At 41.4% G+C, this 72,089-nt stretch overlaps 1 protein-coding gene across 2 annotated transcripts; it reads right to left on the reverse strand.

Moving 5' to 3' along the window:
• Positions 1-24,720: 24,720 nt before the first annotated feature.
• Positions 24,721-59,358, reverse strand: UACA (uveal autoantigen with coiled-coil domains and ankyrin repeats). Of its 2 annotated transcripts, none has more exons than XM_034783422.1 (19): positions 58,867-59,358; positions 54,154-54,287; positions 51,827-51,915; positions 50,936-51,000; positions 50,121-50,178; positions 47,984-48,054; positions 47,763-47,869; positions 46,303-46,484; positions 45,627-45,664; positions 44,055-44,123; positions 42,179-42,286; positions 39,438-39,470; positions 38,679-38,777; positions 38,411-38,441; positions 37,443-37,495; positions 31,086-33,797; positions 29,792-29,944; positions 27,536-27,601; positions 24,721-26,786 (listed from the first exon to the last, which is right to left on the reverse strand). In XM_034783422.1, exons 1-19 carry the CDS (start codon positions 58,903-58,905, stop codon positions 26,715-26,717), a joined length of 4,179 nt encoding a protein of 1,392 aa, XP_034639313.1. In that variant the 5' UTR covers positions 58,906-59,358; the 3' UTR covers positions 24,721-26,714. The 2 variants fall into 2 exon arrangements, with proteins under 2 accessions (XP_034639313.1, XP_034639312.1); XM_034783421.1 differs by lacking the exon at positions 58,867-59,358 and adding an exon at positions 54,486-54,614 and having other exon boundaries at positions 44,055-44,141.
• Between the last annotated feature and the right edge of the window lie 12,731 nt (positions 59,359-72,089).

The following is a 72,089-nucleotide window of genomic DNA, read 5'->3' on the forward strand; positions in this document are numbered from 1 at the left end:
TAGCCTTTGAGGAGAGACAATCTGCCAGTCAGGCAGAATGCCCAGTGCCGGGTCGGTGACTTCTAAGGTACTAACAGCAGGATAGCTCTAGGAGCAGCGGAGATGCAGCTACAGATTTAGATGCAGAGAATTGCTGACAGTTTTTGGAATGATCCATTTTAAAACAAGGGCGCTAGATGACAGCACAGAAATAAGTTCCAACTTTCAAGCATCTAACCAGCCCTGAGCGAAAACAACTTCCAAGAGGCACAAACCCGAGCTCCATTCCAGACTCCCCAGCGGAGGGAAAGGTTGCCATCTAGCAGACAAAGAAGAAAACCAGGCGGATAAGTGCCAAGAACTCCAGCCGCCTCATTGGCCCAAGTACTCTGTTGGAATGTCTGGTTAATAGTAACAAGTAATTAATGGAGATATCCTATCTCCTAGATCTGGAAGGGATCTTGAAAGGTCATTGAGTCCAGCCCCCTGCCTTCACTAGCAGGACCAAGTACTGATTTTGCCCCAGATCCCTAAGTAGCCTCCTCAAGGATTGAACTCACAACCCTGGGTTTAGCAGGCCAATGCTCAAACCACTGAGCTATCCCTCCCCCCGGATGGCTAGATTGAAGCTGTTGAACTGGCCTCCAAGTGAATGTGGGTATTTCTGGACAGAAGGCAATGTTAAGAAGACCTTGTTTGCTTTAACAAGGCAACAACTGAAATGCATTGTTCTAGCCCTGGACACCAGGGATAATGTGAAGTCTCAGCTCCTGTAAAAAGCTTAGCTTTTGTAAAGGGAAATCATGCCTCACCAATCTATTAGAATTCTTTGAGTGAGTCAACAAACATGTGGATCAGGGTGATCGAGTGGATCTAGTGTACTTGAATTTTCAGAAAGACTTTGACAAGGTCCCTCACCAAAGGCTCTTAAGCAAAGTAAGCAGTCATGGGATACGTGGGAAGGTGTTCTCCTAGATCAGGAACTGGTTAAAAGATAGGAAACAAAGGGTAGGAATAAATTAGTAGGTTTCACTGTTGAGGGAAGTAAATAGCAGGATCCCCCAAGCATCTGTACTGGAACTTGTGCTGTTCTACATATTCACAGTTGATCTGGAAAAAGGGATAAACTGCAGCCAAACAAATTAATTCTTGAATGCAGCATCTTACCCTTCTGCACCTTCAGCCTTCCACGCATGCAGACATGTGCCCAGACTCATCACACACCCTTGCTTTGAGACTATGCCACCTCCCCACCCCTGAGGCCATCTCTAAAAGCAGGCCAGCTCCAATGACTCCTCGTAAGAGCTCATCGGTATCTTTCTTGGGGGCCAGGACTTTCAGAAGCCAGCTGTCGGCAAACCCTGGTGCCAAGAACTAGAATTGCTAAAGTTTGACTGAGCACCTTGCCCTTTGGCGATGCTGCCAGAGGAGAACTTGATGGAATCTTTGCTAACAGGAAGCCAAGAATGTCAAAATATTAGTGTACATCTGGGGAGAAGAAAGGAGACTGGAGGGCGGCTCCCAGTCAGCAAACCCCACTCAAGGCAAGAACATCAGAATCTATTGAACGATGTGGAAAACTACGGACTTGAGCACCAGGGCAAGACGACAGGCACCCCTGCGACTGAGAAGAGCGGGGAGGACTCTTAACTCAAGGTGCCTTGGTCAGTGCTGTGAAATTTCCATGGCTTTGAAAAGTGTGGCTCTTTTTGGAGACACGTTGCTCTCTCACACACACTCCCTTTGGCAGCACATCGTACAAGAGCTCATTCAAACCTCCAGGCTGCTGGACTGGTTTTAATCTAAGTTTTATTTCTGTAAGCTGCAAAGTTATGAAGAGAATGCGCCGAAAGCTCGTTGTGGGGATAGATGGCAAGAGGCTGAGCCAGATTCTCTAATGGCTGGAGTGGAAACATTTTAGCTTCTTCAATTTTGGAGACCAAATGTGAAAAGCTTTTGATCTTAAAAATACCGGCCCTGTAAACAAGAGAAGAGGGAGAGCTTGCCTCCACTTTCCCCAGTGCAGCTCCGCCTCCGTCTTTGCTTGCCAGGCGCTATCCAAATAGGCTGTCAGGTCCATCTGGATTCACCACAGTGTGGTGATTAGCCACCTCTGTAAAGCCATAAGCCAAACTTGAAGATGATGTCCCCAGTCAGTAAGCAGCTGGTTATTCTACAGCAAATAAATCCCATCTGTAGGCCATTGCAAAACGAGATAAGAGTCACTCACCATCACCTTCGCCCCTCGTCTGATTTGATCAGTGTATGCAGTGGAATTAACATCATACGTACGACAAAGCCAAGACGCACTGCAGCATTGTCAACAAATATGGTTGGACTAAGAAAGCCAAGTCTGCACTGGTTGCTTAACTCTACAGGTCTGGATCAGCCCAATGAGTGGCTCTTCCAAAAGACAGTATGTAGCCATTGGGGCCCTGCCCCTTCGAAGGAGGCTTTGCCCATGATTTCAGGAAAAGCAGGAAACGGCAGAGGATGGGTATTTGGAAAACTGGAGAAAATTTTACCTCATCTGAAAGACAAGGAGATCTGGACCAGAGCTGGTCAGATCATTTTCAATGAAATGTCACCAAAATATGCGGTTTTGTCAAAGCCCAAATGTTTGTGTGGAGATGTATCAGTTTTGACCAAATTTTCAGCAGGAAAGGGGTCAAACAAGCTAGAGATACAGTCTAGAGCTGCTTAGGGGCACTGGCTTGGGCTCTGAGAGCCACAGGTTCAAGACCCTGCTCTGCTTGAGTCGGTAGTCTGGAATGGAAAACCCTGAATCAGGTAGAGTGGGGCCTTGAACTTGGGTCATCCACCTGTGACTCTTGCTGAATTGAAATGTTCAGGTTTTAATCTGAAAATGGGCATTTTGATGCAATTTCATTTTTGTTAGAATCATAGAATATTAAGATTGGAAGGGATCTCAGAAGGTCATCTAGTCCAACCCACTGCTCAAAGCAGGACCAATCCACAGACAGATTTTTACCCCAGTTTCCTAAATGGTCCCCTCAAGGATTGAACTCACAACCCTGGGTTTAGCAGGCCAATGCTCAAACCTCCCCCACTTGAAAGGTTTCGATTTTATGCCATTGTGGAACAAGAACAATTTTAAACCCTCAAAAGTTGCTGTGAAAGGGAACTGTCACCTTTTGGTCAGCTCTGGTTTGGACATCACCCCTTGTCCTGGGCAATTAAGACCTATGGGCTAAGACCGTGCTGATCACACATTTAAGGGTTGCCTGTACACAGCAGAGTAATCCCACTGGCGTCAGTACAGCCAAGCTGTACCCAGCCTAAACCCATATTAGAAGTACAGTGTCACATCAGGCATTTTTGTTTGTACATAGTTTTTTCTATAGATCCTGTCACTGACTGCAGGTCTTTCTGAACTAAATATATTTTGAACAGGAAAAAGAACCGTTAATACACTTGGAGATTCTTTTGCCATGACAAGATTAAATTCATTTCTGCCTTGCAGCTAATGCTGAACCGTGGTAATTGCACTGGACGTCTCTATCCAGTCTTGCTTTTTAGTGAAAACAATTAATTTGAAGAAAGTCTGTCTGCTCGTTTTCTATTTTTGTAACTAAACTTTGAGGCAGCTGATGTCCTGAAATGTGTTAAGTGCTCCCAAACTGAGCAATTAATCAAGTGACTTCAAGGATATTCAGAGCGAGGAGACATATGTTCTGGAACAAGTAAAATATCAGAGAGCGGAGAGCTGGCAAGCGGCTTGGTGCATGATGAAGCTCTGGGATGGATGAAGAGAACGAAGGAAACAGCATGTGTCTCTGGTTATCACATGCCCTCTGGTAAGGTGCTATTGGGTCTTCTTGGAGCGTCACACTAAACCCGCCCAAACGGTTGTGTGTGGCTCATGCTTCCAAAGCTGGGTTAGCAGCCCTGGCAAACAAAGCAGGTATTGACCTTACATGCAAGAGGATAGCGCTTGCCCTGAGACACGGTATGGATTAGTGGGTGGGACAATGGACAAGGCCTCAGAGGCGTGCCTTCCAGCCCTGGATCTGCCACGGATCTGCTGTGTGACTTTCAGCAAGTCACTCACTGCTCTTTCCCCCTTCCCCCTCCCTTCTTTGCTCTGTCCTGCCTACAAACCAGGAAGCTCTTTGGGGCAGGGACTATGTATGTGCATAATGGAGCCTTGGTCTCCACCTGGGCCTCAAGGAGACACTGGGAGCGAACTAACCCCACCAACCGGTCCCTACCCAAGAGCAATGACTCTCTAAAGGGCCTTATTAAAATGAATGTTTCTTCCACATCTGATTGTTATTTCTACTCCCCCCCGGTTAAATTGTAACATTCTCAGGCAAAGCACTGAACACAGGCAGGGGTCTTCTGTAATCATTCCCTTTGAAATCTTTTTCATTTCAGCTTCCCCCCCCCCCCAAGTACTGCCTGATGTTACTCTTAGTTTTATGATGATGATGATTTCTTATTTCTAGCTAAGCACGTTGTTCACCCAATTCACCAGCTAGATTCAATCAGTGTTGTACAGCCGTGTAAGAAGTGGCTTTTGCTCGTGTCCATAGTGCCACCTGCAGGCTGTACGCACCCCCACTCTCAGTGGCCCTGTTTTTCATTACAGTATTTGCACTGGAAAAATTAAAGGTTTGAGGTTGCAGGGGGACGGGAGGGGACGGTTGGTTCTTTTAATATTTCCATTAAGCCTGGCAGAATAAAACATAAATAATAATAATAATTCCAAGTAGAACCGTGATCACTATGGAAGAAAATCAACATACTGATTTCAAATAGACACATTATTAGATAGGCAAATCTACAAAACCCCAAATCACTAAGTTTTGTTCGATCGGGTGAGGCAGAACAAACATTTTGAGCACAGATTTTAAAGCCAGCATCCCAATTAAGCTGATGATAGCAGCAAACTATGTACTGTACTTCTATGACCCCCATCTCCCTCGTACCTCAGCATCTCATAAACTTTAATGTCTTTCTCCTCCCAACATCCCTGTGAGGCAGAGCAGTGATACTGTCCCCATTATACAGATAGGGAACTGAAGCACGAAGAGAGACTAAATGACTTGCCCAAAGTCATACAGGAAAGAACGTGGTGGACCTGGGAATTGAACCTAGGTTTCCTTAGTACTCTAACCACTGGACTTGCTTTCCTCTCCACCCTTCAAGGTGTATGAAGTTAAAACAACATTAGGTCCACTGAAGAGTGAACATGTTACAGCCTAAGGGCCTGATCCTACAAGAACTTACACACATGCTTAACTTTACCCACATGAGAATCATTCGCTTTCATTGCTTGACATCAGTGGAACTGCTCAAGTGGTTTCAATTAAGCGCACATGTAAAGACTTGCAAGATCAGGGCTTAAAGATCCCCATCCAAGTGATGAGGCATGAGCAACACCAGTAGAGGGGAACCTGCCAATTCATGGAAGTTCTCAAAGACCATCACCAGGTTTCCTGTATAGCAGTGGTTCTCAAATTAGGGCCGTTGCTTGTGTAGGGAAAGCCCCTGGCGGGCCGGGCCGGTTTGTTTTTACCTGACACGTCCGCAGATCCAGCTGATCGCAGCTCCCAGTGGCCGCGGTTCGCTGCTCCAGGCCAATGGGAGCTGCGATCGGCCGGACCTGCGGACACAGCAGGTAAACAAACCAGCCCGGCCCGCCAGGCGCTTTCCCTGAACAAGCAGCGGCCCTAGTTTGAGAACCACTGCTGTATAGTGCATTCACCGTGGTAATTCATAGGCACCTGTCTCAGAAGAACCCTGGCTAGGTATTGAAACACGGTGCACATGTATTCTGTGGCTGGCTCACCCGGACAATCGCAATAAGCATTGATCTGAACATTCACTGAACCAGCAGATTAAGTTGACCACAGCAGGCTGGGAAGAGCTGGTTGGGAATTTTCCATCGTAATGATTTCCAACCGAAAGGGTAGTTCCCATAAAATTGGAATTTTCCACAGGGGGGGAAACAATCTCAATTTTGCTGAAAATTTTCAATTTTCTCTTGAAATTATTTCATATCAGGTTTTTTTCAAAATCAATTGGAATATTTCATTGTGTTGAACTGATCCAAAGCCCTTAGTTTTGAATCAATGCAATAAAATATTAAACTGCATTTTCCTCTCAGCACATTGCCTTATGGGAGTTGTACTTTGGGCCCCTGTTCTCTCGTACTGGCCAAGCTCTCTGGAGGACTACATCTCCCATAATGCATTGGGGATTTCCCTCTGACCAAGCTCTGCGTGGTGCATCATGACTGGGTGCATCCTAGGAGATGTAGTGTGTCAGGTTCCAGGCCCATAGGTGAGAGTGGGGGCACCGGGCTCCTGGACTACAGCTTCCCTGAGGCAATGCACCACGATGGGACAATGCAGTTTAGTATTGAACTGAGTCTAAACGAAGGATTTCGGAGGAGTTCAGTAACTAGACATGAAACATTCTAACATTTCTGGAGTCTTGGAATTTTCAAAGTTTCAACTTTTTGTTCCAATTCGGGACTTAAAAAAAAAAACAATGTTGAAATGTCAGAATTTCTCACGGGACAGAAATTCAAATTGTGCTCGGCTCTAGGACTTGGTTCTGCCTGCCCATGCAACCTGCCCCAATGGGCTGATAATCGAGAGCAGAATTTGGAGCAAACCTATCCGGAGAGTCACAGATTGGAGGTATTTCTTCCTTTTAAACCGTTGAGGGGTCCAGGACACAGGAAAGCCATGGAGAAGGGCAATAAATAGGGATGGGTAGAGGAGTAAGTGGGGCTTTGCTGCCAATTTCAGGGCCTTTCTCTTTGGCCCATTAAAGGCAAAGGAGGCCACTCTGTAAGTTGGGTGCTCTGTCTGGGTGGCTTCGCTTCTCTTTATTCTCCTTCCTTTTTTGTGTCTAAGGAGCGCGAGTGAACAAATTGCCATTGTGTCTCGACTGGTTTTGGCAGTAGAGGGAGGTTGTGGGGATGGGAAGGGCCATCAAACGCTAAAGAAACCATGCGGCATTGGCCGTCTATGTTCGCTCTACGAGGACGAGCTGCTAGCCTCCCTCCCCCACTGCCGGACACTTCAGGGCAGGGAGCGACGACTGCACCCCGCGCATGGATTGAATTATTCACCCCATTGGAAGATGCCCATCACAAAGCTGTGCAGGGCCGTACAGCAGAGGGCAAAGGACACATCACTAAATCCAGCCAAAGAACCAAGCAAACCAGCCACAAGCACAGGCTGACAAGACCAAGGGCTCATGGCGCTGTGGGAAACGCAGGATCTTCGAGGCCAGCCATCCCACTGCAGCATGGGATCCCTTCCCAAACCATCACACAGATGAGGAGAACAGGGGCAGCCAAGGGGGCAGGGTCCATAAACGATCAAGGGCAGGGCAGGCCCACTGAAATGGGCGGGCCCTTCCCCTGCGCCCGTCCGCCAGCCAAGCAGAGCACAGGCCCCCTCTGGTCCCATGACCACGGAGATTTGCCTGGTGTGGATTGTATCCGGGATGAAGAGCTGTGATTGCCAGGCAGGGGCTAGGGACAAGAGCTGATGGTCCAAGACTGGCCCTTTGGACACTCTACAGCTCAAAGCACCCGCACAATAAAGCCCTGGCCTCCAAAATGTGAGTGGTGTTCCTGGGATTGTCATCACACCCCTGGTATGACCATGCAGCTTTCATCCGTTCCTTTACCCGCCCGCTTTTCCTGGCGTCCAGGTTCAGCAGTTCGAAGAGGGAGTCGGGAGCATCACACAATCCCTAGGCAAGTTAAGCAGTAGAAGAGTGCACCCCCTCGCGGCTGGGCCTGGCATAGCAAGTGTCCGTGGCTAGCCCCCCTGCCAAGAGCTGCTCTGGCCCTGCCGCGGTCTCGCTTTCGTCTCGTGACTTGGCCCTCCAGCCAGGACACCGTTAGCCCCCTCCCTTCCATGGCAACAGAAATAAATGTCCGGTCCTGCTGTCTGGTCTGCCTCCCTCTCTCCCCAGCCCAGTGCTCCATACACCCTTTTCTCAGGGCGCTCAAGAGTCCTTATCTCAGGGGCTTCACACCACCTTCCTCGGGGGCTGTTAAAGGAACCCAGGCCCACCCTCTACCCTAGGTTCCAGTCCAAGCAGCAAAGGGTCACTCCACTAGTCTCCTGCTGCTACCTCCCACCAGCCTTTCCCTGGACTCTCTCCTCACCCTGCAAAAACCTTCATGGGCCCTACAGGTCTCTTCGCTCCCTACCACCAGGAAAGTAACTGCAAAGTTCCCTCCTGCAGCCCCTTCTGCGCTAACATTCCTCTGTTTATAGCACCGCCAAGCCCCTCCCTGGCTGGGTTTCATCACAAAGGCAGAGATATTTTAAGACTGACAGAACTCAGGCATGGTATCCCCCCTTTCCCTGTCACTAGCTGGTTCACTAGCTAGGCAGCCATTCCACTCGTACCATAGTCACTACTGAAGTCATCTTTTATCAACCATTACCAGTCTGCGGTAGCTGCCATACTGAGCTGGTTCCCTGTAGTTAGAGTCGGACGTTGCTGCAGTTTTCATAGGACAAGCTCTAGTGAGGGGCAAGGGCTGGCATGGTGATGAGGAAGTAGAAGAAAATGGTGCCCCAGAATTATGGAAAAGCTAGAGGCCCTGTTCAGGCCGGAGAACCGGGTGCTGTGAGACTGGTGAGACACTTGGATAACTGGGTCCCTGCCCACTTCCCATGCACAGACACATGACGAAGATTTTCAGATAAGATGGGAAGAGATCTCTTCTTGGCAACCCACAATCCCATGGGGCTGAGCAAAAGCCAAATGAAGTCAGTGGGACTGTTTCCAGGAACTTCACTGGGCTTCAGTTCAAGCCCCTCTGGCCTGGTGGTTTCTGTGTTACCCAGCAAAGACCAGTGTGTGCTCAACAACAGCGCAATCAGGAGGGGGGGAGTGGGGAGGTAAAGCTGAAAACTATTCAAAAGCATGAACATGGGTTTACAGGTTTTAGCACATTCTGTACTAATGGCTGTATTCCATGTGCCTCTGCTTTTCTGCCCCCAGGAACGACCTGCAGGCATCCAGCGATGATCAGGGGCTTTTGCCATTTGGAAATCCAGGGCGCGAAGTTTGGAATTCATTTGTGTGCCATCTCTCATATGCACGCTGGGCCAGTAGAGGGCCTGTTCGTTTTGTCTGTGTTTTAAATGATCATTAGGTGCATGATGCTTTACAAGAGGTGGAGGGAATATAAAAATCAACAAACAGGACCAAAACCCTGCTCCATGGAGCCTGTCGTCCAATGGGTTTGGACTTTAGCGTGCTCAAGACAATGGCCGGAGCTCAGCGATGGATCCATGCCTGTTCTAGAAAGAAGAGTTTGCATCTCCAAAACAGACTTTGCTCCCGGCTATTTATTGATCAAGCAAAGCCAGCCTAATTATTCAACTATTAAAGGCCAGCCAGATATCGAAGTAACATCATTCAGTAGGTCCCCTCTCCTATAGCTCAGAGAGCATAAACACGGCATCCAGATGAATAGTGTTTATTTTAATCGAAGCCATGCCTGAAGCCAGGGAGCAGAAAAATTTAAGCCATGTACCAATGTCCACTTCATTTAGGAAATTCTTAGGAGCAGCAACTTTTTTCCTTCCAGTTATTGGCAGAAACCAAATGTTTTCTCAACGTGAATAAAAAATAAGTGCCAGACATTTGCTGCAAAATGAATCTGCAATTAATTTAAAATAAGCCAAAAATCCCATAGAAATGCACTCGCTTGGCATTTTTATTGGAAATTATTTCCACTATATACGAGTACCAGAAAGTGAACGACAAATTGGATAGAAGAAACCCTCTTAGCCAGGCTGAACTGTAATTCGGTTTCTCTCAAAGCTACACAAAAACGCTGGCCGGCTGGAGGATTAGCAGCTAACCAATAACGAGGAGAGAAAAGCAAGATCGCCACCTTGGAAACTCAAACATGTTTCCATGTCGGCCCCTTTTCAGCTTTCTGCATCTCCCCCTAAAGCCTAATCACATCAACCTGGTAATTACAAGGTGGCTCAATGCACCTTTTACCCATTGATCTGGAGTGAACAAGTAAACCACAAACCCAGAGATGTTGTTATTTAGTTTTTGGCCCTGCTTCTGCTCAGCCATGCCCTGCCTGCCACATTATAGGAGATGGTTTCCTGCTTTTGTCAGTACATAAACTTGATAAGGCTCTAACAACTTCCTCTAAAAACCAGCTACACCGATGGTTTTCAGCTCACCCTTTTGTCTGATGTGGGGCCAAGCCTTGGTTCCAGGCATAACAGAAGACAGAAGATGAAAGCCCAGGCTGTTTCTTTCCAGCTTGGACCAGGTGTAGAGCTGGCATGAATGGCCTCCAACATTAACTTACTCCAGAGAAGACATGCTAAAGCAATAACACGAAAATGACTAACATGTGGCCCCAAAATGTCTATTCATTTCACTGATTTTCTATACATGAATTTTCCTGGGGCGCATTTTTTAAATGTTCTATTTTATAAGCATTAAAGGGTTTCAAAGACAGGGCAATCCCTCGGAGAATTTTGAAATGCCAACAAGCATGCCGCTTATAAACTAATAGCCTATTATTTACAATTGTGAGTGGTTCAAATAGCGGATTTAAAACCTTCAAATGACAAAAATTCCTCTGAGGCAAGATGCCAAAGTTGAGCAAACAATTTGTACGGTATGTTAAGTGCAAGAGGAAGCCAGGGAGCTTGTCTTGTGTTTCCAGTCGGAGGCAGGCAGGAGTGGCAGGCTACTGAACAACGTAACAAACTACAGGGAAAGCAAGGCAGGATTAATAGGCTTTTTGGTAGCTTGTTGGCCACCATGACGCAGATTGATGCGGAGATGATGAATGCTGCAGTCAGCACAGAGACCAGCAGCTGCTTGTCAGACTCAACTTCAAATCGTCGAAATAATTTACATTTTAATTTCTGGTTCCCAACATGTGCAGTGAACCCCACAAATGGCAGCGGGGGGGGGCGAGATAACTGCCTCCTCACTTCTCCTTTGGCCTAATTGCAGTTAATAGTTACAGACAGCGATATTCACATCAGGAATGAAATTCTGTATTGGACTCCATTCTATAGAGGTTCTTATACCACCCTCATCACCGCAGCATCCGAGCGCCTTCTAGCCGCGGACAAAGCAGCACGACAAAGTAACACCAGTCACATGTTCGTTCTCTCTATTCTCCCCCGCGGAAGGTGTGTTTTGGTTTGGAGTTTTTGGATAATATCTACACACGCACACATTGCTCTGTGTTTATGTTAAAGGCAGCAGGTCAACGAAATGCCCCTGGCACTTGCAGTGGAAGGAGGGAAGGTCTGGGGTGGTCCTTTGTTTCTCTGGGGGTTTCATCCCACAGTTTGGGGACGGTCTCCTGTGAAGATGAGCGTTACCCTTTCTGTAGGGATTCCCTTGTGGAAGGGGCGGGGCTAGGCTGTTCAGTTTTTTGTGTGGTTAGAAAGTTGGCAACCCTAACTCTGGGCCTGCTGTTTCCATGGTGATTCAACCCCCAGAGAACTGGTTTGATCCTCTTGGCTTTTCAAACTTGTTCTGAACATCTTATGCAAATAGCCTTTCTGAAGAGCTTCCCACTTCCTGAGGAACGCATCAGAAAGCCTCTTTGTAGAAGACATTCAGCCCAAATGTGCACATGCCAGAGGTTCAAATAAGCTTCGGGCCCCTCGCTGAATTTTGGCGTGTTTATTTGAATGGAACCTGAACTCTGACCCTTTGGTAGTTCCCCCAGCAGCGCTCACAGAACTTCTGTGGATCCAGCCCAGCTCGCCCACAACTCCCTGGATATCGTGGGAGTGGACTTTGTATGTCTAATTCTTGCCAGCACATCCCCATTAGAGAAGGGTGGTTTTGTAATTTACTTAATTAGGAAAGTCCATCTCAGCCCTGAGACCAGGAAGCCTTGTTCTTCACTCCTTTTTCCAGGTGCATTCACTGAGGGACAGAAATGTTCCCTGAACTCACTGCTGGTATACATTGACACTCAGTTCAGCTCTTTTGCTCTAACCCCAGTCGACTGAGTTCTCCGAATGGTTACACATATTATGTAACTTATGCCAAGACCATAAGAAAGCATGTGGCTATAACCACTGACTTCAGTGGCATTACAACAGGAAGGAATTTGGCTCACTGGGTACTGTGCATGTATCGTTTCCTTGAAATAAACCATAATATGCAATTTGTCTATATAAAGAACAGGGATATTTGCACAGAAATGAGCTTCTACTAGGAGAGGAGAAAATCTAGTGGGGGGCCATAATAGAAATCATTTAGGCCACAGTGGCCAAGTCTGAATGTCATTACTTATTAAGATATGTCAATCACACACTGAAGCAATGCGTTTAACAGAGGGCTGAGCAAGAACATGCAATCAATGAGTAATAGCATATCTCCAATCTTGCCATACTCAGAGGACGAATGCGGTTAACAGAGAAACACAGCCAAAGCCAGTCTTGCTTCATAGTCACTCACCGTGAGCAATAATGCATTCTTACCACACTGTTTTGTTTGGCAAACGCATTGTAAAATAATGAATAACGTCAAGCTCAGAGCCTGCAGTTGATAGCATGCAGGCAGACTGTGCACCCGCTGACTCTCTGCGGGCACAGCGGTCCACCCACGTTATTAATTGCAGGATCCGAACCTTAATATGTTTGATACACTACAGGTCTGATCTGTAACGCTTACTGACTTGAGAAGTCCCTTAACCTCACTTGGCTTAACTGGATCAGGTGACCAAACAGCAAGTGTGAAAAATCGGGACAGGGAGTGGGGGGTAATAGGCATCTATATTAGACAAAGTCCCAAATATCAGGACTGGCCCTATAAAATTGGAACATCGGATCACCCTAATCAGGCCATATGAGTCCCAAACACTATCAATGGAACAACAAAAGGCCAATTAACAATAATTAAGAACCTGAATAAAACCAGATAGAAAAGACGACTGGCACGCCAGGTTTTACACAGCACTGCTACTACGATCTGACTCTTGCTAATTTAGGCCCTGATTCAGCAGAGCACTTCAGCACATGCTGAATTTTAAGCACACTCGGTAGTCGCATGTGTCTCAAGTGCTCAGCTAGGTCTGAGCGTTTCTGGTTCTGCAAAGTCTGTGCAAGGAGCAGCACCAGGGGGGGGCCTGCTCTTGAGGCTGAAAAGTGCTTAAACCAACAGTCAAATATTTATATGGTTTTTAAAAAACGAAATACTGGTGATACTGGTATTGGTGCCACCCCCCACTTAACTTTTTTGTGAATTTTTTGACAAAGATCCCCCCACACAAACAATTTCCCCCCCATTCTCGCCTCTTTCCCTCCCTGCCCCGCATCTTTTCCAGTGGCAACATTGAATTTAACAGGCTGGATTTTGACCAGCTGTAGTAAATAAATACACAGCCCAGCTGACATGCTCTTCCTACAGGATCACATGCTCTTGCTAACATTCACCTCTGAGTCATTCCTTGTGAACGTCAGTCTGAATATTCAGTTCACCTTCCATCTTGCTGTTCGCATGATAGTACCAGTAAGAGATGCTTACAGCCCTGCAAATTGTCATGCTAATTCCCAAAGCGTATAAAGCAAGACATTGAGTGCACAGCAAGCCTCCGCAGTTTTGAACTTCTCGGGGCACCCTATAATTAATACCTAGGCGCTGCTACCTGTGCTTTCAAGTTTCCTTTGATGGCCTGATAGTTTTTTGGTACCTCTTGCGATTGTGGGCTCAGTGGCAGGGTACGACAGCAGCACAGGACATAGAAACACGACAGTTGGAACAGGAAACTGGTACGTTGGAGCATGGGTAAGTCACGATCCTGCAGCCATAGCTATACGGGTGCAGGGCCCAGAGCATCGGGACAGAATGCTGGGCAGTTCTAGACACGTTAATTCCTCTGCACAGGTGTGGAGACCAATTGGGAACACGCCACTAAACTAGGCAGGCCCAGAACGTCCAGTCTAGCAAGGATTTCATAGCACGCCGCACCAGGTGCTCCATGGGCCTTCGCAGTCCCAGCCCATTTTTATACATTCCCATCCCCCGTGCAGCTCCCTTCCCTTGCTCCCAAACATATTTTCACTGGTATTGTAGCCAGGCGGCGAGCTCCATGGCAAGTCCTGCTGGCTCAGGCCAGCTCCCCTATTCTGCATCCCAGCAAGGACCAATCTGCCAAAGCCTTTCAACGTGATTGGAAGGGGATGTCAGACAAGACCCACTCAGCCAGGCCGCTTCCAGCATGTGCTTCCATAGCCTGGCAAGTGGAGGGGGATACTGGCTCTTCATTCATCCACTAGTAGGCAGTGTGCCCGGCCTGCGCTACTCATAGAATCTCAGGGTTGGAAGGGACCTCAGGAGGTATCTAGTCCAACCCCCTGCTCAAAGCAGGACCAATCCCCAGACAGATTTTTTCCCCAGATCCCTAAGTGGCCCCCTCAAGGATTGAACTCCCAACCCTGGGTTTAGCAGGCCAATGCTCAAACCACTGAGCTATCGCACCTGTGCCTGCCGGCATTCAGGGGCTGGCGGGGAGAATTTCCTGGCAGGAGCTAGAACCTGTGCCAACAAGTCTCAGGTAGAAGAGAACCTCTCTTCTCGCCCATAGGCTGGACGTAGTGCTGCCCATGGAGGGAAGCACCTAAGCAAAGCCAGCCCTCATGGAGCACAGGCTCTGAGCAAAATAAAATATCAAATAAATCCTGACTCTGCCGCTGACTAATGGGCCTGACAAGGCTGCATTACAGTCAGCAGAGCTTTCGTCTTGGCTCCCACGGCGCACGTATCCATCATATTGATAAGCCCTTCGCTCCATGGAAGCAAAGTTCAGAAAAGGGCAACTAAAATGATTAAGGGTTTGGAACGGGTCCCATATGAGGAGAGATTAAAGAGGCTAGGACTCTTCAGCTTGGAAAAGAGGAGACTAAGGGGGAGGGTACAGAGCACGGTGACCCCAATCCAAGGACGCCGTTAAGCAGGTCATCTTGGTGTTTGCCCTTGTGGGCTCAGAGGCAGAACGCTCAGAACCAGCCCTATTGGAGCAGGAGAAGCTTGAGGGGGAAAGAGCGAGTCCTTAGCTAGCCCTTGCTTGTGTTTTCCCCGAGGCAGCATTCCAGACATGAGCCCTTCTCTAGCAGGGCTTAGGATCTGCGCATGGCAGGGTTAATCACAAGCAGCGGGGGGCAGTTTCTCGTGGTATTAAAATACTCTGTGGCAGTTTGATTTATAGACTGGTTCCATTCAGAATCCTCTGAGCAATGGGTGATGAGGAAGCTGTGGCGGGGGGATTATACCTTGAAACTCTGCGGGAGGGGAAGCTTTGACTTCTGAGCAATTCTGCTGGAGGCCTGTCCCGAGCCGGTGTTTAGTCCGGGCACTTTCCCATGCAGGTAGCTCTCTGCAGAGTGTCTCTCTTGAAAGGAACTTTGTGCCTCTGCTCCATGATCTCCACTGGCTTTCCAGTTATTCCAGGTACAATTGAAGGTGCTGGGTTTAGCCTTCAAAGGGCTGGGCCCCTCTGCTCCTGCTGCTATACCAGTTTAGAGCAGGTGAGGGGCTTGAGCAAAGAGCCCCCTGGTTTAACCGCCAGGGGGGCTGGGGGCAGGGCATTTGCACGGAGGCATGCCTGGCTGGGGAACTGGCTTACCACAGCCTGCATGGCATGAGCTCCCTCTCACATTGCAATGCCCATCAGTTCCCCTGGGTGAGTCCTGCGTGGGCGTGTGGCGCAGATGGGGCGGTCGGGCTGGAGCTGAGAGGTTCCAGCTTTTGAACCCCAGTTCTAGTTGGTGTATTTTGTACAAAGCCCCGGGGATGGGCCCATTTCAGTCAGTCTAAGGAAACAGCAAGAAGAGTCCCGGTGAGCTGCTTCACACAGAGTGCATTAGATACAGGCAGCGGGATGCTGCGGGCTCAGGTCAGCGCGAGGACGCTGGGGGCCTTGCCCTGCTGAAGGAGTCTCACATTTAGCAGTTGAACCAACAGGACAGTAACACTTACAAACCTGATGCAAGTGAGGGGAAGGCAGTAGGGGGCTGGGTGAGGGCCAGGCCAGCCTAGCAAACGAGGCTGAACAAAACCCATTCCATGCAGAGGGGCTGATGGGAAAAGAACATGGACTTTAATAGATGTCTATTGACCAGAGGTCCAGGTTTCTTTAGCAAGGAGCCCCGCAGGCTTGTTACATGGGCCTATAATTTGCTGGACGCGTACAACTGCCCTCTCTGTGCACGCGGGGACTCCCATTCATCACTGCGGGAGGCGAGCCTGGGGACGGAGGCTGATCTGAGCACGGCCACAAGGAGGCGGCAAGCAGCCCCAAACGAAAGCAGAGCTGGCCTCCACCATCTCCACAGAAACTGCCTGCACAGGGGCCTGGCTCATCAGTACCATCCTGGCTAACAACGGACACGGTGAAGAAAAGGCAAACCAAGCCTGTGGAATCGCTGCTTTGTGCCTAATCCCTGAAAACAACAGGGGCTGGTCGGCCTTGCGCTCTGTCAGCAAGAGGTGGCCCAGGCCGGAGACACTTCGTTCACATCCAACCTTCCCCAAAACTCCAGAACCAGTATCCAGGTTTGTACTCCCCTCTAGGGGCAACGGAGCAGCCATGCGGTCAGTGACTCGGGGCCATGGTCTCTAATTAGCCTATGGAACTCACCGTCTCAAGATATGATTGAGGCAAAGAGCTTGGCAAGATTTAAAGGAAGGACTCAAAAGACAGCATGACTAGAATAATAAATGCATGGGTTTTCTTCTCCTTGTGTATTGGTCAGAGGCCAATTTCCTTCCAGGCCTTGTTTGGGTCTTTTCCTCCATGTTACAGGATTGCACACTTGGCCAAGTGCAGTGTAGGGGGTGGATTTTGCTATGCACTAGGCCTAGACTGCTGTGAAAAATGGGTTACTGGATTAGAGTCAATAGCCTTTTGCAGGCTGGCAGTTCCTGTCTTCTTACGCCTAAGAGGTTATATCTGGACTTCCTGCCAAACTGACCTGGAAACTGATCAGATGAGCTCCAGGTTAAATTAAAGATACAGAGATAGATGCCTCTTACATCTTCAGAGTTGTAAGGATTTTAGCTCCAAAGTGACACTGACCTCCCAGCCCTGAAGAAGCTCTGTGTGGCTCGAAAGCCTCTCTCTCTCTCCCCAGCAGAAGTTGGTCCAATAAAATGCATCACCTCACCCACCTTGTCTCTCCAATATCCTGGGACCCACATAGCTACAACATTGCATACAACACCCCCTGGCAGCCAATGCCTAAATCCCTGTGCCATTCAGAGAATTTCAGGGTCAGCCTCTGTCATTCACTGGAACGAACACAAATACCTTTTTTTTTTTTTTTTTTTTTTAAAGGCCATTAACCACCATTGTTATTTTCAAAGACACAAACATGCCTTGGAAGCAGATCGGTTTATTTGCTACATGCAATTTCGTTTAAAATGCGTCCCTTGGTTTCCCATAAATTGTTCTTGGAAATTGTTCTTACAAAGGTGTCCTGAGAAGTTTTTAGTCACATGCTCCCTGCAATGCAAAAAGAAAGTGGCCCAGGAGGGCGGGGAGGGTTAACATTGCTTAGCCCGTCTGAGGTCACGGGGCAGCTGTGAACTCTGGGTGGCTTCTTGGTTGTGCAAGCTTTAGCTGAGGAAGACTCTACCAATAACATGGGGAGAGGATGTCGAATCTGGAGCTCATTGATCTGTTAACAGAATGGGCATTTTAGGTTATCACATCATCCTTTCCTCTGCCCAGCAGGACTGGGAGCTGCAGAGCCGCTCGAGGGAACAAACAGATTTCTCATTTTAAAATGTTTTAAGTGAAATTAACACTAAGGTAAGGTGCTGTCTTGCATGTCCTAGAGACTAATGTCCTCTATTGACCCAGCACAGGTACAACAGATGTAAGGAGCAATGCACAATGTAACAGCTGGGAAGCTTTAGAAACATGGAATATGCCAACATCATTCTACTGAGGTGGGACATGATGCAGCCCCATGGAATACGCAAAGAGTACTGTGTTTATAAATGTCATGTGTATCTTTACAGGCTGGCTAGTGCCTGTATTCCTGGCTCAGTAGATAAGATAAAGAAAGAACATAAGAACAGCCATACTGGGTCAGACCAATGATCCACTATTCTGTCTTCTGAATACCAGGTGCTTCAGAGGGAATGAACAGAACTGGGCAATTTATTGAGTGGTCCATTCCCTGGCAGGAGGCCAGGGCTATAGGTGCTACTGGAATACAAACAACAGACCAGATAGTAGCTACTGTATCTCACAGCTCTGCAGGTCTGGATTTGAAATGGTGACAGGAGAGACCCAAATTCTCATTATCAACTCCCTTAACATCCCAGTCCACTAGAGTCAACCCATTCTGCAATTCAGGGGAAACCACACAAATGCTAAAATGGGGCTGGTTACAAATCCACCTGGTTGTGTGTTTAGTGAATGAGAAAGCTACGTGTAGTATGAATCTGGATCCACAGCCAAGTTCCTAGTACTGTATCCAAAATATCTCAGAAGTTGATCAAATAAAAAGAACAGAGAGAGAACCACTTAAACGACTAGTGCAGGAGGAGAGCACTGGGGAAGTGCTGGTGATAATTAACCAAGCACAGCCAAAAAACTAGGGTAGAATTTCATAACCAGGTGTTTAATGTGCCTGAGAAAGCTGTAATCCAGCACGTCATAAGAAACCGGAGTGCAGTTCTCATTTGAGCAATTGCTGGATACTGGCTCCTATACACTTGCGTTGGCAATTAGCTTTCTTTCATTCGTTCGATAGAAATTCCACCCCCTATTGTATTAAACTGCAAATCCATCTTTGGCCTGACAGTAGGGAATAAATACACTTATTTGTTCCTGAACTGTCTGCAATAACCAAGCACATTGGTGTCAACACATTCTTGTTTCCATATTCTAATATTGTTCAGTGTATGGAGAGTGGTTGCTTGGTGGAAAGCACCTTTATGCCTGGTGGTTTCCGGTAGAACAACCGCTGTATTTATAAAACGAGGCTATGGGAAATACAGTACAGCTCTTGCCATAGCCTTGAATGCCGACATACAAATCCATATTCCAAACTCCCGCATACTAAGAATCCAGGTATAGCTACAGAGCTTCGGTTACATTACTTCAGAGGCATTTCAAAAGCTGAGGCCCTCATATTCATTTTCACGCTTGGATTCAAATTAGAGCAAAATCTAAATCGCCACTGTCAGGATTCATATCTTTTTTTAAGCAGTTATAAAACGCAATCTGGAGTCTAAACCAAACAAAAGTCACTGAGAGGCGAGACCAGGAAGGGGAGAGGGAGAGATCTTCCATTAGACCCACTTGTGGTGGAGTGGAAGGGCCAAGCTTTTGAGCTACACGGAGCTGTTCTTCAGGGAAGGAAGTTCTTCTTCTTGCACTTTTAGGTGAGCGCACACATCACAAATGCGCCTCAGAAATTCGTCTGTGCGAGGAAGCAGATATTGCACAAGATGAAACCTTTGTTTCAATTTCCTCACACTTTTCTCAGGTAAACTGTGCCAGAATACGCTGCACAGAACAGGGCAGGTCTGAGAATGCATCTTTTATCTCCTTTTGAGCTGTTCACTTTCTTTTAAAGAGATCAGACTCAAATCCCTGGCTTCTCTTTCACACCACTTTGCCCTGGTCTCAGTGAAGCTGCTCCTGGGTTACCGAGATCAGAATCGCCCCATATCTCAATGCCAAATGCACGATACACGGTTACTTAGACAGCAGCCCACTAATGCTCTTCACTTTTGACAGCAGCAAAAATGGGGAGATAACCTGGATTATTTGGTGCAGAAGGGAAGCTGTTGGGTGAAATCCCAGCCCTACTGATGTCCCTGGCAAAACTCCCATGCACTGCACTAGGGCCAGGATGTCACCTATTGCTATCCCATTATAAATTAGCAGCCAGAGAGCAGCAATCACTTCTATTCTCTTGTTAGCTATGACAACATTCCTGAATCGCCCCTGGATACAAATTGCAGCCTTGGAGATTTTAATCTATGTTTCTGGGGCATGTATAATAGCACCATCTTCCCTCTGCCTAGGTGCCCCCTCCTCATCTCTCTGGGGATTATAGCTCTGCCTCCTCTTCCTCACATTCTTCCCTTGCTTCCATCACAGCTGTCCCCACATCTGGGTATTTTATGCAGAGTCCATTGGTTTCATAGTCCAACCTGCAGATCCCTCCACTGGCCATACGTTCAGCCAGAAATGGTCCTTTTTACTGCTTCCACTGCATGACTTCCTTGGTTTCTTACTGTCAAGTATTAGGCATAAGGTCACTAACAGCTGCCTGACAACCAAGAGGCTTCTTTGCCCAAGTCTGACTACTAACAAGCAGTTGTTTGCAGTGTTGTTGTAGTTGTTGTGGTCTTAGGATATTACAGAAACAAGGTGGGTGAGGGGATCTCTTTTATTGGACCAACTTCTGTTGGTGAGAAGCTTTCGAGCTACACACCGAGCTTTTCTTCAGGTCTGGGAAAGGAACTGCGAGGGTCAGAGCTAAATACAAGGTGGAACAGATTGTTTAGCACAAGTAGTTTACACCAATTGTAAGGTGAAGTCCTATGATGGAAGAGGTCAGGACACTTCACCAAGAGAATTCAAGGCAATAAGAGAGAGATTACCTCACCCACCGCCTCAGGAACAGGTCATTGCAGGCTCAACTTAATACATGCTCAGAATATAGTTTGTGATCCTGTTCGAGATGATGCAGTGCAGTATCCTTATCTCCAATCTCAGGCCCATGCTCAGTGACTGTATTGCAGGATCAGGCCAGAAGTGGGAACTTCCTTATACCTAAAAAGAGTTTCCCTCCCTCCCATCATGTTCGACCCTCCATGCACTGGGAGCTAGTTTTAAAAGATGCTTCCCTGCAGTGAAACATCCCCATTGCATTTTAATGCGCCTTAGCTCCATTTTGTGCAGGTAACAGTTTTTAAAATGGTCTCCATTGTCCTTTACAAGCATTTAAGAAAAAACGCTACTTAATGAGGTGTAAAACTAGTTATTGTGAAATAAAACTCGCTCTTTATAATGTGTGTGTGTGGGGGGGGGGGAGAAGAGAATTACATTCTCATGCCCTATTTTCTTTTAAAATGTGTGCCTTTCCCGTCATGAATGTCCTCCATAAACCTAAAAATAAATACTCTTCACAGCAGAGTGCTGGCTTGGAGGCCTAGGATTCCCATAATAAAAAAGCCCTGCGGTGTAATGGTCCTTAAATGCTCCGCATCTTTTACACTTAATGTAAAATCCATCAGATCTAATAGCTGTGACTAAATTATATTCTACTTTTTTTCTATTAAAAGTTAATTTTCTGAGTTGGCAGAGCAATACAAGCATTAAATTATTCAGAAAGCAATAACCTCTACGTTTTTCTGAATTCAGAGATATTCCCAAGCCAGCTATTCCCAAAAAACCTTTTGCCTACCCACTTAAAAACAAGAGCCAGTATGGATAACAACATTGTGCCAACAATCAATTCTAAGCTGCATTACTTAGTGGTCTTGCTTTCATAGTTCATGGAACAGATTACAATGCATAGCACCCCTATGACGCATCCCTCACTCCTCTGGGTTTCTACAGGTACGTTAGCAACAAGATCATCAGGTAAAGTGTGGGACCCTTACTGAATGGAGGAGGCAACCTAGTGACAGATGTGGAAAAAGCTGAAGTACTCAATGCTTTTTTTGCCTCGGTCTTCACAGACAAGGTCAGCTCCCAGACTGCTGCTCCGGGTAGCACAGTACAGGGAGGAGGTGAGCAGCCCTCAGCGGTGAAAGAACAGGTTAAGGACTATTTAGAAGAGCTGGACATGCACAAGTCAATCTAATGCATCCGAGGGTGCTGAGGGAGTTGGCGGATGTGATGGCAGAGCCATTGGCCATTATCTTTGAAAACTCATGGCAATTGGGGGAAGTCCTGGATGATTGGAAAAAGGCAAATATAGTGTCCATCTTTAAAAAATGGAAGAAGGAGAATCTGGGGAACTACAGACCGGTCAGCCTCACCTCCGTCCCTGGAAAAATCATGGACCAGGTCCTCAAGGAAACCATTCTGAAGCACTTGGAAGAGGAAGGTGATCAGGAACAGTCAATAGAGATTCAACAAGGGCAAGTCATGCCTGACCAACCTGATTGCCCTCTATGATGAGATAACTGGGTCTGTGGATGTGGGGAAAGCAGTGGACACGATACATCTCGACCAAGATGCTGCAGTCTAGGGAGATCAGATATGCAGGTTAAAGGGAGAATAAATTTCTTTAGGATGGAAGTGGAAGAGCTTGTCCTCTGGAACGACAGAACACTCCGATACACTATTGCAGCTGAAACCAGAATTCCAGATTTCCTAGATCCCATGCTCTGACAATGCCTCTTTCTCAGACCAGAAAACTCACTACCAAAATATTTAGAGAAAGCTATTCTTATAGTATTTGTGGTCCAACAAGCATCGGAGAGTACCAGAAGTCCAGCAAGAATTCTGTTGTGATATTCCCAACCCAATTGTGCAGACTCAAAAGGTTCAGATAAGCATCCAAACTTGTTGAGTAGTTTACTTGTTTCAGATAGCACCAACTCACTCATAATCAATGTTTATCACTAATAAAGATGTGACAGTACTAAAAAATGCAGATTTTTATTTCCTAGCCCCAGTCATATGGTAGGGGTTAGATATTCCTGTCACATGGCAGGGAACAGTAGCTACAATTTCCTCTCAACCTGTCACAATACATCTTCTAAAGCTGACTGTATCCAAGTTTTTCTATTCACATGTTCATAGGAAAGATGTGGACAAATTGGAGAAAGTCCAGAGAAGAGCAACAAAAATGATTAAAGGTCTAGAAAACATGACCTATGAAGGAAGATTGAAAAATTTGGGTTTGTTTAGTCTGGAGAAGAGAAGACAGAGGACATGATAACAGCTTTCAAGTACAAAGTTGTTACAAGGAGGAGGGAGAAAAATTGTTCTCCTTAACCTCTGAGGATAGGACAAGAAGCAATGGGCTTAAATTGCAGCAAGGGAGGTTATGGTTAGACATCAAGAAAAACTTCCTAACTGTCAGGGTGATTAAATTGCCTAGGGAGGTGGTGGAATCTCCATCACTCAGGATTTTTAAGAGCAGGTTGGACAAACACCTGTCAGGGATGGTCTAGATAATAGTTAGTCCTGCCATGAGTGCAGGGGACTGGACTAGATGACCTCTCAAGGTCCCTTCCGGTTATATGATTCTATGTATGCCTTTTTCCAGACTCCTTTCACTTCAACCTCGACAGCTGCTGCAGCTGTCAAACCATGCAACATTCCACAATAGTGTCCATACATGCGTTTCCTTGTTACTCCATCAGTAGAACCAATTACAATAGCAATTAAGTCTATCTTGAAAACTGGTCACTAATATAAAGTGAGCAATCCCATACTCATTGATATTAATAGGATTAATCACAAACGACGGTTCCACTTCACCAATATAAGTAGCAGGCTCGTACATGCGGTAGAAACATCAGATACTGCAAAAATTCTACAGCTCCAACTATTATGTCTGAAAGTTCATTGAACATTTCTGTCTTCTACTTTGCTGAACACATTGCTGCTTGTCGATCTCCATACAATTTCAGGATTACATGGTACTCTTGATTTTTATTCTTCCATATTACTGATATTAGAGTATACACGGGCAGCATTTCCAAGTTTCCACTGCATTGTAAGTTTGAAGGGTGTGAGAGAATTAATATCTTTCAATGTCATCTTACTCTTGAGAGGAGATTTTCAAGCTAGTGTTTAAATAATGTTATCTCATTTAAAAACAAAGATAGAAGTAAAAGACTCCCCCTGGAAACATTTATCGCCATTCAAAAGCTTTCAAATAACTGGCTGCAATGTGAAGTAGGTAGCATGGTCAGAGATTAAATGATTTAAAAAAATCCAGAGAATGCATAAAGCCGATGACTGGTAAATCAGTGAAAACAGCTTCCAAATCAGGTCTGAGTAGCAAGTGTTGTAGCTTAGCCGATACTCATAGTAAGGTTAACAGATATAACACCTGCTGCTTGGAGGCTGCTTAGCCACATAAAACCACAACATTTTTTGACCCGACTGGCAGTGTCTCTTTAGGAAAGACTCAAATGTTTGGGTTGGAGATGTATTAGAAGAATTGAAGAAATATTTTCACAATACTTGCTTATACTCCCTGTTCTGAGTCACTTTTGTAAAATCTCCAAAGTTCTAAGAGAAAACGATCATTTATTGCATTTAGTCACAAGACTCACTTTGCACTTCTCCCGAAGAACTTTCTGCACTCCCTCCTGTACTCGTTTCCTTCATGGACTTGGCCTGAACCAATTATGGAAACTAATATGAAGCTAATATTTGGGGCTAGATATTGTTAGACCTCCAGGTCACCAGCTCCAATCCAGCCATTTTGGCAGCACTCAGAAGTGAACACGTGAAGGCTGTTCAGTTTCCCACAAGAAGCGAGGCAGCAATCTCACAGCTGACACTTTTGTTGGCTGTAGCATCAGTAGTCCAGGATTGACTGGAGACACACTGAACCGCTCAGTTTTGGAGGTGGAAAAGTTGGTAATCCCAGTATGTGCCTTGGCAATACACACACATACACAATCTTTTCTAGTCAAAATTAAGACTAATATTCTCTTTCCCATAGACTATTTTGCCAATAAGCCACAAGGTACTATACTGCTTTACCATTTACCAGTGGACTGTTACAGTAAGATAAAACACTTTATTGATATGTAATACAAGAGAAAAAAATACAGAAAACTTCCCCCAGTACGGAAAAAATACAATACTAAAATAGGCCAGTATTAGTATATCAAAACAGTCAAATTTCTCTCCAACTAGAGCTTCAAGTAATGCAATTAGAAAAGAATTTCTAAAAACTGAAGTATACTTGGTGAACTCATCTCATGGGACTCCTCTAGGAAACTGAAGGAAAACAAGAGTGATCAGTTGTCACACTACAGCTAAATATATTAAACATGCATTTTCACAACAGTTTGTTTTAGAAGTGCCTGCATCAACATCCTCTTCTCTATGTTTGGGGACTGCCATTTCAGTGATACAGCAGGAGCCCACACTCAAGGGCAGAGAGACTAACCTCCGTTGGAAAACAGGAAGCTTAAAAGCTGCCAGGTACAGTTTGGGGGTTTGTATTTTAAACCCAGTTAACATAACCGTAGTTAGAGCAAGCACTTACAGCATTTCCTGTACATCCCTGAAAGTCTAGTCACAGGAATATAGAGGCTGAATTCTGTTCTGTCCGGTCTTGCCCTGCATCAGTGCCAGGATGACAGCCTCTTATTTGCTAATTATGGGCAAATGCCGACTGACAGGTGTAATGCTTGGTACTGAGCGTAGTACAGAGCTAGTGGGACTGCTCCTGGCAGCAAGGAGCACTATACCCCATAAGTAGCATTTACAGGGTCAGACGCTACTCTGTTTATTCTGAGACACTAAAAAAACAATAACTTTGTGGTTAGACTCTTGTTTCACTGCCATTTTCCTTGAAATATTCCCAATTTTTGTATTTCCTTCCATAAAACTGTAGATATTTCATTCTTTGGCATTATTGCACTTCCACTTAAAAAAAAAATATGAAGCTCTGTTTTGTTTAACGTGTGAATTTCAAATTAGATTTCGCTTTCTGTGAATCTTACTATTTGCATCTTTCCCCATAAATAATCAAAAATTGATTATAGTACATAATTTACAGTGTTAAAAACCAGAAAAACCTCTTAAGCTTTTGCTGGAAAATGGTTGAACGTCGGACACTTAAACTAGATAATGTACAACTTTATGAAGGGTGTTACTCAAACAATCCAGGTCCGTTTTATGCATAATGAAGTTTGTAAAAGTACATAAGAATAAAAATTGACTATTGCATTTGAGACTGCAATGCTGTTCTACAGTCATGATCTACTCCAGTCCTGCTGTTTCTCAGCCTATTGCAATCAGTGTTACAAAGCATTCATGAAAAAATATATCTTGTAAAAAAGCATAAAAGTTAGTGTCTGATGGAAAAAACGGATTTGTACCTCTAGTAAAATGCTAAGGCACTAAATCTTAAATTACTTTAAATAAAAGAATGTAACCTGGCCAGCCAAGCTACAATGTATTCCTTGACACTATCCATCGTGTTCTGTAGTTGATCTACTGTCAATCTTCTGATCAACTTAATCTGATCACAAAAAGCACACTCTTCAACCATTACAAGAAAAATATCCAACGGTTACAGTATTTCAGCTACAGTCACTCTAGTTTAAGGTCACTGTCATTCACCCTTTGGGAATGAACAATAGGATCGATTTGGAGGTGTTGGATATGGGTTTAGTTATTTGTTCTAAAATGGTCAATCCGACATGAACAGAATGTAACTACTATGTCATCATTTTGACTGCCAGCTTGTACACCAATTGTAAAATAAATTCTACACAATTTATAATCCACATATTTGAAATGTCTAATATGATCTAAAGGAGCTGTCCCATTGTTCTATTTCACAAGGGGTAAATGACTTCAGCCTCCTAATGTTTTGCATACTTGGAATAATTATTTGGGGGGGGCGGGGAGGGGGGAGTGCATTCTTTTTACAGTTACCACGCCATAATGAGATAAAGGTCATGAAGGTTAATACAACTGTAATCACAGCACTCCTATGGGATGCAGCAGCCATGCTATAGAACCAGCATTAAGCATATTAACAAACAAGCCCCTGTCTCATTCGAATGATCTGGAGTAAGGCAGCTTGAACATCTTCATCCATGTGGCCCTGGAAGTGGTGGGGGGGGGGGAGAAGAGAGAGAGAAAAACAAACAGGATTTTTAAAAAAACAGACTGCATTATTCATGACTAAAATTAAAACAAATACCCTCCCAAAATGAATGCATGGTCAATCATCATCTCATTGGTAAAACTGAATTTAATGAACCTTATTAATGACTGTGTAAGCAGAGTTAATTTCCAACTTTGCAGCACAGTGGCAAGTTTCCTGTTTGAAATCACTGTTTTGATTTAGATGTTGCTGTTCATATCTTCTAGACTGCCGGGCAGCCTCCTGCCATTCCCTACCGTACTCTGCCAGCTGAACCATGTTATTGTAACTCGCTGCAGCCAGTAATTGTGGGGAAATGTTACTGGTCTTTGCATAAATTCATATTCCCTATTCAAAAGGAACAGGAGAGTTGAAAGTTCCCAACACTCATGCAACTCCTCCACTGCACTATTTGGGATAGGGACATGTATTGACAGCACTGTATTATCCCCCTTAAAGTGGGTCACCACTGTACGTTGTCTAGATGTCCATAAAAAAAATGACAAGCAGATGAAGGCAAACACTAAGTTTAACATGCTGTGGTGCTCTTTTGCTTCTCAGTTTCCTTCTGGAGAAACACCAGGCACCGCAAAAAGCCTTTTCAAATATTTTAATGTGCATACAGGACGCACTGACAGATATTACTCATTCACACACATTTACTTTGAAAGAGAATTTTCTAAAAAGAGTAACTTCAGCTAACATACCTGCACAGCACTAAGAAGATGCGTCCGATAAATTGAAATTACTTCTTGGTGCTGTCTATCAGCATCCTGTATGTAGAAGGCCAGGGGAAGGAGGAGAGAAGAATGTCAATATTTTCAACATCAATTCTTCGTATAGTTACAGTTTTGTTTGTTTGACTTTGCTTGTTTAAGCGTCACGTGAGTTTAGAATTTCAAGGTTAGTGTTCACAAAATCCTAACCGAAAAATAGAGCCTTTCAGCTTCAGCATCACCCTGAAGTGTTTTGCCTTCAAACAGGGCTATCTACAAGATACTCATTCTCCACGTCAGCCCAGATGTTACCACTCCCAATCTACTTGGACAAGAATAGAATTTGACTTCTGTTCAGAAGCCCCTAACCCAAAGTCCCAATTTAAACTCACTTTATCACACTAAGTGGCAATGCTACACACACTACCAGGAATGTGACCCAATTCTCTGTAGATTTACACATATGTGTAACTCTGCGCTCAGGAGTAGTTCCACTGAAGTCAACAGTGCTACTACACACATGAACAAAGATACATTTATGTATATTTATAGTAAAGCCCTAGCACTTACTACCATGAACTCCAAGGACTACTCACAACAGTAAGTAGCACATTGGAATAAGTGTTTGCAGGCTTGGACACGGCAGCTGGGAGGACACCTCCCAGCACAGGTAGACATGCAATAACTCCACCAGAATTAGTGTGCTAAAAATACCAGCACAGACAGAGGCTTGTGCTAACCGCTTGAGTACAATCCAACCCAACCCTCCCGCTTGCATACTCAGGCCACTACCCCAACCCACCACCTTTGCCATTGTGGCCCCACTGCTGTTTCTAGCAGGTTAGCTCAAACCTCCTAGCTTCTCACAAGCCTGAGATTGTTAATCCCTTGGGACAGAGACTACCTTCCTTTGTGTTATACTGCATAGGATACACTGTTGGTATGTGTAGTAGGCAATATTACTGCAGCACCTGCACACAGGACTTAGTCAATGATTTTGGATTAATACTGCAGTAAGAGAACACTTCATTTGGACAGGCTTTTCCAAAAGACACTGCTACCTCCTCATGGAGGCAAGTGGAAACCTCCAAAATATTCTATCATAAAGAAAGCACATAAGAAAGGCTGTACTGGGTCAGACCAAAGGTCCATCCAGCCCAGTATCCGGTCTTCCGACAGGGGCCAATGCCAGGTGCCCCAGAGGGAATGAACAGAACAGGGAATCATCAAGTGATCCATCCCCTGTCGCCCATTCCCAGCTTCCGGCAAACAGAGACTAGGGACACCATACCTGCCCATCCGGCTAATAGCCATTGATGGATCTATCCTCCATGAATTTATCTAGTTCTTTTTTGAACCCTGTTATAGTCTTGGCCTCCACAAGATCCTTTGGCATGACTGTGTGTTGTGTGAAAAAATACTTCCTTCTGTTTTAAACCTGCTGACTATTAATTTAATTTGGTGACCCATAGTTTGTGTGTTATGAGAAGGCATAAACAACACTTCTTTATTTACTTTTTCCACACCAGTCAATTTTATAAACCTCTATCGTATCCCCCCTTAGTTGTCTTTTTTCCAAGCTGAAAAGTCCCAGTCTTATTAATCTCTCCTCACATAGCAGCCGTTCCATACCTCTTATTTTTGTTGCCCTTTTCTGAATCTTTTCCAATTCCAGTATATCTTTTTTGAGATGGGGTGACCACATGGATTTACATAGAAGCAATATGATATTTTCTGTCTTTATTATCTATCCCTTTCTTAATGATTCCCAACATTGTTCTTTTTTGACTGCAGCTGCACATTGAGTGGATGTTTTCAGAACTATCCACAATGACGCCAAGATCTCTTTCTTGAGTGGTAACAGCTAATTTAGATCCCATCATTTTATATGCATAGTTGGGATTATGTTTTCCAATGTGCATTACTTTGCATTTATCAACATGGAATTTCATCTGCCATTTTGTTACCCAGTCACCCCGTTTTGAGAGATCCTTTTGTAGCTCTTCGCAGTCTGCCTGGGACTTGACTATATTGAGAAGTTTTGCATCATCTGCAAATTTTGCCACCTCACTGTTTACCCCTTTTTCCAAATCACATTAAACAATGCCATTCTTTTCCTCAGATGATCCTAGCTTCCTGTCCATTGCATTTCCCTGCTCGTAAACCACATACATTAAAGCTTATTCCACAACTTCTGACAAAAATAGTAACACGCCTTATGACTGAGCTCTGGAGCAAAGTACTTACAGCCAGCTGCTGCTGCAGGGTTTTCACCTGGTGCTGGAGCATTTCAACTTGTTGGTTCTGCCTCTTTGAGGGAACTCCACAGGTGTATGTAAGCTGAGACAGGCCATTAAGAGCCTGCTTTAGTCGTTCTACATCATTAAGCAGCTCTGTTATCTTTAAGAGAAATACAAAGATTATAATGTTTCATTTTCTGAACATGTTAATAGAGAATATTAGTTTGCAAGGTCAACTAAAGGTTAACAAGTATATGAGGGGATCCTAATATTGACTTCTCAATGTAGCCCATCAATCTAGGTTTACTAGAAAAGTTTGTAAGAGAAAAAGAGATGCTTTGAAAATATATCAGCTACGGTTATTTTGCTCTTGGCTTCTTAGGATTCAGAAATCTGTAAGACATGGCCCATAGGTCAACCAGCCACATAGGTAATTCGCACACTGAAGATAAGGCCCAGATTTCAAAGCAGGGCATCAACCTTATCTTTTTTTAGCAGGTGCAATGAATGCCCACTAGTGAGACTACCCTTAGGAAATTCGGCCGTAAAGGTATCCAATTCTTCAGAGGAAGAGTGCACACAGTACACATTAACTACAGTATTAGCCACTACTACTAGACGTGAAAACCTAGTTCTTTGGATGGTATAAAGGGCATATAACATTAATTCTGAAACATACTGTAGGATAAAGTTATAATGCTGTGCTCCTTAATCCTAGTATAACAAGAATGCTTCCTGTTTTAAAACTAAAATTCCTTCATTAAAAATGGTGCAGGCACAATTTGGAATCTTTAATAAATAGCATTAAGAAAATTGCAAGTCTCTCTCATCACATATTCATGATGCTTTAAATCTTCTCTCTTACATTGACTTCCCAATATCATTTGGTGTTAAACTGGCAAGTAGCAGTGTCAAAATGACAAGGCAACACACAAAGGAAGCCGAGTATTACTTTTTTTTTTTTTTTAAATAATCTGAAAAAAGTCTGCTAGTGGATGTAGTATGAATATTTTGAATTTGAATAAGATGCATTTAAAACCTGAAAATCCTAGTAAAACAGAAATTTGAATAGTTCTGTGTTATGAATCGCCATACTTTATTTACAAAAAACAGCAAAATTTTTCGGGGATTAGATAGCACTTCACATAGGTCCTCAGCTTTGCGAATTTAGCCCAAATTCAGATGCTTACATCTAGGCATGTAAGTGAGAGTCTGTTTAAGTAACTACATTTGAAAATTTGGCCCTTTGGATCTAAACAGAGGCAGTTAATACTGTTAGATATTTGACACTTTCCACCTACCTTGTTATCTTTTGCTTCCACTTGCTTTGCAGATTCCTGTATTCTTTTTTGCAAGTCCATAATTGTTGTCAAAGATTTATCGCATCTCTCTTTATGGTCCTTAATTTCTTGTTCAATGCTGAAGCTTCTTGACTGCAACAATTCTTTTTCATCTTTTGCAGAAAGCTCCTCTTTTTTGGCTTGCAAAGCCTCGTCACACATTTCCTCATATTTTCTATTCAAGCTGGCCAAGTTTCCAGCTATGCTAGCAACCTGGGTCTCTAAGGCACTTTTCATGGATTTATACTCCGACATATCAACTACTTCTTTGCTCTCCAGTTCGGTTAAAGCTTGTTTAGTACTTTGAATCTCAGACTGGAGTTGAGAGAGTTCCTTACTTTTTGCTTGGTTTTCTTCCGCCTCCTTTTTCAAGCTAGTTTTGACTGCTACAATTTCTTTTTCAAATTCTTCTTTCATCTGTGTGTGTTCAGCCAAAGATATTGAGGAGTTATGTAGATCAGCCAATTCCCGCTGCAGTTCTCTTACTTTTTCTAGTTCTCGGTCATAACATGCCTTCTTACTATTGAGGTCTTCTTTTAGGTCCTCTATCGTGTGGCCAAGCGTTCGCTTCAAGGCTTCAAACTGTTCCACTGGAACATAGTGACCCTGCATGTGAGTTTGCACAGCAAGGGCCTCGGAAATCTGTTTAGCACTCTCTTCTTGTAGCTTGTCTTTTTCATGTTTTATCTCTGTGTATTTTTGCAGTAATTCTCTCAATTGCTTATTCAGTTCTTCCATTTTGCTGGTGAACATTTTTTCCATTTCATGCGATTTCTCAGCAAGAATGTAATTTTGTTGCAAGTCATTTTCGATAGACAAAACCCTATTCTTTAACTTCTCATTTTCCTGTTTGTATTTCTGTGTCTCCTCCTCCCATTCTCTGCATCTCTGTGTCTGTTCCAGCAACTGCTTTTTTAGTTCTTTCACCGTGGCTTCAAAGTTTTTCTCTCTCTCTTCAAAGCAGGCAACTGGGGCATATTTGAACTTAATGCATTCTTGAATTGTGTCAAGTTCCTTCTTCTGGGCTTCAATTTCTGCATGTAACTGTACGATTTCCTCTTGGCCTCTCTTATATTTAGCCAATGTCTCAGTGCTGTTGGCCTGTAACTCTTGCAGGCTTTTATTTAAGGTAGACACCTTACTCTCATGTTCTGTTACACTTACACACTCTGTTTGTATGTGGTTCTGTAGAAGTCTCAGCTTCTTTTTCAAAGTTCCATTCTCTTCATTTACTCTCATAAATTCTCGCTTTATGTCTTCAGTTTTTTCCTTCAGATCTGACAACTCTCTATTAGTCTTTTCTAATGTGCTGTTCAGGACTGTTTTAATCTCCTCATGTGTTACGGCAGGTACATACTGATCATTCAGAGTGTCCCTCAGAGTTGTGTTTTCAGACACTAGTGTGGAGACTTTTGCTTGTTCAGCATCATATTTTTGATGAAGCTCAGCAAGCTGCCTTTTAAGTTCCACAACACTGGATTTTAAGGCTGCCACTTCTTTTTCGTGCTTTTCTGGAGACAGGTACACAGCCTGGAAGTGACTGACGGTCTCACTTAAACTGGTCTTTTCTATCATCAACTTCTCAGCTTCTGCTTTGTTTTCATTGTACTTTTGTGTTACTTCAGCAAGTTTTTTGGTCAGACCCCCAATAGTCAGATCACTTGTTTTTTTCATTTCTTCATTCAGTTTTAAAGGCACATATTGGCTTTTAATCTCAGTTTTTAAAGTGTGTATTTGCTGCTTAAGCAGCTTGTTGTCCATGTGAACCCTTTCCACTTCCTTCTGCAAGGTCTGATTCTTCGACAATTCAGAAATCGTTTTTTCCAGTTCTTCGGTTTTTCTCTCAAATCTGCCCCTCATTTGTTCGTGTTCCTCTGGCCTCACGTACTGAGAAAATTTAGCTTTCTGACTCTCAAATTCCCTCTTTAAGAGCCGAAGCTCTGCCTGTAGTTTGTCATACTCTCTTTCCATCTCTACTAATTTCTTTGCTTTCTCATTCACTTCAGTTGATAATAAACTCTTCATATTTTCAAATTTCTCAACAGGTACAGAGAGGACTAACTTTGCTGCCATTTCTTTTAGCTGCCCTTGTACCTCCAAGACATTTCTCCCACTCTTCTCTCGCTCCATCTCTAACATACCGAGTTCCTTCTGCAACCTTTTGTTTTCCTCCACCAGCCTCCCCTCATCTCTCTTAAATTCCGCAACTAACAATTCATTTTGCTTGATTTGGTTCCGTAGCTTGCCTACTTCTGCAGAAGCTCCTTCATATTTTGCTTTCATGTCTTTCAACTGATCCTTTAGATCTTCTGTTAACTTATTGCTTCCTATAGCTGCTTCGTTAGTCAGGTGATCTTTCAGCACAAGAAAGTGGGTTTGCATTTGCTTTACTTTGCCTTCTGAATCAAACATTCTCTTCTGCACATCTTTTAAAGCATCTTCCAATTGCTTTATCTGTCCGTCAGATTCCTCCTTGGTTCTTTCACACTCTGATGCCAAAGCTTTGCATTCAGCTACCTTGTGAGACAGCTCTTTCTGAAGTTTGCTTATTTCTTCTTTTGCTGTGCCATAAGAGATTCTCAAGTTGTCTAGCTCTCTCTTTAGAATTTCATTCTCAGAACTGGAAGATTGGCTAGATAATGACAGTTCCAGTGGTCTCAGCATAGACTTGGTCTGCAGATTAGTTGGCACAGAAATAGATACATGCTTAAAAACAGAAATTTGTTCAATTTACTCTTCATATTTTTTTCATACATTACTTCTTTAACTATGCTCATCTAAAACATATAAGCTTTACCTTCATTGTATATTTCAGATTTACAAGCAGTTTATAATTTGTGAGCAGGAAAAATTAATGCAAGTAATTTAGACCAGGAGTCCAAAATATATTTTGGCTTACATAAGCAAAACTATCAGTATTACAGGAAACTTTCCTTGTAGCCATCATTCAAACATCTAGAAGCATAATGATCTGAAGCTGTTAGAGTATAAAATAAATGTAAGTGTACTGAATGTATGCACATTTTCCATCATTTAGGAACTGAGACCACTCTCATAAGAGTCAGTGAAAAGATCCCCATTGGGCTACACTATAAATTGAACTGGGCCCTAAAGGTGTAGTTTGTTTTCACTGGAATTCAATGGACAAATTAAATTCACCTCAAGTTTAGCATAAAGGAGAAAAACTGTGGAGAAGGGCAACTGATTGTACTTTAATGCTATGAAATGGCCTGCTCCAGTGTTAAACTAGAAAAAAATTGCTTTTCAAATCATATGCAGAGATTCCATGGTCAGAATGGACCATCGTGATCATCTAGTCTGATTTCCCATATAACACAGGCCATAGATGTTCCCCATCCAATCTGGACTTTAAAATGGTCAGTGATGGAGAATCCACCATGGCTCTTGGTTGGTAATAGTTAGTTACTCTCTCCGTTAAAAATTTGCAGTCTGAATTTTTCTAGTTTCAACTTCCGGCTATTGGATTGTGTTGTACCTTTTTCTGCCAGGTTGAAGAGCCGATTAGCAAATATTTATCTAATCAAGTTTGAGCAACTTGAGTCTAACACTATAAGGCAGGTTTTCTAATTCTTTGATCAATCTCAGGGCTCTCCCCTGGACCATCTCCAAATTTTCAACTTCCTTCTTGAATTGTGGACACCAGAACTGGACACAGTATTCCAGAAGCTGTAGCATCAGTGCCACACACAGGTAAAATAATATCCCTACTCTGACTTAAAATTCTCCTGTTTATGCATCCAAGGATCACATTAGCCATTTTGATCACCGCATCGTGCTAGGGGTTCATGTCCAGCTGATTGTCCACCACGACCCCAAAATCTTTTTCCACAGTCACTGCCTCCCAGGATAGAGTCCCAAATCTCATAAGTATGACCTACATGCTTTGTTCCTAGATGTCTGTATTAATATTTAGCCATATTAAAACACATATTGTACTCCATTTAAGAAGGAACAATCAGTTGCACACATACAAAATGGGAAATGACTGCCTATGAAGGAGTACTGCAGAAAGGGATCTGGGGGTCATAGGGGATCGCAAGCTAAATATGAGTCAACAGTGTAACACTATTGCAAAAAAAAAAAAAAAAAGTGAACATCATTTTGGGATGTATTTAGCAGGAATGTTGTAAGCAAGACATGAGAAGTAATTCTTCTGCTCTGTCCTCTGGAACGATGGCCAAAGCACGAAGAGGCATACGAATATTTAGCGCATAAGAAGTGGGCAGCATTATCTCCCATAAATGCAAACAAATTTGTTTCTCTTAGCGACTGGCTGAACAAGATGTAGGACAGAGTGGACTTGCAGGCTCTAACGTTTTACATTGTTTTGTTATTGAGTGCAGTTATGTAACAAAAAACCCTACATTTGTAAGTTGCAATCTCTATCATGAAAGTGCACTACAGTACTTGTATGAGGTGAATTGAAAAATACTGGGGTTTTTTTCGTTTTGTTTATCATTTTTACAGTGCAAATATTTGTAATACAAAATAATATAAACTGAGCAGTGTACACTTTGTATTCTGTGTTGTAATTGAAATTTATATATTTGAAAATGAAGAAAAATATCCAAAAATATTTAATACATTTCAATTGGTATTCTATTGTTTAACAGTGCAATTAATTGTGATTAATCTTTTAATCGCGATTCATTTTTTTGAGTTAATTACATAAGTTAACTGTGATTAATCAACAGCCCTACTTCTTAACTGCCATGGTGGTTAAGTACTGGAATAAATTGCCTAGGGAGGTTGTGGAATCTCCATCATTGGAGATTTTTAAGAGCACGTTAGACAAACACCTGTCAGTAATGGTCTGGATCAGTGGTTCTTAACCTGGGGTGCACGCACCCCGTGGGGGTGCGAGACATGCCAGATTTTTTTTAGAAGATAAATCATCGAAAACACAAATTAAGCACAGGCACATAAGTACAACTACATTGTTTCATCAAACCTATGTATTTATTAATATTATACATTTAATGATTACCGTAATATACAAACAAAAAATATCTAGGTTTAAGGGGTGCAAGAACATCTTTTGATTTTTGATAAGGGATGCGAGAACGTATTTTGAGAACCAAAGGGGGTGCAGGTTGCGGTTAAGAACCACCAGTCTAGATAATAAACTTAGTCCTGCCATGAGTGCAGGGACTGGACTAGATTACCTCTCAAGATCCCCTCCAGTTCTATAATTCTATGACTGTTCGCTTGAGCCCAAATTATCAAACAATCCAGATTGATCCAGATTTGTCATCTTCATTATTTACCAGTCCCCCAATTTTTGTCTCCTCTGAAAACTTTCAGTAACGATTTTTATTTCCAGGTCACTGATAAAGATGTTAAATAATATAGGGTCAAGAACTAATCCCTGCAGGACTGCACTAGAAACACACCCACTCAATGCTTCCTCATTTAAATTACATTGAGACCTACCAGTTAGCCAGTTTTTATCATTTCAATATGTGCCATGTTAATTTTATATTCTAGTTTTTTAAATCAAAATTTCATGAGGTACCAAGTCAAACACCTTACAGAAGTCTAATTATACTACAATCAACACTATTACCTTAATCAACCATATTTGTAATCTCAAAAAAAAAAAAAATCCAGTTAGACAGGATCTATTTTCCATAACCACATATTACCACCCTCCTTCAATTCTTTATCCATTCAGTCCCATATCAGCAACATTAAAAACAGGCTCCGTTTGAACTGAGCAACAATTTAAACAGCTATGCTACACATTTCCTCTAGAGGGCACCAGCAGTTACAAAAACAGTTTAGTAAGATTAATTTAGAGACAGGTTTCATAGGGGTAGCCGTGTTAGTCGGTATCAGTAAAAAGAACGAGTACTTGTGGCACCTTAGAGGCTAAAAAATGTATTTGGCATAAGCTTTCGTGGGCTAAAACCCATTTAATCAGAAAGGAGTGGAAAATACAGTAGGAAGATGTATACACCGGACTATCGCTAGAACGCATGTCTATATAGCACAAATTCGCATACAACGCAGTCACAGCCATGGATCCCCAATTTAATTACTTGAAATTGCAATTCATTTTAACGCGGTCCCCACGTTAATGCGGTACCGCGCATGGATCCCAAATACTGCATTCTAGCAAGGGTCTGGTGTATATGCAGAGAACATGAAATAATTTACTGTTTATTATAAAATACATTTCTGTCTTACAATTGTACCTACTTCAAGCACTGTTTACACGCCCAGGAATACATACAGAAAAAGATACATCACAAATAGCCACACACAATGTTAATATAGTCTCAAAGTAAATGTTACCTGTGATTCTGTAGCAAATACTTGACCCTGTTTAAGCAGCATATCTTCTTTCCCTATATTACCATAGAACAAGGGATAAGATAAAAACCTCTTCTTTCAAATAGCCATAGGACACCTTACTTCAATAAGTAGCCCCCACTGACTTGCATACAGGTTTATGACAGACCAAATAATTATTTTTTTATTTTTTTTTACTACATAGATGTTAATGCTGTGCTCATTCAGATTAGTTGGTAATCAAACTTGAAAATTAAAAGTATATCCAAATCAAAAGAGGGGTGGGTGTGTGAGCTCAAAAGCTTAAGAATACACTCTACAAAGCTCTTGTAGATATAGATAGATAAGCTTGCACCAAAGCCTGTCAATCATTCGTACAGAAACTCACATCTAAGAAATATTCTACCAGCCATTCATACATAATATTAATTTACAAAACTAACACTGGACTTTTAAAAATCTCTTTATTTTTAAAAAGATTGATGGCCCAATTTAATCATTGATAAGAGCTCAGATTCTACAGCAAACAGACCAATATAGATTCCGAACAGAAAACTTGACTAAATCAAGAACCTAAGACAAGTGATCTTAGATGTTGTTCGCAATCTTTGTATCGTTACAACATAACTATTCTTTTTTAATTTAAATGGGTTTAGCGATATTCACCCCCTATTACAGAATATGCATGCCTGTCCCTGTCAGAGGATAAATGTTAGATCACCCTTTGCTGTGTTTGGGGTGTGGAGAGTTAAATGAGATCTAGATACCTATTCAGGACAGGAACATCTACCCTTAAAGAATAAGTCAGTGTATAGAAGTGAGACCTATAGGTTAAATCCAGTTACAATTAAAATTTGCATGAGACTAGAAAGAAAAACAGAAAAAAAGGGCAACAGTTTCACTTGAATTTTTTGAGAATGCATAATGCATTTAGAGAGAGAAATTCTAAAAATAAAATTAAACATTGTTACCAGAATCGCTTCCAGAGCCCAGATAGTCACGCTGAAATGAAAAAACAGATTGCAGCAATTAACAAAAATAAAATATTCATTTTGTTCTAATTTTACATATAGAATGAGATGCTAATACAGGTACCTCATTTTCAGTTACAGTTTAAGTGGGATAAGATGATTTTCAGGACAATTCTATTGCTGTTTTCAAGGCTATAACTGGTATTATTGCCCCAATATTTATGAAAAAAAGGTATATATTTATTGTTTGAGTTGAACTACAACATACCTCAGAGTGTCTAAGTTTACATTTCAGAGCTTCAATACTTCTTAAGCTTTCTTCCTGCTGTTTTTCCTTGGCTGTTAAGAGTCTTCTCAGCTCATCTTTCTGAAGAACAAGAGATGGTTGTGTTTGAGATCAGCTATCCACCACTATATCCAGACTCATAAGCATTTAGAACACTTATTAAAATCCTGAGTTAAAGTTTCAGGGGATCTCCCATTAGAGGTTAGCATTCAGAATTCCTTGCTTTCCAATGCCAGAGATTTCTCTCTGACACTAACGTCTGTACATTTATTAATCAAGTGAACATGTAAATGATGGCAGACACAAATCATCAACAACATGGCTGCATGCACCAGAAGTCTGCTGTGTTACTAAGAGTCACTATTTTAGTATTGAAAGATCTATAAGATGCAATGGCATGCTTTACACAACATTCTTGTGACAAGATCTATGGTGGTGATGCCAGGAACCTACATAAATAGTGCAAGGCAACACTAAATGTATATCATTTATCAAAAGCGATTGCCTTCACTGTACACAAGTGGAAAACAGGGAAAGAACTCATACGGACAAAAATACAGCTGTGCAACTTTTCTATTAAAAGGTGAACATGTAGCATTTTAGTTTTAAAATAGCAATCATTAAAACTGCTATATAAATGTCACAATAAAAGTAATATGTTGAACTAAGGGAAGTATTTTACTCATGCTACAAGTTAATACTAAAATTTAAGGTAGAGAGGTGAAAAATCAGTTTTCCTACCTCACTCTCAAGATCATCTGCAACCATTTGCTCCTAGAAGGCAACCAAAAATCCCACACCCCCCAAAATCATTTCAGTTGTATGTTAACAGGGGTTAATGTGTATTTGATAAAACAATCACTATATTTCAGTCCATAAGAACATAAGAACAGCTGTACTGGGTCAGGCCAAAGGTCCATCTAGCCCAGTATCCTGTCTGCCGACAGTGGCCAATGCCAGGGAGTGAACCTAACAGGTTCAAGTGATCTCTCTCCTGCCATCCATCTCCACCCTCTGACAAACAGAAGCTAGGGACACCATTCCTTACCCATCCTGGCTAATAGCCATTAATGGACTTAACCTCCATGAATTTATCCAGTTCTCTTTTAAACCCTGTTATAGTCCTAGCCTTCACCACCTCCTCAGGTAAGGAGTTGACTATGCGCTGTGTGAAGAACTTCCTTTTATTTGTTTTAAACCTGCTGCCTATTAATTTCATTTGGTGACCCCTAGTTCTTGTATTATGGGAATAAGTAAATAACTTTTCCTTATCCACTTTCTCCACATCACTCATGATTTTATATATCTCTATCATATCCCCCCTTAGTCTCCACTTTTCCAAGCTGAAAAGTCCTCGCCTCTTTAATCTCTCCTCATATGGGACGCTTTCCAAACCCCTAATCCTTTTAGTTGCCCTTCTCTGAACCTTTTCTAGTGCCAGTATATCTTTTTTGAGATGAGGAGACCACATCTATATGCAGTATTCAAGATGTGGGCGTACCATCGGTTTATATAAGGGCAATAATATTTTCTCCGTCTTACTCTCTATCCCCATTTTAATGATTCCTAACATCCTGTTTGCTTTTTTAACCGCCTCTGCACACTGCGTGGACATCTTCAGAGAACTATCCACGATGATGCCAAGATCCTTTTCCTGAATTGTTGTAGCTAAATTAGCCCCCATCATATTGTATGTATAGTTGGGGTTATTTTTTCCAATGTGCATTACTTTACATTTATCCACATTAGATTTCATTTGCCATTTTGTTGCCCAATCACTGAGTTTTGCAAGATCTTTTTGAAGTTCTTCACAGTCTGCTTTGGTCTTAACTATCTTGAGCAGTTTAGTATCATCTGCAAACTTTGCCACCTCACTTTTTACTCCTTTCTCCAGATCACGTATGAATAATCCAGAATGATATCTGCTACCAACATGTCTTTCCCCTCCATTTTCCACATTCCTCTAATTTTTGGCAGGAAGCACCTGCAGTCTGCCATATTCCAAATAAAAAAGCAGGAATTACATAATTTTGAAGTCTTAAAATGCATCTAATAGGACTGCTTGTGCTTCCAAATTATTGAGGTATGTATCCTTTCTTGAGTTATTTAACACGTTTTTGGTTGATTTTGGCTGAAAATGAATGCTAGACAAGTTTCTCTTGGTGCTGCTGCTCAAAGTAGTTAAAGGTTCACTTTGTTGTAATCATGACCATCAGGTATGAACATTCCAATGGATGCCTACAACACACTGGAACAGAGTTATGCATACACGTGATGGGAGAATGTACACGCTTGATTTTTTGATTATTGCTGAAAAAGTACTTGTGAAGAAAGTACAGGGGCAAAACCTGGCTCCCAGTAAACAAGGGGTTAACTCCAGCTTTATTTTCCTCTTCCATTGGACAAACTCTCAGAGTGCTGTAAAGGCAGAGAGGGATACACAATGCCTCTGGAAAGGCAGGGCTTCAGACTCACTTGGTGAGAGCTGGGTGAGTCCCAGGTTGGGAATCTTTGTTTCGATTTCTGCTGATTGAAGATTTGCTCTTGCTGAACACTCCTGTTAATTACTACAGTTTCATGTCTGCTGAGTCACCCCACCAGCTCTCAGTACTAAAATAGCAAAGCAATGCCCAGAAGCAATCTATTTACTAGTTAATGGATAATCACATTTGGGTTTTTTTCCAGCTGTTTTTAAATACAGAATAGAATATACTATTAAAGGCAGAATATCTGCTTTTAGCCATGCATCTGAGATTAGTATTTGTTCTTAAAACTGTAACACGAATCATCACGTGCTCTACAGTCTTGATTGTGATGAAAGGCTGTCGCTCATATTTGAGTATCAATAGAACTACTTCTAACATCAACTTTTCACCACATTCTAGAAATGACCACAGTATCAAAAGGTCATCTGCCTATGGATATACTGTATTGCAGCAAAAACCCAAGTGACAGTGAGTCAACAAGAACAGCTCACAGGGAAGCAATAAAAAAAAATTACAGACCTCATTTATGTGCATTTTCCCCCCCACCCAACCAGACAGGAATCTAAGCCAACCATTAAACTGAGAAAGTAAAATGATCAATGAAGAATCCTTCAGGAAGTGAGAGTGACAGCCTTCCCACGTGCATTCCTTTCAAAACAAGCATTGGTTATTCATCAAAGAACATCAAATTAAAGTTCAAAGCAGGACTTGTTTTTTAAAGTTAAATGAAGTAATTCCGTTTCCCACAGATGGCTCTATACAAGAGCAGAGAGGCTATTGGTTTCTTAAATCAAATAATCCACCAGGAAAACTAGCAACCCACCAATAAATCCCTGGCTCCTTTTTTAATGTGCAGTTCACTGTGAATTGTTGAAATTTCCATTTCAAGACTTCAGACAAAGCCATTCTGCTGTACTATGCCAACTTCAAAAGAATGGCTTTGTTATTCAAGTTAGATGATTGTTAGTTTTTAAACGATACAAAATCTGTTTTTACCTCATTCAGTTGTAGCTCCAATACACTGACTCTGTTTAAAAGTATTCTGTGATCCTGTTGAATCTCTCTCAATCGGTTTTTCAAATCTTCATTTTCTGCTTCCAGTTCCTGAAACAAAGAAAATTTAGGCGTCTTAACTAATAATTATAATGGTCATTCAGAACACCAATGACTGTTCAACAAAATTCATAACATATCTGTAGCCTCACTTTAGATAAGTTTACAGGTATAATGATTTAAAGTGCCTTCAGAGTCTCCACCACTAGAATGCTTGTCCCTGGATGTACACACACAGTTTTTAATATAATCTCTCTCTGTCCATACTCCAATGCTGACAGCATTTCAAGAGCAACTTTTATCTCCTGGCTGTCAACATATAAAAAACAACTTGTGCTTAAAAAAAAAAAAAAAAAAAAATCTGAAACCCAGCCACTGTGTTTAAAGAATGTAATCTAAAAGACACTTCATCGGCATGAGGCATCATGATAAGTTTTTAACATGCTGTATGCCTGAAGTGCATCGGATGTAACCTTAATCACGTCTATTAAGCCAGAACAAATGCATTCTGTCTTTTATAAATAAAGTGCAATTCTACCAATTAGCATAGTACCCTTTATCAGAATGAGATACATACAGGCTTTCTAAACTAAAATACGTTATTGGCCATTTTAATTTTTTATCCACTAATAAAAGACCATTTTATAAATATTTAAAAGTAAATAAATAAATAAATAAATAAAGGGCCTATTTAAACTGACAAAAGCTAAAAGTTCAGAGTTAAGCTACCATTACAGTAACTTCTCACAATGCACATAGTAAGGTACTTTCACGGTAGGGTTGTTACAATAGGGTATGCATGATTGTCAGTTTTGGGACCTATGATCTCAAGTCATTCTCTTGTATACTAAAATATTTCATAATGGCAGCCTCAGTTTTAAATTGGCTAGTTTCCTTAGTTTAAAAAGTTATCCCCTCTATGTTATTTTACTTTTTTCAAATACTATACTGGCATACTAATAAGCTGAGGAAGGAAATGGCATTGATTATTCTAGCAATTATAGCAAGCAAATTCATTTTCTAGTAAGACACCTACTAATTGTATTTTATTTTATATTTTCCTTAATTCAGTGAAATGCTTAAAAGGTTGAAATAAAAGTTAGCTTATTACACTACCATTTATCAACATTTGAGTGCTCTTTACAGAATCTACCTATTTTAACTAATAAAAGCCTCCGCAGAACATATTGTAAAATAGACACTACATACGACACAGGGCACAAAAGGGAGAAATCGCTTTAAAATGGCCTGCTCACAGTTATCAGGTAGAATTAGTAAGAGTATGTCTCATAAATCATGAGGAAACACTAGGTAAATTTTGTAAGGCTTATTTCTTGCTTTTATAATTTACATTTTCTCTACCATGTAGAGGACTCAATTATAAACCAGTAATTCCCTCACTGTTGCCTCAATCCTGAAAAGCAGTAGACACCTTCATCTCTCACTCTACAGGCAATACGCAACACCTAAGAGAATCAGCATCTACATAAAGAGAAATGTTGTTTAATAGCCCAACCTTAGGCTGTCTGATTGAGCTGATTAGCATGCATTTTAAGTGGAAGACTTTTTTCCCCCCCAATATAATTTTTTAGTCTGATAAAACACTGCCGAGATTTTATCCCTTTTTAAAAGACGGGTAACAGATCACACACTTGCAACATTGCATGTCAGTAATATTGAGAACTGAAATATTGCATTCCTCTTATAGGAATAGACAATATGATTTATAACAAAACCCTAATCTTTAATCAGACTTGTTGATTATCACATAAAATATACAAAGCACAAACCCCTTCCTGCTCTTTTTATTCTGATTTACCTGCATGCTTAGCTGTTCCCTCTGATACTGCTTGAAGTTCACTTCTTGTGCATACAGCTGATTCCGTTTCTGTGACACATTAGTAACCTGTTATTGCAGCATTAAAGCATAAAATAGTAAATTTAAGCAAACTAAACTCATACTCTTTCGCTTTCTGGATACAACATGGAAGCCCAGTGTTTTCCAACTGAGATCAGCATTATACTTCGTTATATATCCCACAGGGAGGCAGTGTTATTACTAGTGCACGCTTACTCTGCTATGCTATATTTCACAGAGGATAAAAATCAGAAATTTGTCAGGCAATCTAATCTATAGAGATAAATTGTGGTAGTCTTATTTCAAATCCCTGAACTAATATGCATATCATTTAAATATCAAGGCCCAGATTGTCATCTACAACCAACAAGCACTGAATGCAGCTGAAGAGGGGTGTCACTTCCGCACCAGTGCCTATGTTTAATTTCAGCTGCTTTGAGCCCACCCTAAACTATGCCAGCAGTCAGAGATCACCATCATGCCATGCCACGTGTCCTTCACCCCAGGCACACACATGTACATTAGTGGCCTAGACAAAAATGTTGTATGAGCTGCTATTGTGGTTTTACGCCGCTGCAGCATTCCCCTGTGCTAGGGAATCTTCCATTAGCTCTCTAACCTGACTGAAGAGGTCTGAGAATCATGCTTCAAATACATTCAGACTGTTCGAGAGCTAAGTTTCAAAATAACCACATACAAATGAAGAAAACCAGCACTTATGCTCACAAAGATGCACAGTATAATGATTTTCTGTTACATGGACCAGGCAATTTTAGTAAATAAAAATCAGGCTCCCGGGCAACATGAAGTACTATTGAGCAAATATTTTTAAAACGTGAGGTTAACATGAGCAGGCATGGGAATGTTTCCCATACTAGTTGTGCTACACTACTGGACTGACAGACAGCAAGTGGGGGGAAATATACAATAGCAACTTTTTTAAAAAGTTTTAGAAAACAGTAATTTAACTAATGAATTACTTTTATTCATTTGCCCACTGGATGGAGTTTAAAGCAGTGTCACCGTTTACTGCACGTTAATAAAAGTTAGAAACCCCAGAAACACCTGGGAGTCACATTCAGTATAAGCATTTCAGCATTAGCCACAAAGGATCATTTAGATGGAACAAACACTTAAGAGGAAATATTACGGAGGATGGATTTAGAATAGAACTTTGATTCCCCCAGTGTCTTTCACAAACTTTGTGGCAGGGCAGTAATAGTGTACAAACAGCCACCACTGTGCTCACCAATAGCTCATATGCAGCTCAGGACAACAGAAAAGGTTTTATTGACAAAGAATTTGGCCAGAACAACATTCATTCTGAGAAGTACTGTATCATAATAAGGTGTTCTTTCTAGGCAGTCATCAGACATGGGTAAAGAGGACACGGGGTCAACATCTTGCCAGAATGAAACCTTTACAAGCATACAACATGCAGTGTCCATAATGCTTATGAACATATGAGCTTCCTCAGTGACAGATATTTAGTGAGACATTTAGCATAGGGAAAAAAAAAAAAAAAAGTCTTACCTTATATTCCGGCTGTCCTTTCTTCATAAGGTCCTTTGCTAAAAAGCAACAAAAGTTAGGTTTTTAAACACACACACACACACACACACACACTTAATTCAAGCTAGACATTGATTTAACAGTAATATTAGAGGAAATATTTAATTACCAATTTGTTAACTGAAAGAATAATCACAAATCCAAATAGTTTTACTATTGGTAAGATTGAATGTTTCTCATTATCATTGATAAAGCTATACCAATTTCAAGAGCGATCTAAACAACTAGTCTTGTTTAAAATGTATCATTTCAATTTTTGATTATTTTCCAAATGTATAACATTTACATCATATACAGTGTTAGCTTTTGTAACATTACAACGGAGTATCCCAGGATTAGATAAATTTAAATGTTCCCATTCTAAATAGAAGTGACAGTCTGTCCTCCAAGGTTAGCATGCCGTATACTGTGATAATATCACATCCTTATGTTTAATAAACTTATTTCCAAAAAGACATTGTCCACAAAATGTAATTCAGGTATTTTTTTTTTTTTTTTTAAAACACAATGCTTATATTAATACTGTCTGCCCACTCAAGAGCCAACACTCCCTGTAAGAGGAATAATAAGCATGAAAACAAAAAACCCAGAAGGAAAGAAGAGAAATCTCTCCCAAATACAGGAATGCTTTTCATACCTTTGCTGGAATCCTCAATGGCAGTCTTTATTAGGGCCAAAATGTCAATATTGTCACCAATTCTGGCATAGTAAGAACAGTCATGACCAAGGGCATCAACCAAACTAACATCTGCACCATTTTTGAGCAAAACTTCGACCGCATCCTTGCAGCCATATTCACAGCCTAACATTAGAGCAGTCCTGGGGGCAGGGAGAAAGACCACACACACACACCAGACACGTAAGGAGACAATATTTGCAATGGACAGCTTACTTAAAGCAGTAATCACTACTTTTTTGTAAACTCAATTATAGAAGCCTGTGCTTAGAGAAAGAACCTTTCCTCAATGCATCTTCATGTAATTGGATTTTTCTATTTAACCAATACATGAAGTATTATTTTACTAAAACCACTGAGCTAAAATGCTTTATTCACAGAGAAAATTAAAGTAAACCCAAGTCTTATTCTCCTCAAGAGACTCGTGATTTTCAAAACATAGGTTTATTATCCCATCCTTCATTTCAAGTTTTACTAAGAAGTTCAGCATAGAAGTTACAAATACCATAGAAAAAAAAGGTATCAAAAAAGAGTCACACAAAAAACCTCAGACCAAATTCTGAAGGTGCCTGGAAACATGTAATCCCACCCAAACAAGTGCATATGCACCTTTCAAAAGTATTGTTGCAAGCTCCCATATTCTACTCAAGACAAGCCCACCCCTCAGCATAGTGTATTTATAATCCAAGCAGAAAAAGTGGCTGTGCATGAAACTCAGAACACATGTGTAAATGCACAAGGTAAGAATTACAAGAGTAAAAATTACTAAGTCACTTAGGAGTAGGATGACCAGATAGCAAGTGTGAAAAATCGAGGATTGGGGGAGGAGGGGGGGGGTAATAGGTACCTATATAAGAAAAAGCCCCAAATATTGGGATTGTCCCTACAAAATCAGGACATCTGATCACTCTACTTATGAGCCTTAATGGGATTTGGGTGCTTTTAAAAATGTGACTTGGGGAGGAGCAGCAGACAGGCAACACAGGGCACCGTGAAGGGATATGTTGTGAAGATGAATTTTTTCACAAGTGCCTGAGTTCAGAGAAGAGGTAATCCCTTTCACTTGGGTCTTTCAGCTGTCAACTCTACTTCTCTCCAGTTCACTATAAGCACCAGTTTACATTCTCTACACAAGTCAACAGTCTTTCAGCTGCATAAGCCAGGAATACGTACAATGAAAAATAGAAGATTGTTATGGAAATTATGGACTTTGTTTGTGGAAATAGGCATTTTGTGAATGCGGTCTCATTTATATTACTTGAATTGGCTAATCAACATTTGAAGTAAGTCTTAATTTAGTATATTTTTCAGCTGTACAGCTTAACAAGTTTATTTTACAACTTGAAAGCCTGAAAGCTGAGAGAGCCCTGTTGTTTAAGAATACAAATACATTGCCAACATATCCCAATGGAATGTATTACCTGTTTTGTTTGTCTCTGGCATTCACATCAGCTCCCCTGTCAATCAGAAGCTGACATACTGTTGGACGACACATCTGAGTGGCCAGCACTAGGGGTGTCCTCCCATCCTGGAAAACAGGAAAAGTTGGGAAAGGGCACAGTCTCAAAGAGGGAAAAAACAAACACATAGCATTCCATTAGATTCCGAAGAGAAGGAAGGATAGCAATAACTAGTGACTTACTCCATCTTTGGCATTCACTGAGGCACCATGATCACACAGTAGCTGAATACTAGAGGAACAGTCTGACATAGCTTTTGGGAACAAAGAAAAGAAAGAGCGGTTTAAGTGTCTGAGGACAGCCTTCCATGGAGTCCCAAGTACGCCTACGATTCCACTTTTAAGCCTTCATCTGCTAAGCTCCACTGTGCAGCCACCATTCCTCCAGCTCAGCAGGACCAGAAAGGAATCAAACTTGTTGCTGTCTTTTAATTTGCCACAGGAGTTGCTGACCAGAATGAGGCACTCCCCCATATACACTCCTTACCATGAGCTAAGTGCTCCTTGAATGCTGCTCGCAGCCTATGGAGCAAGATACTTAGAATCAAACCCAAACGAGATGCTCGTATTTTATTCTATGCTGGACAACACATAACTATAGAACAGAGGTAGGCAACCTATGGCACGCGTGCTGAAGGCGGCACACGAGCTGATTTTCAGTGGCACTCACACTGTCTGGCCTGGCCACCGGTCCAGGGGGCTCTGCATTTTAATTTAATTTAATTTTAAATGAAGCTTCTTAAACATTTTAAAAACCTTATTTACTTTACATACAGTAGTTTAGGTATACATTATAGACGTATAGACAGAGACCTTCTAAAAACGTTAAAATGTATGACTGGCACACGAAACCTTAAATTAGAGTGAATAAATGAAGACTCGGCACACCACTGCTGAAAGGTTGCCGACCCCTGCTATAGAATATGAATTCAATAATTGACTATTTTGATCATAGTGCTGTGCTTTTGAATTGACTCTAAGGGTGACAGCTATATTCTTCAGCATACATCTAAAAGTTTACTGTGCAAGAAAAGTTCACCAGCAGGAACAAACATTCCTGTACTAAAATTCTAAACAACTGGCCTTAGCCTTATGCTGGAGGTGGCAACTTAATTAGAAAGCAGTGTCATTTGGTGGCATATCTGTGCAAGATCCCTCCAGAATACCATAACACAGCTTCCAGCGTCCAATACACTGTTTCTGAGGAAAGTCAAATTCAACACACACAACGAAGAGTGTCTTATGCTTTAGGATTCAGTGAACTCTGGTGTTATGCTCTCGAAAGCACGTGGAATTTGCAATGAACACAAAATCATAGTCCAAAATGTTAAGGAGGGGCACAGAGTTTTGGAAAGATTTAGACTGATCGAGACTAAACTATCTAAAGTTATGTCTACACTACACAGCTTTTAGTAACACAGCTATGCTGCTGTTTGTCAGCAGGAGAGAGCTCTCCCACCGACAAAAAAAATCTTTCACCCCCAACGAGCGGGGGTAGCGTTGTTGGCAGGAGAGCGGTCCTGTCAACAATGCACTGTCCAAACTGGCGCTTTTCCTTGACAAAAATAAATAAATAAATAAAAATCACCCACCCAAAAGAGAAGTTAACACCTCTAAACGACAAAAGTTTTGTTGTTCACTTGCCATTGTAGACAAAGCCTTAGTCTACTAACATCTTACACCAGTGTTCAGAGCATCGTCTTTTGCCATATTGTAAAATTTCAGTGAAAAACTCATTTGTTGTATGCAGTTTTCTAATGTCTTTTGTTCTTGTTTCTAAACTGATTGATGACCTGTCAAAGGCACATTTTCCTCTATGAGGACAAAGTCTACGGACAAAGTTTTAAGCAGCAGCCATTTGGGTAAGAGTGCAAAACCTCATCTAAAAATAGGTCTTTAGCAATAATCCACTTCCTCACACTGATCTAAAAATGAATAAAATTTTCTCAAGCCCCACTCCCTCTGCCCCCACAGGTCACAGATACACTTTTAGCTTAGAAGCAGGAGATTTTTCAACCAAAGAGTTTCTCTCAAAATTTTAGGCACCTGAAAACAGAACTCATGTATGAGTGCTTCTCAACACTATAGATATTAGCTGAGTGACATAAGAAAAATTTTTCAGATAAATATTTTCTACCACAGGTTTAATAAGATCAATTGAAGGGGAAAAAATAAACTATGCCAATTTCTTCTACAGTAGATACATTATGATAGAGTATCCTTCTCAGTGAGAAATACAATTTAAAGGAGAACCTTTTAAAACGGACTGAAATAAAGAGCTTCATGCAGCAGTTCCTGGAATGGCAAACACACTGCTTACCGGCATCATGAAGAGCAGTTCTACCATGAAGATCCAGATTTTCAGTTGGACAATTGTACTGTTAAAAGAATAATCCTTAATTACTAGATATGTATCAATTAAAATTTAGTTCCAATATTTATAATGCACAAGTCACTCAGGCTTACAAGTAAAAACTAGAAATCATTGAACTAGAAAGATTTAAACAAGGGCTGTTGATTAATCGCAGTTAACTCACGCGATTAACTCAAAAATTAATCGATTATTTGCAGTTGTAATCGCACTGTTAAATGGTAGAATAGAGTGTTCCCTCATTTTTTATGTCCATGTGCGGAATGAATTTTGTTATGTGCACCAACGCAGAATATTGGTTCACATAACAAAAGTCATGTGGTGGGGGTGGGGCTGAGAGTTCAGAGTGTGGGAGGGGGCTCAGGGTTGGATGCAGGGAGTGAGTGCCCCAGCTAATGTAAAACTTTAGAGCATACAAGTCCACTCAGTCCTACTTCTTATCCAGCCAATCGCTAAGAGAAACAAGTTTGTTTACATTTACAGGAGATAATGCTGCCCACTTCTTATTTACGTCACCTGAAAAAGTGAGAACAGCATTCACATGGTACTTCTGTAGCCAGCATTGCAAGGTATTTACGTGCCAATGTGCTAAAGATTCACATAATCAAAAGTGGAATTTAGGGGCAGGTGCAATACCACAAACTACTTTAAATTTTGTTTTTAAACAAACTATGAAATTAACAGCATCTCTTGAAGAACACATACTTCCCTTTTATGTCTAAATGTAAAATGTGGCACAAAGATTGATTTACTGTCTTCAATACCTGTAATAACTTTTGCAAACAAAGAGAATGTCCATATTTTGCAGCAAGATGCAACGCATTTCTCCCTATGGATTAAATATACATAAAAGCATTAAATTGGGAACTACAGTAGGACTACCAGTATGAACATGCAATAAAATATACCATGAAGACATTTAATATGTTTCCCTTGTATCCAGATACTTCACTATTCATAATGCAATATTGTAATTTATAAGGAACAAGAAATTTGACAGATAAAATAACCAAATTTTTGTTTATTTCTTCTTTTCACCACCTTCTTAGTTTTCATATGCCCACATTTCTCACTACTAAATTCAGAACCTTAATAGAACTTCAAGGTTATGTAAGTCGCATGAGATTTCTAGACTGGTTTCTAGACTGGAGGAAAGGCAATTCAGAGAAGCATCTACATGGTTTTACATACTACTCAGAATCAAAACCTTTTGAAATTCTCCCAGCACTTTTTCCAAACTCCATAAACCATGCTGTTCCCATACATATTTTAAATTTTATGTATTAAGATTTACTTAGCTAGAATAGCAAATGTAGACAAGTCCATATTCAGAGGAGCCAGAGTACTTAATCATTTAAACTCTTGAGTTGAACTTTTCCATTCCCTGGTAATTTGTTCAATTCGGAGAACCTACACTATATCCAACACAGAATCAGACAGTCTGAAGCACGTTCTCTATGCCATGTTTCTAGCCATGAGGAACCAAAGAATTTCAAGCAGATATTCAACACGTGCTCAAGTCTGCATCTATTTTAGTCTGTTCCATACTACAGGACAAGTTATAAGCATTTAATGTAGATTTTGTTTTGGGATAGAAATCAGACCTATGCCAAGTGTTTTTGAAAATGTCACCCTTAAACTTTAATGAAACATACCTGCAGCATCACTGGCTACGATATCAACCCCATGTACAAGAATGGTATTCAAACAATCCAGGTTTCCTTTCGATGCTACAACATGAAATCTAACCAAAAAAAAAAAAAAAGATATTATGCATTTCTTGGCTTAGACTAGTTTTGCATGGAAGAAGAAAAAGAAAAAAAAGGGTAACAGAGGCAGAGTTCACAATAAATAATAATAATAATAATAATAATAATAAAAAACAGTTGTACAGTGAAGTGTTACGTAGGTTAAAACCAGATTTCACTCATGTAGTTAGAGCTTGGAAATTCTAGTGTTGTATGTAGCATGTCCTGACCCAATTAAAAGGGGGGGAGAGGCGGAAGAAGGCGGGGAGAGAAGGAAGCATTTCTTTCAATAAAACCGGTACACTACACTACTTTTGTGCCTGTGTCAGAGAATGAGTAAAATCATCGATAAGCTTTCCCTTTCCAAATCATGATTCAAATTTACTAGGACTAAGCATTAGCATAGTCAAAGCAATGCTACTTCTATCACTTCCGTCGGAAATTGTAGCCGCCTGGATTTCTGTTAACGTTTGTGAACGTACCTTGAGGAAGGATGGTCAAGCTGACTGTTCTAAGAACCAGCTCAAACGTCTCCTATCAATCCAAATTTTAAAGATGGAGGATAACTTCTGGTAAAGAGCAATTCCTCATCCTCCTCTCTCCTTTACCTTTCCTCCCCACAAAATCTAACAGTTCCCTCTATATTTATTGTCTAGTTCCTTGCTTTTCAATTGGCTGCATCTCACACTCTGATCAACCCCAGCTCCAGTTTTATTTGTGTATTTGCTAATGCATTCTGGGATTTGATAAGTACAGTAAAGATACGGGTAGCATTAGGGCCCCAAAAGTAGTGCTGCTGGATCCCACTATTTTTAATGCTGAGGGGGCTGCAGAAAGATAGGGTACTCCAGAGGCTTGGAAATTCCCTCAAAAGGCTATTAAGGATGCTTCAATCCAGAGGAGCTATTGGGTTTGGTCCACCTATTACAACCATGGTTGTAGTTCAGTTTGTAACCAGAATCCCTCCTATTTCAGACAGGATGATACAAGATGACTCAAAAACCTGAAATGGTTAGCAGAATCAGGCAGATAGCCAAAGATTACACTGATATTATTAAGTTTGATGGCTATAGGAATGTTCCACCCAAACATACATATTTCTTTTACCTATTATTATCTACCACAAATCATACAGTATTAATGCCGTTGAACTACCTAGAAATACAGTCTCAACACCGGTAATTTGAGACAAAATGGTTGGCAGTAATATCTGGAGAATGCTTTTCAAATCTTTTTTAGTTTAGTTTTGATGATTCTAAAAATACTAACTGTATTTTCCTATAACATCCATTATGAAAAGAATTAAATTAGCAAACCCAAAAGGGGTTTAGGAAACATTTTAGATGACACACGGTAGGGATTTGTTTAGATTTAGGGGGAAGGTGTTCGTTTTAAAGAAATTTAAGATAAATTACTCCATATACGATTACATACAAACAAGAAAAGCCAGTTACATATATAGATTCAGTTTGTGCAATGGGAAAGAATTAAAAGTGACAGCCAGCCACTGCTGGACTGGCTAGATCTCTTACTTTTGGCTTCATGGGCAAGCCTCTATCATGCTGTGGACTCTTGAATTCATGGACTCAACCCCTGGATCAAAGATTTATGTTGAGTAGGTTTTCCTGATCTTTCCCCATCCTCCTGCTTTCAGATCTCTTTTCAAGTCTCCCTCTCGCTATACTGTAGAGTACTCCACTCTTACCTAATCAATCCCCTACAAGCCCCTCAACCACTCACAGTGCCCAATATAACTTCCTTCAGATTATCACCATCTCAATTTTGCTACCCGAGGCTCTACTGATTTGCACCTTTTTGCCTTTCCAGTTCACACAATAGACTTCACACATCTCTTCGAGGGGCGGATGTCAAGGAGTATGCATTCCTATTTCCCCAGTACTGCTAAATGAACCTGACTAACAGGAGGTTGACAGCCCTCAGAGCAACGGTATGTGACTAGATGAAGTGTGAATTTCTATCTAGGATGGTACAGTGGGGAGCTTATTTTAGTAAAGTATGGAATTTGTGTACACTCTTCTTTTGCTTAAAATCTTCTACCTCTAATAGATATGTAATTCTGGAACGCTAGTTCTGTAATCTGCTGTTTGTTTCAGATGGGGAAGAGTAATACACAGCATCAGTAAGCATGTGATATAATGAAGAAAGATTTACAGTCTAAACAGATTTCACTACTTGTGCCATCATCCTCCACTACATTCTTGGGAATTACTTACGCGGATCTCCCTTCCACATCCAGTTTAGTAGGATTGACTCCCTTTTTGGCAAGGATAGATGAAATTTTTTCCACATCTCCCCTTTCAGCTGCTTTCATCAACCGATCATCATATTTGTTCCAATCTGTATGCAGCTGCATAAAGACAGAAGTAAAAAAACCATCACCACAAGTGAGTTAACTGCATAATGTGAACCCATTAAGTTTACCATCATAAAAATAATTAATCTCAATTTGCTCCTATTCCCAGGCAAGAAATCTTCATTAAATTACAGTTTAATTTGTCAATATCTTTTACAGACACAGAGCAGCATGTATACTTAAAAACCCTACCAAAGACACCACGCTCCTGCACACAGTTCTCCCACTGGGGAAAGCATAAGAGAAAAACCATGCAGCAGATGTGTAGACAACACTGCTTAATTCACTAAAGGAAGATGCCCACATCCTACAGTGATGAGAACACAAGAACTATATAGAATATAATATCACATACTTAAGGGGAAAAATCCCCTTAGAACTCTGTAGGCTTCTCTAAAGACCCATGTGCTATGAAGTCCAGAAACAAAACAAAAAAAGTTTGCATTAAAAGCATAAAATCCAATATGAACGTATGAAAACAACCATAGGGCATAAGGTTAAAGAATCGTAACTCTGCCTCTGCCAACTTTCCAGCCTGCATGCTGCATTCTTCTTAAGTGCAAGATGAAGACATTTTACTGAAGGATATCTGATAAGTACAAAGTTTGCAGCCAGAAGCTATCAACATCCTAAATTCACTTTAGGGTTTGACTCCACACACAAACTACAGAGACCACATCTTTGATTTTGCATACACATCTAGGATATGAAATCAACCTAATACGACTCAGCACAGTGAGGATGCAAATTTAGTAGCATTTGGACCAGCTCTTAATAGGTTAGTGCCCCAGAAAAGTTAGCTAAGATTCCATGCCACGTCTCAAATCAGGAGACTAGTTTTACATTTGAAAAAAATACATATATGGGGGTAGTCACATAAGGATTTTGCAATGGGGTGGAGGGGCCATATGAAAGTTTACATACCTATTGCCATCTTTATGAAGGAGTGACTTCCATGATAACAAAAACTTCACACAAGAGCCATACCACACAGCAGAGCAGTTAATTACAGGTTGATGAGTCTGTGTTCTGGGCTAACTATGAACAAACACCTCTGAGTGCATCTTTCTTTATTATTATCCAATTTTTATGCTGCAGCAGAGTCCTAGAAGCCTAAGCCAAGTTGGGGCCCCACTCAACTAACGTGTGGTAAACACCAGTCCCCTGTCCAAAAGAGCTTACAAATGAAGAGACAAAACATAACAAGTGGATGAAATGTAACTGGGCAGCAGGAAGGAGTAACCAAAATAAACTGTTTCAGCACAGAATATTCGCAGTAGTAAAATTACAACTTGCCACCTCTATCTAGACATTTTCAAATACAGGTTTCTGTATAGCAGCCAAGAGGGTTAATGAGGACCATTGAGGATAGAGTGGTGTCTATAGATTTTGATTGGGAGACTTACAAGAAAGGAGTGTGCAGAAAAAAGTGCAATGGGGTATATCTAAACTAAATTTAATTTATGATCCTTATGCGTAGGATATCAAGTGACTAGAAGAGAGCAATGTGATTGGCAAAATACTCCAACTGCTGCCAATTTGGCATTCAGCATTATGTAAAATAAGTGTAGCCAATTTGACTCCAAATTCATCTTTAGTTTAACCTGGTGCAAATTCCGTTAACGTAAGTGGCTGTTATATCCGCTTATTCCATGGCGGAAACTCACCACAGGACTGCAAGGAAGTGGTGCTGGCATAAGTAGCTGCTTTTATCTTACACACTTCCAAGTTGTTTCCTGGCACACTCCTCTCCTGCACCGTGGAGAAGTAACTTATACTTGCAATATACACAACTGAATGCCCAACTGACACTATTTTGTCCCTTATACCCACAAACTCAATTTATGGGCAACTTACACCTCCAACACACATTTACTTCAGCACCAAGATTCCCATCTGAGTTCCATTCCTTGTTGAATTTGGCCAATTAAAACACAAAAGTAATGGCTGAACTATAGAAGAACCAGCTACTTAACTTTCTAATTTCACAATGAAAAGCTGATGCTGGAAACAAACAAGAGAAGATCAGGTTCCCTGTGCAGCTCTCTCCTATTAACAGTGCAGATATTTTAGCTTTCCTCAAGCAGTTTGAAAATGAGGAAGTTCACGGAGTTGTTTCAAATTGCCTGCAAAATCATGCAGATTTTGTAAAGGCGGCATACATCATTTTTAATAACTAAGTAATTCACCCACCAATACTAGTCAGACAACACTCATCTAAACCAAAACACACAAAACACCCAAGCCAATCCAACAAATTTAGAGATTCAGCACACTTGGTCTAAGAGATCTGACAAGCCAAAACATATTAGGAGTCTATCCTAATAAGTGAAACCCACTTCCATTTCTGACCTATATGCCTCCAAATCACTTTATCCAAATTGCCCTTTTCATTCCAGAAAAATTCCACTTTGAGCTAAAATCCTGGATGCAACATTTCAAACTGATCAGTGAAGTTGCTGGCAGAAGGAGGTGGTGAGAGGCCAAAAAAATCAGGATTGTAATGGAATGTTAGCTGCAAGTTTGGTTCCGTAGCGACTAGCTCCTCTATGTAATTCACTAAAAAACAACAACAAGCTATTTCCAGCTGCTGCAGGTCACTGAATACAAGTTTTAAAGTTCTTGATTTAGTGAGAACCAAATCTACCAAACCAGCATTCAGCAAACCTAACAAATTTCCAAAGAAAAGAGGCTGAATCATTTTTGTGTTTGATAAAAACATTGCAAACTGATATTGTTAATGTAACATTTAAATTTATGCACTGCAAGAAATAGATTTTGTTCCAGTCTTAAATTGTCAAAAACATCAATCTACGATTTCTGGATCTTTAAGCAGGAGAGCCTGGTCAGTCTTTATATGGACATGAAGGAAGGAAAACAAGAAAAAAAAGGTACATAAAATAAGAATACAGATTCATGTAAAAAATGTTTTTAAAAAAATCAAGTTAAGTCTTGGGCAGAAAAAAACACACTGTTAGAATTCTAAAAACTTTGCCTCATTAGGGAACATTGGTTTTTCCAAGTGTGTTTAATAAAGTCGCGTATAGATAATCCATACAAGACGACAGCTGTCTCTAGTAACCTCTTTAGCAATAGCAATACTTGTGTGCTGTAGCAGGGTCTCATTTTGCTATTTGAAGAAGTGACTTTTATTCTGCAGAATGCCTTATACAGTGGAGCTGCAAACAGGATTGGAACCTCTATTCTGTATTGTAATGGATCTCTCTTTTACTAAACGTCCTACCAACAACAGGTACTATTAGTACATTAAGGACCAAATAAGTAGAAGTAAACAACTGTCAAAGTGAAGTGTGTTGTGTAATGCGTTCACACCCTTGCTTTTGTTGTTCATTGACTTGTCAATTAAAATCTATTTTGGAATTTCTCTCCCAGTCCACCCAAATTAGCTAAATTTTACTGTATTACAACACCTTTGCCTTTTTGGTGTTCAGCTAAAGCCAGTCACTGCTTCCATACTAAACCCGCAAGTGCACTAGTCCTGGAGAGGATAAGTTGTTTTGCTCTGAAAACTGGCAATTTTTCTTGTCACTCTAAATTTCTTTGTATGTGTAAGTTTATATACTTTAAAAACTACATATGGAGCATCCTCTTGCTGCCTCTAAATACTCTAATACAGTGAAAAAAGAACAGGAGTACTTGTGTTAGAGACTAACAAATTTATTAGAGCATAAGCTTTCGTGGACTACAGCCCACTTCTTCGGATGCATCCGTGGGCTGTAGTCCAAGTGGGCTGTAGTCCACGAAAGCTTATGCTCTAATAAATTTGTTAGTCTCTAAGGTGCCACAAGTACTCCTGTTCTTTCTGTGGATACAGACTAACACGGCTGCTACTCTGAAATCTAATACAGTGGTTTTCAACTTGTGGTCCGCAGACCCCCAGGGGACTGCAAACGATGTCTAAGATTTCCAAAGGGGTCAAACCTCCATTTGATGTTTTTTAGCAGTCCACAAATGAAAAAAGGCTGAAAACCACTGCTCTAATATATTCAGTGTGTTAGGTTCAAAAGGAATTCAATAAAATGTTTTGCACGCAGACAGATACTTTAAATTGTCAAAGATCTTCAGGCTTAACCTTCAAGCTCTTACATCTAAGTGTGAACAAATTCAAACACCTCAATAAAACTCCTTTTAAAGTGAGAAAAATACTCCAGATGAAACCACTACTATGTTACGTCGTTATACCCATAATTAAGATCTTCACAAATTTAGAATGATTAGTATAAAAAAAAGTTTAGTATCAAGTCCTAAGAAAACAATGTACAATATAAAGGTTAGTGACTTCTGCACAGATTATTTTCAATTATGTCAAATTACTATGGTCCACTAAACCAAGTAATTGTCAATTAAGAAGTGGTTCACAGCACTGTTTATTTTAGCCTTTTTATAGTAGAAACTGCCAACAAGAAACAAACACTATTATAGTGGCTAGAGACGTAAATGATGCTAAATAAAAAGTAAGGAACAGCTTGAATATTTACAAAATTTAAACTGGTGCAGAAAGGGTTACTAAAAAAACCCTCTCTTCCATTAATAAGAAATACAAGATACCTACTGTGTTTCTAGCAGCACAGGAAAACCAACAACTCATCATAGAACTTGCGACTCCTTGTTGTCAGCAACAAATAATTTACCTCACATTCAGTTACAAACTGCTGCAGTTTACAAGGCAAGCCCCCAACCAGAGGTCAAAACAGGCTGCTCTAAGCAATATACTATTCTTTCTGCCCTGCATTCATTTTGTTCCATCCTTCGCTTAGCTTGGATCCCCAACTATATTTTCTCCATCTTCAGGATCTTCTTCAGACTTCATAACTCTTACAAAAATAAGTCTTTTCCCTTAAAGACTGCCCAGGGACAGCCTAAGACAGGTACAGGAGGAGTTCCTTCTTTTGTACTGACTGCTTAGGCTGTCCCTTTCTGGCACTTCACATGAAAACCCTACATACAGCTTTTGTTTCCGCAGCCTCCGTGCTGCAGCACAGACTGCCACAGTGACGGACTCGCAGTAATATTCCCCAGATCTGAAATATCCTGTAAACAATATGCAGACAGTCTCACAACAGCCCAGTTCTATTTTTTGATTGTCCAGTACTTGATAGCTGAGTGATAGAAAGGAATAGCTAATAATACATTTTATGCATGCTCATCCTGTGAGTAATACATTTTATGCTTATGGGTAGCAAATGAGAAGCACGTGTGAAACTACCACCATGGGGCCACATTTTGCAGATGTGCAAACGTTCACCTTAAAGAAACAAACATGTTAGTCAAATTAACTTTTGACCGACACTATATGAGGGTCACCGTTATCACTGTTAAACAGGATGTTACAAATAATGGCAGGAACAGATTTAGCTATTCCACCAAACAACACTGAAAGCTGGAATCAGCTTTATGATCATCTGACTTTAGACAAAGTTATGACTCCATAGAATCACCCAGTCTGTGTTCTATTTTGACAAAAATGTGTCCGATTTTAATTTAGAAAAAGCACATGCCTTTGCTTTAAAAAAAATTCTCCTTTTACAAGTATGAATCCCATTCTGAATACAACCAGGTTTCAGCTTACCGCTGCTGCCAGTCTGTCTCCCCAACACGTGAAATGAGAGGAGCCACAGAGGCTGTCAAACCATTAAATAGACAGTGTAATGATTAACAGTACTGAAGATGTAGGGTCCTCTTTCACACATTTTAAATTTAACAGTGGAAATCTCCTAAACACCATATTTAGTGGACTAGGTCAACATCATGACTATTGGCTGTTTTGTCCGCAGGAGATATAAACGCGGTGCACAGTAATAAAAAAGAAAATATGCAGGACACCACAAGACTGTTAAACATATACAGTCAGTGAGACTGCAAGTACAATTTTCTGTGGAGACCTTTTTGGAAAACAGACATTTCACAGTACACTATGCCTCCTCCTTCTGTCCACATTTGGGGTTGCGTGCACGCAACTGCCGTCACACAAAAATGCAATCATTTTTCATAATACTGAAAGAAGTCATACATCTTATCTGCTGCCTTCAGGGCAGACCCCATGCCAATTAAAACACTTTTTCCCCTTGAAAGCACGTGTTCCAAGGACTTATTTGCAGTCAAAGTTTCCACATGACAGGAGCATTCCAACAAAACAAAGTTTAAGGGAATTTTATACAGGCTGTGTCATACCAGCAGTTATCTTATCACCATGAAACAAGTCAACCTCCTACAACTATAAAAGGTATTTTGGAAAACATATAAGCCTACCCTGAACACTAAATGAAGATAAAGTTAGCACTCTGATTTTGAAAAGGATATGTTTAAAAGCACAACTGAAATCAAAACAGGTCACATTGACTCAGACTGGTGCGTTTGCAACAGCATAAGTCACCAGCATGCCAAAGAACTTTAGAAAATATGTGTTTGAATTTTCACCTTTGAGAGAGAGAGGAACATGGACATATTACAAAGAGAAAATCCTTGGAGAAAGGAGCAGGAAAAACATGCTAGCCAGTTCTACAAATATCAACAGTCAGCCCACAGGGGAGCAGCGTATGCCACCAGAACTAGAGAGAGAATATTGTAACATACATAAGGCCATAAGCAGTATTCTCAGAAGGAAGTAGCAACAGGAACTTTATGTTTGCTCAGTTCACAAGGGGGCTGGACAAGAAAGTCCCAATAGGCCAATTAAAAAGGCTCATCAATACTGCACAAGATCCAGAAGAAGAAAAAATTGCACCCTTACTTTGATGAATCAAAGCTTAAAGGAACACTTCCAACAGCAGCCTGAAAACCAAGAGCTCGTGCCAAAGATTAATTTCTGAGTCAATATCACAGTGATGAGGGCAATATAGATGCTTGGCTAGATACAGTTCTTGGCTCCATTTATCACCCTGGTGCATGATTTCAGTTAAGACTGTGGCCGGCTCACAGCCAGGCTGCTTCTTTTCAATTTCACCCAACCAAGAGTTTTGCTATTCTCACATTTCTATCTGCTGACAGATCAATATTTATCCAAGTCTCCTGGACTTCACTTCACTTCTCCTGTGGCTGCCAAAAACTTCTTAGACTGCAAGTTCCAACATGAGGCATCCTGCCTATCATTGCCTTTGGGGGTCTCATGCCACAAAATACTGTTCCTATTTTGTGCCCACTTAAGGCCAAATAGTCAAAGATGTGGCCACCCGGAAAGGGTATCAGCTACAAGGCAGCTCTGAATAAACCCTACCCAGCAGCCGATTGGAATGATAGTAAAGGTTCTCCTGGTTAGCTAGGCTCTAGACAGCTTGAAGGGTGGAAAATAATGAAAGACTATAGGGGGAAAAGCCTCCTCTTTCAAAGATGTCCAAAAGCAACACAATGTGCCATTTTAAGAAAAAAAAAAAAAAAAAAAACAGAAAATGACTTTTTTTAAATTTTATTTTATATTTTAAGATTTGCATTGCAAGGGAGAAAATATCTGCAAAGTATTTTAAAGAGTACAGTTCTTACACAGTGGATATGTTAAATGGTGTATGCAAAACAATAAGCAGCAGCGAAGGTCTGTATAAATCTTTTACTAATGGCATCAACTGGGATGCAAGGAAAATTATTAAAAAGCTTGTGATAAAGGGGAATTTACTCAAGACAAAACATTCTGCCCATAAAAAAAATTAAAATATGGAAAGAATTTAAAGACAGCCATTGATGATGATACTTCTGTCACATTCTCTCAGTATGAACAAGTTTAAATTTATAGCACTGCTTTTTCTCTTTTGGAACAGAATTAGTCATCAAATATGAAAACAGTGCAGAAATCTAAAGCTGCTAAATTAATTGCCAACAGACCAAGGGTTTCTTTGCAGGGTAATATAGCCAGTGCTCGCTTAACACAGAGCAGCTGTTTTGCTAAGTGGGTGTAAAGGCCAAGAACTTTAGTCAAGGAGAAGGGATTGATTTGAAAATATCTTGGAAGTAGATTTACTGGCATCTGCCAATAAAATACCTTTAAAGTTCTGTCTCCCTGAAATCAGGAAGACTGCCTTGAAAAGATATGTACAATGTATTTTCTAGTTTCTTACCCAAAAGTGCCCTAAATAAATTAGACATGCACTAGTGATCAATATATTAAAACAGAGAACTCATAGGAGCATCAGTGGCTATTAGAGATACCTTCACATGAGGATCAATTCAACAAATGCCTTGCAAAAGCAGAACAAAAATGGACAGAGTTTCCATGTTGTATTGTCAACCAACTGACAAAAAAAGGTACCATTAAGCTGGTGGAGAACTTACAGTGAAGTTGCCTCCAACATTATTGCTCAGCTCTCTACAAACTTCAGCAAATATACCTATGGTGAAAGGTTATAGTTAAGCGTTGTTTACAATATCTTCCCAAGAATCAAGATCAGGTCTACGGATTAACAATGGAGGAGATATTGGCAACAAAGAGACCATTAGTTAAAGTGTTGCTGAAAGTAACCCAATATCCCGTCACAATATCTAAGGATTTGTTACTCTGCCAACAACTGTGGCTACTGGGGAAATGTCAATTTTCCATTCTTGGCGCACTGCAGTCTCCAAATGTTTGAACTGATCAGCTCTGCTGTTTATTTCTTGAGAGCTGACTAAAGACACAAAATACAAGCAACTACTTTGCGAGACAGCCAGTACCACTAACATTAGTGGTGCACACAAGCATGTGAGTTCATGTAGTTTTCTTTCATTAAAATGTTGCTAATTTGCATATTGCTTTACCCGTTATCCTCTGGATGCACTGCTGGTTGCAAGGGGGAGGAGATTCTAAGAGAGGGTTAAGGAGTTCTGAAGCTTGTCTTATGATGGAGACAAGACTTGTTGAAAGTCTCTGGGTTAGGATAAAAGGGGTAAAAAACAAGAGTGATGTCATGGTAGGGGTCTACTACAGACCACCTACCCAGGAAGAAGAAGATAAGACTTTTTTTAAACAACTAACAAAATCATCCAAAGCATCGGACTTGGTGGTGATGGGACACTTAAACTACCCAGACATATGTTGGGAAAATAACACAGCAGGACACAGATTATCCAGTAAGTTCCGGGAATGTATTGGAGACAATTTTTTATTTCAGAAGGTGGAAACAGCTACCAGGGGAGAGGCTGTTCTAGATTTGATTTTGACAAATAGGGAGGAACTGGTTGAGAATTTGAAAATGGAAGGCAGGTTGAGTAAAAGTGATCATGAAATGGTAGAGTTCAAAAGTCTAAGGAATGGTAGGAGAGAGAACAGCAAAATAAAGACAATGGATTTCAAGGCGGCGGACTTTAGCAAACTTGGAGTTGGTAGGTAAGAGTCCATGGGAAGCAATTCTAAGGGGGAAAACAATAGAAGACAGTTGGCAGGTTTTCAAAGAGACATTAAGGGCACATGAGCAAATTATCCCACTGCGAAGGAAAAATAGGAAGTATGGCAAGTATGGCTTAACCAGGAGATCTTCAATGATCTAAAAATAAAGGAGTCCTACAAAAAGTGGAAACTAGGTCAAATTACAAAGGATGAATATAAACAAACAACACAAGTATGCAGGGACAAAATTAGAAAGCCCAAGGCACAAAACAAGATCAAACTAGCTGAAGACAAAGGATAACAAGAAAACGTTCCACAAATACATTAGAAGCAAGAGGAAGACCCAGGATAGGCCCATTACTCAATGAGGGAGGAGAGGGGAGAGAGAAAGAGAAAATAACAGAAAATGTGGAAATGTCAGAGGTGCTTCAATGACTTCCTTGTTTCGGTTTTCACCAAGAAGGTTGGTGGCGATTGGATGTTTAAGATGAATACCAGTGAAAATGAGGTAAGATCAGAAGAGGTTAAAATAGGGAAAGAACAAGTTAAAAATTACTTGGATAAATTAGATGTCTTCAAGTCACCAGGGCCTGGTGAAATGCATCCTAGAATACTCAAGGAGCAGACTGGGGAGATATCTGAGCCATTAGCAATTATCTTTGAAAAGTCATGGAAGACGGGAGAGATTCCAGAAGACTGGAAAAGGGCAAATCTAGTGCCCATCTATAAAAAAGGAAATAAAGACAATCCAGGAAATTACAGACCACTCAGCTTAACTTCTGTACTCAGAGATAATGGAGCAAATAATTAAGCAATCAGTTTGCAAACATCTATAAAATAATAAGGTGATAAACAACAGTCAGCATGGATTTGTCAAGAACAAATTGTGTCAAATCAACCTGATAGCTTTTTTTGACAGGGTAACAAACCTTGTGGATGGGGGGAAGCAGTAGACATGGTATATCTTGATTTTAGTAAAGCTTTTGATATCGTCCCACATGACTCTCTCATAAATAAACTAGGGAAATGTAACCTAAATGGAGCTACTGTAAGGTGGGTGCAAAACTGGTTGGAAAACCATTCCCAGAGAGTAGTCATCAGTGGTTCGCAGTCAGGCTGGAAGGGCATAACGAGTGGGGTCCCGCAGGGATCAGTTCTGGGTCAGGTTCTGTTCAATATCTTCATCAGTGATTTAGATAATGGCATACAGAATACACTTATAAAGTTTGCGGACGATACCAAGCTGGGAGGGGTTGCAAGTGCTTTGGAGGATGGGATTAAAATTCAAAATGATCTGGACAAACTGGAGAAATGGTCTGAAGTAAATAGGATGAAATTCAATAAGGACAAATGCTAAGTACTCCACTTAGGAAAGATCAGTTACACACATACGAAATGGGAAATGACTGCCTAGGAAGGAGTACTGCGAAAAGGGATGTGGGGATCATAGTGGATCAAAGGCTAAATTAGAGTCAATGTAACACTGTTGCAAAAAAAAAAAAAAAAGCAAATATTTTGGGATGTATAAGCAGGAGTGTTGTAAGCAAGACATGAGAAGTAATTCTTCGGCTCTACTCCACGCTGATTAGGCCTCAGCTGGAGTATTGTGTCCAGTTCTGGGCACCACATTTCAGGAAGGATGTGGACAAATTGGACAGAGTCCAGAAAAGCGCAACAAAAATGATTAAAGGTCTAGAAAACATGACCTATGAAGGAATATGGAAAAAACTGGGTTTGTTTAGTCTGGAAAAGAGAAGACTGAGGGGACATGATAACAGTTTTCAAGTATGTAAAAGGTTGTTACAAGGAGGTGGGAGAAAAATTGTTCTCCTTAACCTCTGAGAATAGGACAAGAAGCAATGGGCTTAAATTGCAGCAAGGGAGGTTTAGGTTGGACATTAGGAAAAGCTTCCTGTCAGAGTAGTTAAGCACTGGAATAACTTGCCTAGGGAGGTTGTGGAATCTCCATCATTGGAGATTTTTAAGAGCAGGTTGGACAAACACCTGTCAGGGATGGTCTAGATCAGGGGTCAGCAACCTTTGGTGGTGTGCCGAGTCTTCATTTATTCACTCTAATTTAAGGTTTCGCGTGCCAGTCATACATTTTAACGTTTTTAGAAGGTCTAAGTCTACAATATATAACTAGACTATTGTTGTATGTAAAGTAAATAAGGTTTTTAAAATGTTTAAGGAGTTTCATTTAAAAAATTAAAATAAAACACAGAGCCCCCCAGACCGGTGGCCAGGACCCAGGCAGTATGAGTGCAACTGAAAATCAGCTCACGTGCCGCCTTTGGCACACGTGCCATAGGTTGCCTACCCCTGGGCTAGATAATTAGTCCTGTCATGAGTGCAGGGACTGGACTAGATGACCTCTCGAGGTCCGTTCCAGTCCTGTGATTCTATGTCCCACTAGGGTTGCTAACTTTCTACTCACATAAAAATGAACATTCTTGCCCCGCCCCCCACACTCCACCCCATCCCCTTGCTCACTTTCACCACCCTCACTCACTTGCTCACTTTCACCAGGCTGAGGCAATGAGTTGGGATGCAGGAGGGGGTCTGGGCTCTGGGGTGGGGCTGGGGATGAAGGGTTTGGCGTGCACTAAGGTGCTCTGGGCTGGAGCCGAGGGATTTGGAGGGAGGGGGGGGCAGGACTGGGGCAGGGCGTTGGGGCGTGGGAGAGAGTCGGGGTGCAAGCTCCAGGCGGCGCTTACCTGAAGCAGCTCCCAGAAGCTGCAACATGTTCCCCCTCTGGCTCCTACACGGAGGCGCAGCCAGGCGGATCTCTGCGCTGCCTAATCCGTAGGCGCAGTCCCCTGCGGTTCCCGGCCAATGGGAGTTATGAAGCCGGTGCTTGGGGCGGGGGCATGCGCAGGGGCAGCCAGGGAGCTCCACACGCTAGGAGCCGGAGTGGGGGACATGCCACTGCTTCCGGGAGCTGTGCGGAGCCACAGCAGGCAGGGAGCCTGCCTTAGCCCCGCTGCGCCGCCAACTGGACTTTTAATGGCCCTGACCAGAGCTGGTGCTGAGCAGAGCTGCCAGGGTCCCTTTTCAACCGGGCGTTCCAGTCGAAAATCAGACACGTAGCAACCCTGTGTCCCACAAGAAGAGAAACAGGGACTCGGTGACATGGAGGCAACTGCATTGAACTGGCTAGTCAGCATTGGAAGGAAATATTGCAACCCCCTCATTTCCTGTTAGTTTCTAAAATGTTATTGGAACAGCCCTGCCACAGGGACATACTAATTAATTTGATCTTAGCCTATTCAGTGCCCTTCAAAGGAAGAGAGGCCTAAATAAACTGAAGGGAAAGAAGGCCAAAGAAAGTTCTGGAAGAGTGAGAGCTAAGAACTCATGCTGTTCACTCTGTTCCAAAACAGAGTATAGGATACTAACTACCTGAGCTGATGTTCAACAGCTTTACAGTGACATTATTCACTTGTGGCTGTTCAAATTACATAATCAGCAGGAGAGAAACCATTGAAAGGGCGGTTTGATGGCAGCTGTCCATTCAGAGTAAGAGGCATCGGTGTGACAGCTCCAGAAAGCGGAGGACGACTGGGGCAGGGGTGAGAGGAATGGATGTCTACTTTCATTCTAGCTCTATAAGATTTCCACTGCAGGTATAGTGCCTTAATGTTAGCTGTACTGATACACCTAGTTGGAGCAGTGTGCAAGGATGGAATGCTAATACGGTGAGATCATGGTTAAAAGGATGGTAGATATAGTAATTTCTTTTGTTTATTGTCCCTTCTCCCATGTAATATTATAAACTAAAGCATTCCAATTTAATAAACCTGCAAAGGACTCAAGTCACAAGGGAAAAATATTTGGCCAGCTAGCACCATTGTACAAAAAGCTAACCTTAAGGGAGCTTTAAGAAAAACAACATTAATAGTGCACTTTGTACAGCTTCCCACAAAGAGTTTTTAAAGTAAGTGCCAATGGTGTCCCCCACCTTCACTTCCCACATTCCCCCCCCCCCACTTCAGGAACCTTCCCTCCTCCCCCCCCAACACACACACACCTTATAGAAATAAAGGAGGTTGTTAGGAACCAGCTGTTAGGATTTAAAAAAAAAAAAAAAAAAATCAAGGCTCCTCACCCCAGGATGTCTGATCCTTTAATGCAGCTTGTGTACTTTATCCAAGTAGCTAAAATGTCTCCGCTGATGTCCAAATATTTTTAAACAATGCAGTATTATACAAGGATCCAACATTTACCCTATAAAAAGATCTAAATAAATCAGTATGAGTGAACACCAGAGGCCTTAACTGGCTTTGACCGAAAAGATAAATTGCTCTGACTTTCTACATTTGGATTTGGTTCAATACAAAAACAAAAGTTATCTAAAGCTCTGGCGTAACAATATGGTCCTTACAGGAGTAACAGCTGCCAAATCCCGGTTAGCTTTATACTTGGAAAAAAGCCTTGTTTTGAAAGGAAAAAAAATATATTTTATTGGACTAACTCTGTTCCCATCAAACTCAGTAAGTAAAACTCCTATTGGGAACACACAGACAAGTAGAGAGTGCTTTTGAAAAATCCCACTCACCTACACAGTGGGTAGCCGCCTCCGTCATTCCAGGCATGGAAATGTCATTGATGTCAATACAAGTTTTGATTAGAATGACTTGCCTGAACACACACTTTGTTTACAGCATAAGGAGGAAATGAAGATCTGGAATACATATGCCCAGGAATTCAAACAGTCTTTTGGGGGTTTGTGTGTGTGTTTAAAATCCACACTCAACAGGTATAAAACAGAAAAAACAAAAATGTTTCATTTACCTGATATTCACGCTGCTTAGAGCTTTTGCTACTAGTAGTATGTTTAAAAAAAGTCTACTGCTGAACCACAAAAACAGTATATAGACATGAAAGAGCATTTGACCGTTCTGTTTTTACGAAAAAAAGTACATGATCTTGCAGCTACCTATTACAAAAACCAGAAGATGGGTTAGCTACTACAAAGCCCAAGGACATATCTATAAAGATTAAAACAAGGTGTATAATTGGCACTATCTTTTCCCCCTTTCTGCCCACAATTTCAAACCTGTAATTGCAGAGTTTAAACAGAAACTTCTCCCCCGGGCAGCAAAACATATATATTTAAACTCAAAGGATAAAAAAGACATGGGAAATTGCAAGATAATGTTTTCATCCTATTTAATTTGTAAACAGGCCCTTCTGGTTTAGTTTATGGTGGGAAGTGAACAGGCTGGTTTATGAAAAACAGACAATTCAGCTTTGCATTTCATGATTAAGGCATGCACCCACATTATAGCAATTACTACTTCAATTCAAAACTAGCTGTTTTTAGGCTGTTCTAGCACATAAACTTTGCATTCTGATCCCATTGAATCACGTAAACACATGGAGTTCAATAGTGCCAAACAAAAGTTAGTCACAGAGAAAACAGTTTACTTCCACAGAGTTCAACATTGTTTTTTGTTTTAATAGGTGATCTCAGAGAGCACAACTTTGCCAGTTATCCTTTATAAGTCAATGTATCAGGGGGTAGTTGGAACAGATAATTTTTGAGCAAGACCTTTAAGTCTAAATAAACTATTAGACTGTGATGCAAATTTTGGATTAAGTTAAAAATATACACATCTGATATTACAATTTTAAACATTTTGAGTACATATAGGAGGGGATGTTTTAAAAGCAAAGCCAGTGCCAGATAAATCTCCCTGGGTGTAACGATTTCCAGCACTTTATGCGTATAGAATACCTTTCATCTATAATTAACTGTTTGTAAAGGCCTTAGAGATGGAAAGTGCTCTAAAAGCCCATAAAGTATTTTCGATCATTACATCCAGGTAATTAGAGTACTTTGCAGGAAGAGGACCGCTAGAGAAGACATCATTTGATGAGATTACCACAAGGAACAAGATGACCACAACCAGGTACCCTGTTTCCCCGAAAATAAGACAGTGTCTTATATTAATTTTTGCTCCCAAAGATGCGCTAGGTCTTATTTTCAGGGGATGTCTTATTTTTCAGAAATGAAAAATGCCTTATTATCGGTGGATGCCTTATTATCGGGGAGGTCTTATTATCGGGGGGATGCCTTATATTACAACGAGAGGCAAAACTGTAAGTAGGCCTTATTTTCGGAGGATGTCTTATTTTCGGGGAAACAGGGTAATAGATATGTAATAAATATGTAGATTATATTTAAGGTTCTTGGTCTAATTAACCAATGTTTGTAATGACCTTAGACCCAGAACTTAAAAGCTTGCTGCACAACAACTGCAGGAATCTGGCAGCTTTTAAGGAATCCCCGATTTCCCTTGTCCCACATGGGGAAGGATGCTGACTCGGGAGAACTAACAGCAGCTCATTCTGAACAGAAATAGCCCTGCTCTCTGCTCTTTGGCTGCTTGCTGGCCAGGGTGGGATAGATCCCCTCCCGTAACTGCTGTGGTAGCCTCTGCTCAGGGCAGATGTGCCCTGCTCTGCCCTCATTCAGCTAAACAATTAACTTTCAGAAGTGAGATGGGGGCTTTGGACCACTTCTCCCAGACCCCAGTTGATGCCGCATTTCAGAGTTCTTAAACAGTATCTGTATACAGCAAGCAGCAGCCCACAGCAGTGAGTCTCAGAGTCCACAGACTAGGGTTCACACTACAGTGCTAAAAATAGCCGTGGAGACGCACCAGCTCTGAAAGGGGTCAGGGGCCACTTCAGAGCCTAAGCCCCAGCCCCAACACCTGTACTGCTATTTTTAGCACACTAACTCAGGCAGTGCTAGCTCTGCTTGTCACACTCCTAGCTGTAGTGCAGACATACCCATAGGCTCTTACTAATCTTCTCCCCCACAAGTGTTCCAATAGAGCAGGTCCCAAACTAAGTGCCCTCTACAGAGCAGTGATTTTATTTGTTTTTGTTCTGCTTCAATGTTCATGCTACATTTCTCCCTCCATCAGCTGCTTCTCTTTTAGCTTCTAAAAGAGCACCAAGTTCTCAGTCAGCCATGGACTCAGATTTTCAAACACTAGATCGTCGGGGAGAAGGGGGGGGCGGGGCGTGCAAAACAAATAAAAACACTTTTACCACTTGGGGCTTGAAATATCCTTGTAGTAGCCAGTTGCATCTGTGACGGGTTGGATCACAGAAACCCCCTTGGGAGCTGCCACCCAATGTGCAAAGACTACCCCTGCTTCTGTTTTCCCTGCCAGCTCAGGACTCCAGCACCCTGTCTTGCTGAGCCAGACACTCCCGTCTGGCTCCAACACAGACCCAGGGACTGAATCACTTGTCCCAAAGCTGCAAGTTTACCCAAAAACAGCTCACAGTAGTGTGCTTGTCTCTAGCACTCAGATGCCCAACTCCCAATGGGGTCTAAACCCAGATAAATCCGTTTTACCCTGTATAAAGCTTATGCAGGGCAAACTCATAAATTGTTCGCCCTCTCTAACACTGATAGAGAGATATGCACAGTTGTTTGCTCCCCCAGGTATTAATACATACTCTGAGTAAATTACTAAATAAAAAGTGATTTTATTAAATACAGACAGTAGGATTTAAGTGGTTCATAGTAGTAACAGACAGAACAAAGTAAGTCACCAAGCAAAATAAAATAAAATGCGCAGATCTATGCCTAATCAAACTGAATACAGATAATCTCACCCTCAGAGATGCTTCAGTAAGTTTTTCTCAGACTGGACACCTTCCAGGCCTGGGCACAATTCTTTCCCCTGGTACAGCTCTTGTTGCAGCTCAGGTGGTAGCTAGGGGATTCTTCATGATGGCTTCTCTCTCTCTCTCTCTATTCTCTTCCCCCCTTTATATATCTTTTGCATAAGGCGGGAACTCTTTGTCTCTCTGGGTTTCCACCCCCACCTCACTGGAAAAGCACCAGGTTAAAGATGGATTCCAGTTCAGGTGACATGATCACATGTCACTGCAAGACTTCATTACTCACTTGCCAGCACACACATATACAGAAAGACTCACAGGTAAATACAGCCATCTGCAGACAATGGGAGTCATCAAGATTCCAAACCATCATTAATAGTCCACTCTTTACACAATTACAATAGGCCCCCAGAGTTACATTTTATATTTCTAGTTTTGGATACAAGAGTGGTACATTTATACAAATCAGATGATCATACTCAGTAGATTATAAGCTTTGTAATGATACCTTACAAGAGACCTTTTGCATGAAGCATATCCCAGTTACGTTACATTCACTTATTACCGTATTTTCTCTAAAACCATCTCAGTTACATTATATTGACTTATTATCAAGTTTTTATAAAACCATATAGACTGCACAACGTCACAGCATCCTAAACCCCTCAGCTACCTGGGGCCCATGGGATATCACTGTCCACTTTCCTTCCTTCCACCCTCAACGTCCACAGAGTTGTCACCTATGGCCCTGCCCCCTTTGAGTCACAAAATCCTACTGAACATCTCATTGCCAAATTTAGGAAGATTTTCCACCTTTCTTCCACTCACCCCACAAT

Source organism: Trachemys scripta, chromosome 10 (assembly GCF_013100865.1).
Source record: "Trachemys scripta elegans isolate TJP31775 chromosome 10, CAS_Tse_1.0, whole genome shotgun sequence".
Classification (NCBI taxonomy): Eukaryota; Metazoa; Chordata; order Testudines; family Emydidae; genus Trachemys; species Trachemys scripta.

What these genes read in the sequence shown, in the direction of transcription:
- UACA (XM_034783421.1), bottom strand. Translation starts at nt 54,599, where the DNA reads ATGTGGGCATCTTCCTTTAGTGAATTAAGCAGTGTTGTCTACACATCT. An exon ending in TGGAAGCAAAAGATAACAAG is followed by an intron (nt 29,945 to 31,085) that starts GTAGGTGGAAAG and finishes TTTCTCTTAAAG; the next exon opens with ATAACAGAGCTGCTTAATGA. An exon ending in CCCTGCAGCAGCAGCTGGCT is followed by an intron (nt 27,602 to 29,791) that starts GTAAGTACTTTG and finishes TTCTACATACAG; the next exon opens with GATGCTGATAGACAGCACCA.